This window comes from Cygnus olor, chromosome 1, assembly GCF_009769625.2.
Source record: "Cygnus olor isolate bCygOlo1 chromosome 1, bCygOlo1.pri.v2, whole genome shotgun sequence".
In the NCBI taxonomy this organism is placed as follows: domain Eukaryota; kingdom Metazoa; phylum Chordata; class Aves; order Anseriformes; family Anatidae; genus Cygnus; species Cygnus olor.
The window spans coordinates 41215214-41287302 of NC_049169.1; positions in this window are offsets into that span (position 1 = coordinate 41215214).

The window sequence follows — 72089 nt, forward strand, 5'->3', positions numbered from 1 at the left end:
TCCTCTTTACCACTCCCTAGAAAAACTGAGCCTTTGTGAAGGATGAAATCCCATGGGATGGCTGATGCAGGGATTATGACACCGAATTTAATGGGGCAGTTGCTGCCACTTCTGAAGTAAGGTCTGCACTGCAGCTTTTTATAAATCCCACGAGGACCAAAGTCATCTGGGGCTGGATTGATTTTGATTAACTGCGCTTGTCTAGCTTGAATTTGATGCCCAAGGTTCAGTCACTTATGGTCCTTTCTAATTCATGGTCTTTCTAGTGAGTCAGTCAGCCTGCAGGTTGCCTTCCTTTTCCATTGATTGCCGAGCAAACAGGCTGAGAGGAGATTTGCCATTTTTAGGCAGCTAACTTTAGAAGAGATGAATCACACCTCTCCAGTGCGATGGCTTCTTCCTGCCATGAGTCCTGTACAAGTTGAATCCCCGCATCCCTCTGCAACTTTACTGGATTTTATGAGGTTTCCTGCAGGAATTGCTCCTTGCTGGCTTCAGGTGAGGGGCTGCAGTAACATTCAGTCCTACCCACTTTGGACCAACTATAAATGCATGTTTATGGAGCAATAACTATACTTGACATCCAAAGTCTCCCATCTAAATATACTCCTAGCTAGTTTTTATTTATAAGTTCTATATCTTTAGAACAATCTCACAGTATTTATAAATTATACCGAAGGTGACTGCATTTTGTGCACTGTAACCTAAAGACTGATTTACAGAGAGATTGGAACTCATTCCAAAAAAAAAAAAAAAAAACAAAACAAAACAAAAAAAAAAAAAGAGAGAGAGAGCTAAATGGAAGAGGAGAATGACTTCCACAAACAAGGAAAAAGAATAGAAACTGGCATGTATCTTTCCAGCATTAACTGTGATAAAATTGCAGAGATGTATTATAGTTGTGTTCTGCTTTCATGAGAAGGATGCATGGATTCAACTTGTACAGGACTCATGACAGGAAATTCCAAAAGACTACATTTCTGAAAGATCCCCAAACAGAACATTTGAATCCATATAAGCTGTGGAAAAATAGATATACAGTGTCTGAGATCCACAGAAATAGAGATTTTTTTAAACTCACACTAAATAGGGAAAAGAAACGTTTCACTGCATATTGTTATATACAGCCTAATTTTCCACCTAACGTACATTTTCATGCTCTGCCTACATACTCATACTCTGTTTGTTATGCTTCTGCTGAAAGCAGAGAAGCCACAGACAGACAGACAGACAGACAGACACCCCGGCCGTGCAGTGGGAGCTGCAGCCTGCTGGCAGGTCCCTGGGGCTTCCTTAGCAGAGAGCTACCAAGGGCAGCCGCCGAAATGTGTCTGCTGCACATGGGCAGCCGGGTACAATCCACACATAATCAGGCCAGCAGGGACGTCAGAATGCCAAAACCACTGTGCAGCATCTCCATAACAATGTCTAAGGCTCTGGTGGTTGCTAATGTTATTCTGCAGATGGAGAACCATGAGAGCTCTGGACCAGTGGGGAATCGGGGATAACTGGAAGTTAAAAAAAAAGAAGTAATCTGTCAAACATGAGCAATTTGATCCAAGTTTGTGTGAGGAATAAAAGGCTGATATGAGTACGTTTGGTAACAGACAGACTGACTCAAAGGCTTAAATTCAACCTAGAAACAGCAATACTCTCACGTGTTGTGGTAATACACACTAGCTGGACAGCAGCAATGACCCCCTTCTTGCTGATGAAACAAACAGATACAAGAGAAAAAAAATCCTGGCTCACTGGTGTTCACTTTCCTCTCACTGTCACTGCTTCAGCCCCTTCGCTGCTCCTCTCCACTATTTAATTAAAACACATTAATGGCAATGCCTATCAACTCGCAGCTTTGCATCTGGCATCCGTATCTCTCAGACCGGCTTCCGAGTCAATCCGACAGATGAGGAGAGTGCCTTGGCTTCTGCAGTCATTTAGCTGTGGCCTCTGAGCGTCTGCAGGGTGATGCAGAAGTAATGGGAGCAGCTCCCCTGCCAGGGGCTTGGGTGCAGAATCTTTGACCAAGCACTCGCTGCTTGCTGTGCCACTGCCCTGCCACTCCAGCTAACTTTTAAGCAGCTGACCCTAGTCTACACGCAGGCTGAACCACTGATGGACTTCCTGCTTTGCTTACAGTTAGCAGTCTACTTTCTGCTTTTTAAAAGTGTTTGTAACACTCTAGTCCTGCTAGGAAAACTTTTAAATATATATATTTTTTCCCTCTGTTTGCTTTTCCAAATGTAATTTGCAAACAATGCAGATCACTGCACTCCAGGGAAAGGTAGTTATGGGATAGGAGTATGGGATTTGTGTATTTTAAGAGGGAAAAGGAGGTCATAAGCAGTATCATGAGAAAAACAAATAACAGTAGGTCTTTACGTACTATTGGCAAAAAAATCAGGACCAGAAAGCCAGTCCTGAACTGGGGATGTCCCATGTATGAGAACATTGAATAAATAAAATGATTTTTTTTTTTTTCTGAAAGTGTTTAGTAACACCAAACAGCTACTCATGTCCAAGTAAAAGTGATATAGGGGGAAACTAACTCTGTTTTATTTTTCATGTAGAGCTGTCATGCATTAAAGAACTTCATATACATCAGTGAAGTCTCCTGACACCACTCTGGTCAAATAAGCATTGCATAACAGATGGGTAAAATGAGACTTAAAGGAACTGAACAGAAGTGGCCTCCCTGGAAACACAGCGCAGCAGCCTCCCGCTCAGATAAGCATCCTCAGCCTCTTTACCTCTCCTCCCCTTTGCAGTGACAGCATGTTTGTAGCTGGCACCTTGAGATCATTATGCTGGGGGACAGGAGCGGGGCTGTGCCATCAGACATGGGATCTGCTGCCATTGCCCCCATGCCGGGACGGGGCGCATGCTGTCTGGTCTCCTGTCTGCTCTCACCTGTGGCAATCGAAGCAAGTGCAATGTCCATTATAAAGAAATGTAACCTGAATTATCATCCTGCAAGAAATGCTGAGAACCCCACCGAGCTCTGTGCCACACCATACACACGTCACTACTGCATGCTTTAGCTCTCAGGGTATTTTCAATCCTACCAAATACGGCCAGCTGTAAATGTTTGTAGTCAAAACCTAAGGTAACTTCTGCACACCCAAGACAGCTCTCCCCATGCACTCAGTTATCCAGACAGTGAACTCAGTGGCTGGCAGAGGGATGTGTTTCACTGCAGAACTAGTTCAGGATGCTGCAGGATTTTTAAAGGAAGCTAATTCATTGGTCTCACTGCAACCCTTTGAAAAATGACATGGTAAGAAGCAATTCTCACTCACAGAGGAACCCTATAGCGCACTTGAAATTGAAATTTTGAAATAGCTATCAGCAAAAGCCATCTATCCAAAAGATGCTTTTTTGCTTAATGTGCACTAGAAATACAGAGAGGCCAGTTCCAGTGGCAGTAAGGTAGGTTTGTCATCTGAATTTAACACCAAACTTCTCAACTTGAGAAATAATTTCAGTCCTTTGACTCAGTGTTAGAGAAAATATTTAGCTCTGTGTATAAACCTTACGGAGGACTGAAATCTTTCACCTACAAACTGCAGAGATTGCTGGAGTTACTTCAGGACTGTATTTAGTTCCTTCTGTTCAAAATTTAGGACCTGCTGTTTTTTGGACAGCTCAGGTAACTGTTACAGCTGGAACAGGATGGTATTTCAGTGGCCCCAGCCTCAGCATGTCCTGCCTCCTCTTTTCCAGCAGCAGAGACCAGAGCATCCTTCAGAGCACTCAGAGATTAATTTGGTGTGGATCCCTGTTGGGACAGAGCACATCGGGGATGTCCCTGCAACATGCGGCCTGTCCCCCATTTGTTTTCCAAGCAGGAAAGAAAGGGTCAGACCCCACCTGCCAAGGCAGCTTGCAGAAATACAGCAGAATTGGATGTGCCTGGGGGAACCACCCTCCCCTCTGCTAGCACCAAGCAGCAAGAACAAAGCCTCCAGCTTGGGAGCTTTCTCCTCAATTTGTCCAGCTCCTCTTTCCGCATCAGAAGTTACTGATCTGGCCACAGGATGAAGCGCAACTAAAGGCAGGGTCATTTTCCAAATATGCCAAGGTTAAAGCCTCTGTCCTGGAGAGCTTCTGAAGGAAGAGATAAAAAAGGGGCACTAGGGAGATGGTGTTAGCCTGGTTTTGCAGCTGGTGACCTGCAGCTCAGAGGTGAGATCCCCCTGGTGGTGATTTATGCAAGCTCATGATCTCAACCAACCCGTTTTGTATGAGCCAGACTTCCACAAAGTCCCATCTCCATCACACAGATACACCCATGTGACTCCAAAGCCTTTTTGTAAGGGAGAAAACTGATCGTATGTTCACAGAGAAGAGACATTTCTCTGCTTTCCATCTTCCTAGCTGCAATCACTCCTTGAGAAACTTGTGAAAAGGGCAGGATCAAAAGTTGAATTGTTGGGTGCTGTGGTAAGAACAAGTCAGCTGGCTTTCTGTTACGTGATTCTGTTGCTGCATATATAAATGTGTTCACTCATAAAAAGACACCAGCAGATTATATTTCCTTCCAAACAGGATCGTCTACGAATATATGTGACTCTGTCTTGGATTAGAAAAATCCATTGGCTTCTCCTCTCCCTGTAGGTGTACAGATACAAGTCTGTGCAGATATTCAGCTGTGGTGCAGTATACAATAAACAAAATATGTAAGTGAAATTATTATGTCTAAACCACTGCAAACTCGAGAGATACATATCAGCAGTCCCCAAACACCACGACCACCCTGGCTGCATAACTGCAACATAAATTTTTGGACCTACTGTTACTAATCACTTCAATTTGCAGTCATTCTCTTAAAGTGATTTTAGCCAGATTAATCTTATTTCTTCTTATTATTAAGAGCATCTTTCATGCCGAGTGTAAAACAATAATCCACTTGTAATGCTCACTAGCCTTGGCTCTCATCAAAGAGACAGGCAGAGAGCTGTGGTTAATGGCAGTAGTGGAGAGCCTGCTCGTTGGGTGGCCATTCCTGAAAGGGCTTTCTAGCTGCTTGTCGTTGGACTCAAATCAATGATTTTCAAAGCTGCTCCTGTCTTTACAGTCATCACAGAGGAATCTCAGTCTATACCAATTAATGGCAACTGTGACATTTCATGAAATAAATTTCAACAATATCGGGATTTCTTGGAGAGACAAAAACCTGCGGACTTGCCTTCTGCAGCATGGCAGCCCCTGTCATTACAATCAACACAAAACCAGACCGATTTTTATCATTTCACTTCTTCCCATTCTGCCTGTTTTTTTTTTTTTTTTTTTTTTTTTTTTTTTTTTTTTTTTTCCCCTGTATGTGTTGGAATATGTGAATTTTGATGTTTTGAAGGCAGGATTTTTCCAGCTGTTACACCTCTTAATGGCTTGGGACCGCCGGTGACCCCAGACTGCACGCTGAGAAACGCTGCTGTTCAGCCTGCTGTCTCTGAGCTCGGAAAATCCCTCATCTTCCCCCAAACAGTTGTGACCATGCAAATAATAGCAGTTGTTACGATCACTCAAAAGGGGAAGAAAACCTTGAATTATACAATTTCCTTACATAAGAATAAATAAATGAGTGAACAATGTATAGAACTTGGGAGTTATCAGACTGACTAAAATTCTATGGCAGTGAAACTGTACTTTTATATGAGAAGCATAAGCACAGATTTCCCAACAACACAATGCTTCAGTCGTTCTAACAGAAAGCCAAAGCTAGAAAATAGTCCAATGTTTATTACCAGGGAATGGTGGGTATTTTTCCTGACACAGAAGGCAAAGCATTCAGCTAACAACAGTGGTATTTAGCCTGTGAACACCTGTCATAGATCAGTTGTTTCACACAGGCCTGATACTACATATTTGCAGGCACAAGCTTTAAAATCCATACAAAGACCTTGCAAGTACTTTTCTATGTGTCCTTGCTGGAGCACTCTGGAAGGGATGTGCAGAAACTCAGCCATGCTTTTGTATGGATGAATCTGGAAATGAAGACCCAACAACAGAGAAACAACAGAGATTACAATAAATGTAGAATGTTTGCCCTATTTAAATGAAAATTTCCTTTTTTTTTTTTTTTTTTCCCTCAGCTCTAGTGTCCTGAATGAATAAGAAACAGCCTTTTTAAATTTTTTTTTCTGCTCTAAGCTCTGTTAATGGCCATTTTAATGACTGTCTCCTCCAGTTTACAGCCAGCTGTCTAATTACAGAATGTCAATATTTATGAAAGCCCAGCACATACAGTGATAATGGCACAACTCAATATTTATGGGGAGCACATTTTTTGTAAGTACCAACACTGAGTAATCACTGTAGCTATTGTCTTACTACTTCTACTAATTTCAGGGGACAATGAGCAAGTTTTCCTTGAAACTTAAATTCCACGGACCATTCACCCTTTACCCTTTCAGTGCCTTCAGACCCAGCATGTAGTTGCAGTAAGGGAGAACTGCAACTCCTGATTCCTGATAAATCATGGCTGAATTGATGGGATAAAGGACATTTCTGAGATGCCGTGATTGGTGTGCAGGTGGCAGGGGGCCTGACACAAGGAGCGTTGGGGAAGGCACACTCTGTCTTTTGCACAATAGCTCCATGATTGGAACAAAGTCTGGAGAGGGGGAGAAGAGGTTGGAAGAGCATCAGAATCCCTTTATCTCTCTCAAAATCCTCCTTTTCTAGCTAGCAAATTCTGAAGCTTCTGCTTAGAAAATTGCTCAAAACCAGAGGCTCTGCTTGATTTCAGGGCCTGTGATATTTAGCAGAGCAAAGTCATTCTAAGATGACTCAAATGCACCTACGCCGCAGTTTAGGTGGAATTCAGCCAGGCAGAACTGGATGCAAAAGCCTGTGAGGATGGGACAGGACAGACATCAAGGAGGGAGGGACCTCGCTGGCAAACTTCGTTTCCATGTAGTAAGGGAAAGATTGTAAGTTTGGATGTCAGAGAAGCAATCCCTGCCTACTGCTGACACATGTACTTCCATGTTCAGGTCACAATTATATTTACCACATAATTGCAGCCAGAGAAGGAACTTCAGTTTCATGTCTTATTCAAGGGAAAACTCTCTCCCATTGCAATGTTTTCTGATACTAGGCTCCCTTGATAGAAACGACGTCAGCAGCTCACACCATTTCCTGCAGAGCCTGCTTCCTTCAGACATGCTACAGAGCAATATTCATCCGAACGAAGGAAAGGTGTAAATTAAGTTGAATAAAATTGAATCAAATTGAGGAAATATTCATTCTGCCTGGGAATGACCACACGGATATCTAATGCAGTTTAAATAATGTATCCTAAATGCTTTCCTTTAGGTAATTTGATTACTGGTCCTGAGCAGCCCCATGTAATAATCAGATGTTCTCTGCTGTAGCATTAGCCAGGCTTGCAGCTAGGAGCCTGCTCTGAAGATGTGAAAAACGATTCCACTGAATCCACTGGGCTTTGCATCAGATAGCCAGCCTTCTTGCTGAAACGAGCCTGAGGAGCATAGGAGTAGCCTGCCCTGCTATAGCATCACAACATAACATAACACAGAGCATCCACATTATGTCACTGCAAAGGCTCATCTGGTCCTGCTTTCTCTCTCCCATACACATCATTAGGCGATGTTTGGGCAGGAACATAAGAACAAAGGAGTGTGCATTTCTGTGTGTAGCACATGTGCACGGAGGGGAGGAGGTACAAAAGTAAAGGAGGGGGAGTCGTCTCTGTATACCTCTAAAACAAATGGAGAATCCCAGGCTGTAACCTGGTGCTCATGCTTGGTAGCCACAGACAGAGCACTTTTTCATAAATTTATTTTTCTCTTTAATATTTTTATGTTATTAAACTCTATGTGAATAGTTATTATTATTTTATTTTATTTTATTTATTTTATTTATTTTATTTTAATTTTAAGTCCATTACACTTTAGCCCCAGCTATCTGTTGTGTTCCTTGTCACCTCCTGGCTTTCTGTCCCTAGGAACAGCAGTGGCTTCAGTACCTGAAATAACAAAGTAATACAACAGAAATGCAGCTTTTTATCACTGTCATTTACTTGGGGATGGATGGGTGAAAGTCGTCAAGATGTCCATGATTAGTTGCCTGAAGAAAAGAGAAAAATCTGAACAAATTTTCAAGTACAGGGATGTGCAATGTGTCGAATGGAGTCAGGAGCCTTGAGTTTCAGGGCAGTATTTGATCATCTCACATAAACTCTCTCTGTCTTTTTCCCCATAGATTAAATAGAAAGAGAAATGTGTAACATAAATGGAAACATATATTGCAATAATTATAAAATATTCTGAAATATATTCAGTGTAATCTGAAATGTTGATGACACTATAAGAGACAAATACATTGGGGTTTCTTCATCTTTACTGTAAATGGATTGCTCTCATTGGCACCGTCTTTACTTAAATGGGTTAAATTACTACACGTAGGTACATATATAAAATTGTTAAATTCCTATTGAATATACTCACAAGGAATTGTAAAATAGCAGTTTCTAGCATTTGTAGGTCCTTCCTTTTTTTCCTGGTTGTTATTGGCATAAATTATGAAGCTTGATTTTCCTATGGTGCAAGTTTGTTCTTTTGCTCGATTTCTCTTTTGTGCAGCAAAATGAAGAACTCGTGTGACTGGAGCAAGCTCATTTTCCCATGCGAGGGTATGAGAATAGCAAACGAAAACTGCCTTCTGTGGAACAAAATGTACCTATACTTATGGCACATATTGGAAAGCTTCATCAGCAGTGATCTGTGAAACTAGATCTTTGACACGAAAGTGTGAAGTAGACCCTGAAACAGAACACAAGGAAAGGGTCATAACTGCAAATACATATTAAACATTTGCTATCGTATCTAAAAGTGTTTGCTGAACAACAGCACATGCAGATTTGTTTTGCTGTGAGAAGCTGCTCTTGCCACCACCTGATAGGAAGAATGACTGAACAGTTAAAATGACCCATTAAGCAACTGTTATCATGAAACAGAAACTTTTCCTGCTTATTAACTTTAAATAAAGCCTGCTGAGCAAAAGACTGATATTTTTAAAAGTTATTTAGAAAACTGAATAATAACCTTGGATCTAAAATTTTGTCCTTATGATTCTTTTCCCATTCTCACCCGCCCCTCCCCCTGCCCAAACCCCAAATGTTAGTCATAATTAATTTTGGTTTCTTATTAACCTCTTTCTTCATGTAATTCAAAAGAATTTGTGTGGGTAGTTAATATCTTAATTGACTAGGCAAGTTCAAGTCTCTCTTTACCACCACCAAGTGTGTATATTGTTTTTGAGCTTTGGGTAGTTTACCCAAAAGGCATCACCTTTCACCTTTTTTTTGTTCTTTGATGGAGACTGTGGAAGTGCTGAGATGTTACCTAGTATGTGTGTCCTCATTATAGGAAAAACACAGAGGCAGTCTGTGCATTAAAAAGTTTATGGTTTAAACACTCCTAAGTGGTTCTCCTTATTTATGGCCTCTGCCCTTTCTCTCTAAGCCTCATCTTAGAAACACATTATTATTTAACCGCTAATTCTGGGCATTACACAGGAAAATCAAAGGCAAGTCTTGACACTGCCTGTGCTGTGTCTGTACAGGTAAGGTGCAAAGCCAGCAAGACAGCAGCAGGATTATAACCAGGAGACTTTGCTAATGGGCTGCTGGCACGGTATGAAGACTACATTAGATACTCACTGCTGACATGACAAGATACTATCCCACCAGGGACCATGGATTGAAAGAAAAGAAACACTGCCAGCCTGAAATCTAAGATGCCCAGCTACATACCCTGGCATGTGCCTGCTGTCAGACTTGTAGCATGTGCCTATTGTCAGGTTTTGTGAAGTTAGCAAACATTTATCATTAATACTAAGGCTGTAAACAAAGTGGATGCATGGAATTAACTAAAAGGACAGGCCAAGTCATTGTACCTACTTCAGCCTTGGCTGTGGCCATTTGGCAGCCACATCTGCCCTTTGGTAAATGTTCACTGTCAGGAACACCATTTTAGATAAGGATATAACTGTTATGAACCATCTCAGCCCCCTTCATTGGGATCTTTCTTCAAAGAAAGCCCATGTCAGCCAAATGATGGAATGAAGCTGGGTCAAATAGGCACAACACAATGAGACGCTCACGAGTAAAACCAATGACAAAGCACATGCTTTCCCTAGCTCTATACCATCCCTCTCTCTCACTAAAGGATGCACATTTTAAGGAAATCACTTAAAACTAACACAGATTTATCCCTTTGAAAAGATAACCCCATACCCCAAAGGATGTGAGGGCGTATCAGTTGAAGTACCTTTTAAACTCTTTTCATTATTCATTGGATGTCTAGGGAAACATTTTGAATGGTGTAATCCTATATGCCCAATGCGCTGGTGCCAGAGATTCCATTAAACCGGTGCAATGACTACCTGAGCTGCCTGGCATGAGGGGAGAGCCACAGCCGTGTATTAACCCTGATTGATCTGTGTGCAAGAGGTAAAACCATGCATGAAGGGGCCTTAGCCTGTCTGTCTGTCTGTCTGCACAAGGTAGGCTAAAACTTTCCCTTACAGTAACCGGAGCTGAAGACACTCGGGAAATACAGCCATAGAGGCTAATTTGAGGACAGGAGGTCTGCTGCTGTTTGAAAATCAGACAGGGAGCTCCCTCTGGTTCCCCTGTGTGGGATGTGGAGGGGGAAGGAAGGATTCTGCTGTGGTAAAGAGTCTAGAACTGGGCAAAGAAGAATGCATAAAGGTTCACATTTACTATATATTTATCCCTCTGCTACCATGGTTGCAGAAGCAGTCATCTTTGCAGCTTAAATGTTGAGCCCATCCAGATGTCCTGGCCCAGGCTGCTCCAACACCCATGCTCATACCCTCCATCCCATCAAGCTTGAGTTGGTTTGTTGGTGGAAGTAATAAAAAGGGAATGAGGCTGTCCACTGATTTACATGGCCTCTAATAATCTGGATTCATCCCAGATGGACTCTGGACTTGCCCCACAGTGACCCCACAGCAGCTCAGAGAAGGGAAACATACACACACAGAGTGAAAGAATGGAAAGACCATCTGAATTTCAGAGACAGTGTTTGTATCTTCTAGGGCTCTCTCTGCCCCAGAGAAGCCAAATATTTGTTTAAAATGCTGCTTTGTATGCATCCAGGGTCACTTTCATTAGGTCTGCTAATTCCCCAAAGTAATTTATATTTACCTATTCTTGCCCCTTCCTACAGCACTGTCATCACAGCTATTTTTTTAATTTATGAAAACACAGCAAAAAGGCATTTGTGTATATAAAGACAGAAACATTCCAACAAAGATGTGTCTCTAAAGCAGAGAAGTTCCCCGATTTTAATGTATTTAAGATCAGGACAGTGATGTGGCCTCCCTGATTTCATTTCCTTTGGCCATTATTATCTCTCTTAAATGATTTTCTTCACTTTCTTACAGAAAAAGACACAAACTCTCTCAAAGACAGAAACAGTATATGCAGATATATCTTAGAGGAAACCAACCAATACTCAGGTAGTGTGTAGCCTGTTTGAATGCTGGTGTTATTAAGATCCCAGTAGTCCAACTGCTCCAGGACTTTTCCTTCAACATAGTGGGGCAAAGTCTCTCTGACTACCATGGAAACAGGCTGGGTAGTGCTGTCAAATGGTCAATTGTACAAATAATCTGCAGTTAATGTGAATATCACTCATTGCCAAGGTATAAATGTCATACTTCATAAGAAAAAAGTTTCCAGCAGATGTTTCTGTAATCCTATTTACTGGTCCTGTACTATTTTCCCCCAGTCACATAACATGACTTTTCAGTGTTTTTCATATGTTGGAAAAAGCTTTAATTAACACAATGTAAGAAATAATTCGTCACAGGCAGAGGAATGGAGTAGATGACCTAAACAATTTGCAATTCCTACTGGTTCTTTGTTCTGTTAAATACATCCATAATTAGAGAACAAAACAACAATTATTCTGATGTAAAAACATCCATGTTATGTGTTATAACAGCAAAAAACAATGGTAAAAAATCATGCCACAAAATTAAATAATTATACCGTACAAAAACTGTGCATCAGCCAGACTTGGCAAACAGCTCTCCATGTGGGAAGCTGAACTGGAGTGTGCCCTGGCCTCAACAAACTACATTTCTTTGGGCATTTACTACATGATTTCCTGAAATATTAAACAAAATGCTGTTTCTCTTCCTTGCTCACTAAACACATATTGAATCTACAAAAAGTACATCTTCTCGTATTTATAGGGCTGTAGCTTCTCTCCTTCCCTTCTTCCAGTCTGGGGTTTGCTTGGCTGTAATTTTTAAAAATCTCTTCCTGGAAAATCATCCTGGCAATAAAAAGAGAGAGAGAGAAGCAAGTAATGCAATGATTTGGCTTTTCTGAAAGAAATCCGTAGTGGAACAAATAACATTTTAACCCTAGATGTGGTAGTAATCTTCATGAGCTTGTATTGTGAAAGGAGCCTGAGTATTTTCGGCACTAACACTCTCTTAATTTCCCAGCTGGAAGACAGAGGCAACTGCTCCTGATTCGCTTATTTATTAAGACATGTAAATCGTTCTGGAGAAAGGAGGACCAGTTCAAGCAGTGGTAACAGACTGTCCATCACTTACATTTAAAGAATATAAAGCTACGTACAGAGGTTAAATTTGGTGTCACAAAGCACAGGAGCTTTCACTCATAATCCTTACGTTATTGAATTAAAAACTACCATTACAATACATATACCAGGTAGAGGGAGTACTGAAGTCATTTTCGCAATAAATGAGTCAAAGTCACCTATATTTCAATCAGACTTTATTGAGAGACAATTAAGCAGACTAAGAGTTAATTAATCTTCCTTTTAAGACGTCATGGGTTATCTTTAAAGAAAATTGACATTAAGAGGTGATTAATTTCCATGGAAGAGGTGAAATACTGATCCTTCCAAAAAAAAAGAGTAAGAAATGAGTCAGTGTCAGTGCAGATCAGAGGAATGCTTAATGGTAGTTTAGCTTCTCCTGCAAGCACCAGCACCACTAACATTACTCAGAACGGAACAAGGATCCAGAGCAGGACATGAACCCAGAGCTTTCAAGCTGAGCCACCAGCATCCCAGGGATCTAAACTGTACAAACACTCCTAAAAACCTGGGAACAACATTTGCTGCATCCTCTGCCATACCTACTCTTCGTACTCAGTAATTTGAAATCAGTGGGAGTTCCACGAAGAGGATGTCTGAGAGGAGATTTTGGTCCCTGGGCTATTTGTTTTTCGAGCTAAAAAGACTAAAGTGGTTGCAGTAGTATAATATACACATCACTTGTCAAATTTAGATCAAAGCAGCTTTAGTTATGTGAGAACAGAAAATGTCTTAACTTGGCAAACTCCTGTTTTCCTCCAGGGACGCTATACATTCATCAGAGCAATTTCACAAGACACACTTTCAGCTGCCACCTACTCCTAGAAACATTGCAGCCTCCCTCCTTACTTTCCAGAAAAGACATAACTGGGCTTTTTGTGGCCCTGGACATCCCAGGAGTGGGCAGTGCAGGGGAGCGCACTGAGCAGTACCGGTCCCACAGCCTGGGGACAGGGAAAGTTGCTACCAGAGGGGCTCTGTTCTCTCCTGGCCCAAATGGTGAGGAGCAAGCTCACAGGCAGGAGACAAGAGCAGAAGTAGGAGTCTTCCACTTTTTTTTTTAATCACCTTGCAGCATCCTGTGATCAGTAAACATGATTAAATATTTGGAGGGGTAATTAAAATTTTGTTCATGTTGTTGCTTGCCTGATTTTTTATTTTATTTATTTTGCCAAGGCACAAATCTAACCAGCAGTAATCACTGTCTGTGGGAATTTTGATTTTGTGTGTGTGTGTTGAAAAAACAAACAAACACAAATAGTTCACTCTCAACTGTAATATTTCAGTTGAAAACACTGTCAGTGGATGTTCCAGCTGTTATAATTTCATTATTGCATGGCTCAATCACTTATTCCAGACTATATCTCCTGGTTATGTGATCAAGAATTCCTGTTTAAATATATATAGTCAAATTAAGCAAACTGTTTATGAGAGCATGATGTAGCCCCAGAACAATAATAACTTAAATGACTAAAAAAACTGACATTTTTCTGGAGGCGCCTAAAGCCAAATCATATTATATGTAGGTCAAATGTAGAGGATTTTTTTATTTTTTTTCCCTGATGTGTGGACAAGACAAAAGTGCTGATGAAAATGCCAACAAACCTGCTGGGATCATGGTGTTAGCTTGTCCTGCCAGAAGCAGAAACATTTCTATACTTCCAGTACTTTATTTTATTTCTAGGAAACAACTGTACCTCAGGTCATTGCTATATCAGATTGTACTTTACATCATGTCCATATGAGGTGCATTTTTTTCCTTTGAATACTTCAAGAAAACATTATGAGGAGCCTGCAAATCGATTCTATGAGCTGTGGCCAGGGTGCAGCCTTACTTAAAGATCATGAGCACTAACTTTCCTTGGCAATAACTATTAAAATTTGTAAACCAGCATTTTAAAGAGCTTGAGTTGAATGGTAATGACTCTAAATTGTTTTTTAAAGATGGTGACAACAATACTTTAGGTATTTTTCTCCAAGCTCATACATTCTCTGTCTTTGATACAGTAATCATAATAAATACCACCAGACCTGCAGAAGCTGGGTCTCAGAGAGCTTGTCCACTTTCCCTAAGTGTTTCAGCTGTGCTAATAAAGGAAATGGCATCTCCCTGCAATCCCCACCTTCCTTGGATCCATACCTTGTGATATCACCATACTGAGATAATAAGCACTAACAACAGAAGCCAAATTCTGAGCTTACCGTACAAGGAAAACAGCTTGTGAAATGGTAAGTGGTGTCAATACTACATGCATGGAAAAAATGTTTTCAATTCTTTACAGCTTTGAAACTGCAAGCTTTCTGGCTATTTTTGAATATTCTGATGAACATGGGAAAGGCAGACAAGTGCTATTCCGTGTCACTGTGTTAGCCACAGTGAGGCCCTGGTCCCTGGCGCCTGCTTCTGGTGGACGTGCACAGGCGGGGGGTTCACCTCCAGCTGCCCCACTTCTGCTTTGGAAGACCTTGAGAGACAAAAAGAGAGCTAACAAGAGTATGCTTTACCAGGGGCAACTGAAATGATTAAATAGCCGCCCGCTGGCCTTGTTTCCCAGAATACAAAGGGAAGATTGACAGCCCGTGCTGGCATTCAAACCTCATGTCATTTCTGAAAGTTGCCAGTGTATTCCTGCCAAGTACACCTTGCTCCATCAAATTCAGCACACTGAAGGTAAAAACAGGTCACATGCTGGGGATTAAATGTGGTCTGTTACTTCGAGACACTAACTAATTTATGTTTGGGGACTGAGAGGCTTGTTTTTTAAGTAGTTATTGCCAAGTTTTGCTGTCTGGGCAGGGGGACGTGGGAAGTCCTGAGCGGGAGCTTCTCCTGGTGGCAGTGGTGTTGTGCCTCTGGCAGCTAAGCTGGGTTGCCTGCTGACTTTTCCTGGAGCAGATCTTCACATGCTGGCAAGACAGCTTCATGAGCCACCTTTCTTTTCCCACACATGTATGTATATATTTCCATTGCTTGCTATTTCTTCTCTTTTTCTCCTTCTTTGTTCCTTGCTAAGAATAAATCCATATGCTGCTTGAAGCTAAATATCAACTGATTTGATGAAGACAGTTTATATATCTTCTCATGACTTATTTTAATACCACAGGAACAATTGTGGGAGACTTGGGTAGACAAGCAATGTTTTGCACCTGCAGCCCCATGCACGTGACTGCTTTAATGGCAGATGCAATGACAGCTTTTGTTTGGCTACGGATGGAAAGTGGATTGCCTTCTAGGAGACACAGCTACTTTACTCAAACTTGCCACACCAAATTGTCTGGAGGATTACTTCACAGGATCACACACACACACACTCACTCACACACACACACTCACTCACACACACACACACACTCACACTCATACACACACTCTCTCTCTCTCTCTCTCACACACACACACACACAGGGAGAAAATATGATAAAAAGGGCCCAAGGGTTGAGATAAGGACAGGGAGACCACTCAACAATTACTGTGACGGGCAAAACAGACTCAGCGTAGGGAGGTTAGAGAAATGTATTTATTACCTACTACTAACAAACTAGAGAAGCGAGAAACAAAACAAACTATAAACATCTTCCCCCCATCCACCCTCTTCCATCTCCTCTCCCCGTGCAGGGGAAGGGTTGCAATAAGGACAGGAAAATTTCTCACCTATTACCATTACGGGCAAAGCAGACTCGAAGAGAGATTAATGTAATTTATTGCCTGTCAATAACAGACTAGTACACGGAGAAGCTGAAAGCAAACTAAAAATCCGCCCCCCCTCCCCCCCCCCGCCTTTTAACCTCTTCCCCCTGAGTAGCGCAGGGGAACAGGCAATGGGGGCTGCAGTCAGGCTCTAACGCTTTTCCTCCACCGCTCCTTCACGGTCACTCCCTGCCCCTGCTCCACGTGGGGTCCCTCCCACGGGATGCCGTCCTTCCTGAACTGAGCCTGCGGGGGCTGCCCACAGGCAGCAGCTCTTCAGGAACTGCCCCAACATGGCTCCGTACCACGGGGTCCATCCCCCAGGAGCAAGCTGCTCCAGCACGGGTCCCCCACGGGTGGCAGCTCCCCCCAGACCCGCTGCTCCTAAGTGGGCTCCTCTCCACGGGCTGCAGCTCCGGCCCGGGGCCTGCTCCTGCGGGGGCTCTCCATGGGCCGCAGCCTCCTCCAGGCCACATCCACCTGCTCCACCGGGGGCTCCTCCACGGGCTGCAGCGTGGAGATCTGCTCCGTGTGGGACCCCTGGGCTGCAGGGGGACAGCCTGCTCCACCAGGGGCCTCTCCACAGGCCGCAGGGGAACTGCTGCTGTGTGCCTGGAGCACCTCCTGCCCTCCTGCTGCACTGACCTGGGGGGCTGCAGGGCTGCTTCTCACTCCTCTCTCCCCAAGGCTGTTGTGCAGCAGGTTTTTCCCTTTCTTAAATATACCCTCACACAGGCCCAACCAACATTGCTCACTGGTTCAGCTCTGGCCAGCGGCAGGTCCCTTTTGGAGCCTCTGGAGCTGGCTTGATCTGACATGGGACAACTGCTTGGCTCTGCTTACAGAGGCCGACCCTGAGCCCCCCTGCTACCAAACCCTTGGACGTAAACCCCATATGCTAGTACAGTACCCATATGTACTTGTTACTTAGAAGCCAAAATTTCTTCTTCTAATCAGCTGCATCCACCAGGACCTGAGGTGAAAGATATTTGTTTCTGCAGGAGGAATGCAGGAACCCAACTCCTTTCCTGCCATCCAGGGGCTTCTCCATTTACTTTTAAAATAGCTGTTTGCAGCTTTAGGGTTACAGAGTGTTTCCATTTACAAGCCTCTTTCTGTTCCCCAGCTTGATGATGGCTAATTTAACCCACTGCCCATGGAGAAAGAGAAAGCATGTACTCAGCTCTGTTGCAGATTTCCGTCTTGCGCACATGGAGTCAAAGAAGAGAAAACATTTCTCTGAGGCTCCTCCATGTGAAGCTATGCCATTTATCATCACTGCTTTCTCATCTCCTAAGATCCTCCCTCATTCCACCTGTCAACACATCCAGTCTCTCTCATAGGCAAATCATCCCCCAGTCCTTTGGTGGTCTCACAGAGCTCAGAGTGAAATTGCATTTGTTACTCAAGAGTACACTAGAGTTTTACAAACCTACTTACCCTGAGAAGCCATAAATGAATTTATACAGACTTTAATACAGATAGCCAGTCACTTCTCTGTGGATCAGGTATGGAGAGAACTGAGGGGGTCCCTCAACTTAGATATCTTAGGATATTTTTGCAGGTAGTCACTCCAGAGAACTATTTCATCTTCCTACCTTGAAGAAAACTCTGGTACATCTTGCTCTGCTTTTCATATCCTCGTGAACCTCCTATTGACATCAGGATATAACAGCCTACAGAGACACTGATTAAGTGTTTAGAAAAATGAAAACCATAAGTCTAGACAGCAAACTCTTGGATCTGGAAATCAAATGCTTGCATGGATGACTCATTCTTATTTTCCTGAAAGAAAACTGTATGCTTCCCTTTAACTAAGTTTTATGAGTAGAACCCTTCTGACTGTGTGTTCAGCACAGACTATTTGAGAGATCTTGAAATGTGTCATGTATTGGCAATGTATCCTGAGCAATAAAATATGCACAAATTCAAAGCCACCATCCTCTATTTCTGGCCAAATCTCTCAGAAATCAATGAAAAACCTTGACAAGGCAAGTAAAATGAGACACAGTGTGTCCTGAAGATAGAAATACCATTTTTCTTTGACCCTCTGTGTCTCCTTGGCTTAGCTTAAGATCAGCCAGTGAGATATTTAGGCTGCACACAACTTTTGATAGGTTTTGGGTAGAGGTATAGAAGGGCTCACACCTCACGTCAACAAACAAAACATTAATTGTATTTATGAAAGGACCTCTAGGTAATATTTCAGATACACAAGCCTTTTTATTTTTATTTTTATTTTTATTATTTTATTTTTTTCTGCAATCATACTAACCTGGTTTTGATGTGTTAGAGTATTTGGACAGCCAGAGGAATATTTCATTGTGTCCTTTTTCAAGAACCATAAATTACGTAGCACGTCTGCCAAGTATAAGATGCAAGTACTGTGAATTTATTGTCCATTTTCAGGCTCTGGCACAGATCTGTCATGTGAATATGGGTAAGCCCCTTCACTTTTTGCCTCTCTTCAACTCCTATACAACCCACTTGGATAGCAAACTTTGCAAGGCAGTGTTTCCTCCTGACAATGTGTCTACTTCAGATCTGCCCAATAGTTGGAGTAACATAAATTATGTAAACAAATAACACGTCACAGTAATACACTTAATGGTTATCTCATCCCACTCCAAACAATTTCATAGTGTGGCCTGCAGATATTGTTTTTGTATTTTTTACATTTACTAAAAGTCCCTCCCAACTGAAAATGAAGAACAGGTTCAAGACCACGTAATGAAACTGAGTAGGTACATGTCGGTGGGGCCTGATGACATGCATAACAGGTTCCTGAGGGAACTGGCTGATGTAGTCGCCAAGCCCCTCTCCATCATATTTGAAAAGTCATGTCAGTCAGGTGAAGTCTCTGGTGACAGGAAAAAGGGAAACATCACTCCCATTTTTAAAAAGGGTAGAAAAGAGGACCCAGGGAACTAAGACTGGTTAGCCCTACCTCTGTTCCTGGCAAGATCATGGAACAGATCCTTCTGGAAGCAATGTCAAGGAACATGCAGGACAAGGAGGTGAGCCAAGACAGCCACCATGGATTCACCAAGGGGAAACAGTGCCTGACCTATCTGGTGGCCTTCTATGATGGAGTGACTGTATCAGTCAACCAGGGAAGACTGATCAATGTCTCCTTTGACATGATCCTACATGACTTCCTGATCTCCAAATTGGAGAGAGATGGATTTGAAGGGTGGACCATTCATTGGATAAGGAACTTTCTTGAAAGCTCTACCCAAAGAGCTTTCAGTGGTTCAATGGGTCTATGTCCAGGTGGAGGCTGATGACGAGTGGTGTCCCTCAGGGGTCTGTCCTGGGACTGGTACTGTTTAATATCTTTATCAATGACATAGATGATGGGATAGACTGCACCCTCAGCAAGTTAACTGATGACACCAGAGTGGTGCAATTGATGCAACAGAAGGAAGGAAAGCCATCCAAAGGGACCTAGACAAGCTTGAGAAGTGGGTCAATGCAAACCCAGGGAGGTTCAACAAGTCTAAGTGCAAGGTGCTGAACCTGGGTCAGGGTAATCCCAGACACGAGTACAGACTGGGAGAAGAAATCTTTGAGAGCAGACCTGTAGAGAGGTACTTCAGGGTTCTGGTGGACAGAAAGCTCCACATGAGCCTGCAGTGTGAGCTTGCAGCCCAGAAGGCCAACAGAGGAGTGGGCAGCAGGTCAAGGGAGGGGATTTTGCCCCTCTACTCTGTCCTTGTGAAGCCCCACTTGGAGTGCTGTATCCAGGTTTGGGGCCACAAGCACAGGAAGGATGTGGGTCTGTTAGAGCAGGTCCAGAGGAGTGTAACAGAGATGATCAGAGGCCTGAAGCAGCTCTCCTATGAAGAAAGACTGAGAGAGCTGGGGATGTTCAGCCTGAAGAAGAGAAGACTGGTGAGACCTCATTGCAGCCTTTCAATACATAAAGGGGGGTAATAAAAAAGATGGCAAACAACTTTTTACTTGGTCAGATAGTGATAGGACAAGGGAAACGTTTTTAAACTAGAAGAGGGGAGATTTAGATTAGACATTAGGAGAAAATTCTTGACTCAGAGGGTGGTAAGGCACTGAAACAGGTTATCCAGAGAAGTTGTGGATGCCCCATCCCTGGAAGTGCTCAAGATCAGGATGGATGAGGCCCTGGAGAACCTTATCTAATGGGTGGCATCCCTGCCCATGGCAGGGGGGTTTGAGCTAGATGTTCTTTAAGGTCCTTTCCAACCCAAGATGTTCTACGATTCTATGATTCTGTGATTCTACGATTTCTATGATTCTATGATTTTTCATTGGTGAGAGAAAGGGGGGGGGGGGGGGGGGGGGGGAGAGGAAATTTACCTCCACCATTGCAGAAAGTTACTTTCTTGCTATAGATTTCCACCCTTTCTTGCCCACACTTCTCATATCTGCTGTTCTGGAAGGCATCTGCCTCTCGTTTCTTGCCTCTCTCACAATCAGTCCCAGCATGGTGCTACTGCAGGCTTCTTGGTTGTCAATCAAATTATATTTTTTTTCTTCTATGGATGGCATGGATAATAGATAGTCTTTGCCTCCTGGCATTGATGCTTCTTCCATTATGTTGGTAAGATAATGTACAGTCTCTCTTAAGGCACAAATTGCAACTGGTAACATATCCATAGGTAAAGCCTTAAGCAATATAACCCGTAGTAAAGAAGCCTTTGATTACCAGAACAATTGTCATGATTAAGTCTATACTGAATAAAGAAGGAGGACAACATGCAGAACATTATGTTAGTTATCAGCTTATGATTGTCTTTGTTTTTGGGTAAAATACTGGTGCATATTGTGCTGGTCAGTGCTCACGAAGCTCAAGTTTTGGCAGCAAACCCATAGGAAGTCACATCATCATGGCAGCAATCAGGCTTAGTTCTATTTGGATTGTCCAAAATGTTCTCATTAACTGAAGACAGGAATGTACGAATGTTGCTATGATAGGTAAAGGAGCATCCAAAACCAACAAGCTGTCCAAAAACTTGAGGCTGAGACTTATTTTAACAATCTTAAGATTTATGCATTTGAAAGAGGAGGAAGATTCTTAAACTTGCTTTCCTCATCCCAGAACTGACTGCTCTGTTTTGTCTGGATTCACCCTAATGTGATTATTTTTCATCTTGATACTGCTTTCAGCAGAAGGCTGGAAAGGCAGCACTGTTCTCCATGGAGTGCAGAGGAGATGGAGACCAAAGGCCACTATAAGCTTCAGGCTCTCTCACATGGTTTGTCTAATACTCTTACACCCCAGATTGGACGTGGGACTTCAAATGTTGCTCTGCACCTGAAAATAGAAAAGTTTGGGAACAGCTGTTGTAGAAGAGGGATAACAACATGGTGCCAGCAGTTTTCAGGTAATGGTCAGTCTAACAGAGCTGAGCTGCAGGTCCTGCCCACCTGCACCACCGTCTTTCAGTCATGCAGGTAGCTGCATGCTCCTCCTGCTCTGTTCAATATTTTGAGACAAAACAGGTCTTTCTGCTGCTGTTGCCACTGTTTGAAGGGGCAAATTTGAGGTTTGGAAGTATGCCTGTAGGAAGCTACTAAAGCAATTTTGGTGTCTTCACCTCTACACTCATTGGGCAGACGAGTATACCTCTAAGGTATGTGAGCAGGGATCTGGAGGTGGAAGAGCTGCCCCAGAACAACCTTTTACATTTAGTCTCAGAGGAAGAACTTGAGACATTTCAGGGCATTTCTACTTAATTCCACTTTTGTGTGTGTGTGTGTATGTGTGTGTGTGTATAATGCTTTTAATTAACACTACCAAGTGGGTATTTTTCCTGCTCAGCAGACAGGAAAAGAGCCAATGTTATGTCTGTACTATACTCTAGACAGAGAGGCACCCAAACTATAACCTTTAAAAGGCATCTGAGGAAAGGTTCCTAGTTATCTCACAACAAGTGAAAAATGTTCTTGGTCATAACTCCAATATATTCTTTGTTATAACCAGATTTGGTCCTACACTGTTATTGGTCTTATTCTCCCTTCTTTGACTGATATAAGACAAGCAGTGAGAAGGTGGCAATTGCTCTTTCTTTGGTTTGATGTTGAAGTCTTCCCCAGAATTCACAGATTATTACAATTTGTATCTTCTTTTTATTAATCCAACAGGTTGAGTCTCTGGCTGAAACTGAAAAGCCATGTCCCTGCTTTGCATTACTGCTGCATCCTCAGCTTTAAGAGGATTCATTCCCTTTCATATTTAGATCCGGTATTGCATTTTCTTCTTTATTCATCCTTAAAAGACCAGAAGGCCTCCCCAGCCCCCCCCCCCCCCCCCCTTTTTTTTTAAATTTACTTAGAATAAGCACATTAATTAAACGATTGCATTTGGTTGGTTGAAGGTTGTGCTTGCTACTTATTTAGCTGGAGGTTTATCTGGCTGTCAGAATAACTCACTGGAGACATCACAATTTGATAACAATACTGGTCAACCAATGTGACCTACAACAGGACCACCTGTGGTGGACCTTATGAGCCAGACTGTAGCTCTTATCCTTGCCTTTTCTGACATGATTTTATATGCTACTGCACCTCAGGCACACAGTATGTAGCTTCTGTCAAGTCTTCAAGAGACCAGAAGTGTGATTCAGAAAGGGCTGGTAAACATTGAAGATATGACTCAGAGACGTCCATGTTACCTCTTCGTCCAAGATTTCCAGGGCTGTAAGCAAGGGAGAAAAGGAACAACCAGACAATCAATTTATGGAACATTGAAAAGGTCAAGATATTGTAATATGCTGTGTAACACTGAATATATGAGATATTAAAATTCAAATGCTTCATTCCTAGGAAAATAATTGCTGTGGCATAAATACAGAAGCACAGACTTCCACCCTGGTGGCAATTAAATACATGTATCTACTCCAATTACACCGTGTGAGAGAGACTCTTTTGTGATCCTCTTTGGAGGTTGTGTTAAGGTATAGTTTTTCAGCTTAAGCACAAGAACTTAACCTGATTACAGTTTGGGATAGAAATCCTTCCTTCCTTCCTTCCTTCCTTCCTTCCTTCCTTCCTTCCTTCCTTCCTTCCTTCCTCCCTCCCTCCCTCCCTCCCTCACTCCCTCCCTTTTTTCTTTCCTTCTTTCTTTCTTTCTTTCTTCCTTCCTTCCTTCCTTCCTTCCTTCCTTCCTTCCTTCCTTCCTCACAAATGACATGATGAGGAGACATCGATGGTTAGATCAACCTCTGTTAGCACTTTACCTTCAGCGGGTGAAGTGACAACCTCATGACCCTCTGTTAAGATCTTTTTACCTCTTATTTTCTTTCAATATTCTTGGATCCTCAGTTTACAGTTTTCACTTGTTATACAAGAGCAAGGAATTTGGCCACTGACTATTGGCTTTATTTTGACTAATTCATCTTTTGAATTTGGTATACAGGCCCCTAAAATGTTAGGTAGGAACCATTTTGCTCTAAGAGAGAGACAAGATTTCTGGTCTGTGTGCTCCTATGTCCCTCACAAGCTTTTGAGAAAAAGCCCTTCATCACAGTCTGTGATCTAAGTCTCTGGTCACTGCCATATATCAGAGTGACTAAGTGGTTTGCATCACTTTTTAAATCAGTACCCAAATCTGGACCCACTTCTGCAGCTGAGGATGCAGCAGGAACACAGGGAGCAGAAAATACTCCTGTGTGTACACATCTCTGAATGTTTGCAGAGAGAACCCGGACATAACTGTAATAAAACAAAGAAGGTGATGTTTGCCATTTGTTTTCAGTTTCTGAAAGAAATAAGTTCTGTCCCAAATTAAAGAAGAAATTACTGCCCTCTTTCATTGTAACTACAAATAAACACAGTTGCAAGAGGCGGGTGAAAAGGAAAGTAGGGTTTGATCCCCAATAAGCTGACAAAGCTGGAATATCAAGTGCTTAAAAGGATGCAGTGTCACACTGCTAACAAATTATCCACTTTCCTAAATTTAATGCAGAAGCTGTCTTAATGACTGAAGGTATGGCTATCTATACCAAGGGGATTTCCTCCACGTATAGCCTGCTAGAAGTCACTCTTGGAAACCATTTTGCTCTTCACCAGTACCAAAACCTCACTAGCTGCCAAATGAATATTCCTTGGCTTCTTTTGCTACTTAACTACTTCAATTCCCATCTCATGGTTTGGGCGACAGAAATCTCGTACTGAACGCCCAAGTTCTGGAACAAATCCCATATGATCTTGTTTATACATGTTTCATGAATACATGATTCATGCTTATTTGCTGTGAGTTACAACCACTGACTGCAGGTAGCTTTGCCTCCGTACAGGACAGGGCTTCTGAAATAGAGTCAAGAACTTACAGCTTGGGTGAATGCCAGGAATACCACAAGGCAGATGCTTGCTGGAATTATAAATTATAGGCTACTCCATAATCCTCCTGTAGTTGCAGTCACATTTCTAGAGATGTTAATATCTAAAAAGATGCAGGCTCCATCCTGCAGGTAGGAGCAATAGACCTGTAAGGTGCTCAGAAACTTTTGCTAGAATATAGAAATAAGAACATTAGAAGAGATCTCAGTCATCTGAGAACTTAAGAACTTAAGGATTAATGAAGGAAATAAAACCATATCCATGTCTCCTCAAGATATTTTCTTACATCCGTGGCAGGCTTGTGAATCTGACAGAAACGTATTTATGTCTGCTGGGCAGATCCAGTTATAAGAAAAAAATTGTCTATGAAAGCTATTCTGCCAGTAAGAAAGCTATAGAAGCTCATTTCTAATGCATATAAGCTCTTATTTAAGTATCACAAAATCACTCTTCAGGGTACTTTTGCTCTTTGTTACAAGAAGCACATATTTTATAATGCCATCTGATTGCTTTGTTTGGGTTATAATGGTTTTGCAGTGCTATTTAGACCTAAATAATTTGCTTTTCCTCCTGTTTTATGTTTAGGAGACTTTCTGTTCTTGTGGTTTGTTTTGTCTTTTTTTTTCCGTGGGGGGGTTGTTTGTTTGTTTGTTTTATTATTTATTTATTTATTTTCTATTTGGAAACAAATAAACTAGAGAGCACTTCCTGTGCCATCTGAGGTTGAAAGTAACAGTATGGAGTCAGGGAGGGCTATTCAGCAGCCAATTTGTATCCCTGCTTGAGTATCCCTTCAACAGAGTGTAAGTGGTTTAAAGCATACAGGGTCTGGGGCTAGCAGAAAACAGCAACAATCAAGAAGGTGAATTTTCTAGAAATGCTAAAACTAGAAAAAGAGTTGAGCATGCTGTTGAAGAAGCTGTGAATTTAGATCAGGGGACTGGTGAGCTTTCCCCTTCTTCAGAGTCAGATTGCAGTTCAGTTGCTGATATAAGAGGAACTGGATTTTTCACCCACTTCTTCCTGTGAAAATACTGTTTTTAGGCACTTAAATTGTCCATTTCTGACCATTCAAGTTGTTTTACAACCATGGTATACATTTTGTTTGAAAATTCAGCTACATGTGAAAATGAGACTCGAGAAAATAATACAGCATTAAAATTTATTGTCCTTTGAATAACTTCACCTTTAGAACAAGTGTTTGAAAATTAGCAGGAAAGTGGTCTTTCCATCAGAGACATGTCTCTCATCATTCTACAGAAACCTGTCCAGTTTGAACCCCTTTGTAAGCCCCAGCTGCACAGCAGAGTGCCTTCAGTGTTGACAGCTAAAAGTCAGGGCAAGAGTTAGGCTGAGAGTTTTCATCTTCCATGAGGAAACTCATTTCCAAATTTGCTCAAGTTATTGGATTTTGGAAAATCACATTTGCATAGATGCTTCAAGGATGTCTTGAATTTTAGCAGCTCTGCTTTCTGAAGACTCAGTCTCCCCAGAAAAACTCCCATCTTGATGGGCTGGCAGCCAGGCCGTGCCTTCCCTGCGAGAGAAGAGGGCACAGTAATGAGGGGCATAGAAATGAACACTTGTGCCTAAAATGCATGATATGCACAGTATTAAGACCATATCATGAGCAATTAGGATAAAACGTATAGTTGAGGAAGGTGCTTTGTTAACCGAGCATCATCCAACAAATTCACCAAATCTAATGAGTTCACGTAAGACTATGCCTAGGTATGAGAAGCCACAGTAAGATGGACAGGAAACCTTGTGCCATTTTCTAATTCAGGAATGCTGGCTTTTGTCTTGTTCTTTTAATATATTTATATGTGTATGTGTGTGTGTGTGTAACTGCATGTGAAGAGGGGATCAATATACATGATTTTCTTCCAGTGAGTTTTATGACCTTTTGGGGATCTTTCCTTGAGTTTAAGGAAAGAGCTATGGGTCTTGCAGCTGTCTAGGAGAAGAGAGGGTGATAAGACATGCCAATATGACCAAGAGAACCCTGGAATTAAGAAATTGTACTAGTATGCTAACAAAAATCATGAGTCTAATGCAACTAGGTTTTTGTTTTTTGTTTTCTTTTTTTTTCTTTTTTTTAAATCTTTTTTTCCTATGTGAAACACAATTTATTTTTCCTCTTTCCCTTCCACACCACCCATGCAGCAGCCTTGTGCATTTGTCCATACCTGGTATCACAACAAGATTGGAAGTCATTTATCAGGTCAGGTGCCCTGCTGTGAGGAGATGTCCCTGCCACACAGCCCTGCACTAGCAGCCAGCTCCTCCATCAGCCATCTCAAAGCAGGGGTGGTTCTGCCTCAGGGCCAGATGTGTCCTTGGAAATAACATGGTCATACTAGCAGAAGATGACTCCAGTATCACACTGAAGAACGGACAGTACCTTCATTTAGGAAATACAGCCACTAGCCACGGATATTTGTCACAATAGTATTTCAGAGAACTCAGGTAACAAGCCTCAGCCACTCATTTATGGAACAAAACATCTCCTCTGAAAGAGCCAGTGGTGCAGAAAGGAGGAGGCTGTCAAAGCCTGGAAAGTGGACAGTGCTTACCAGACTGCTGCACTTCAATGGAAGAGGGGTAAGGCAATCCAAACGACAAGCGGGTGATCTGAAATGGCTTATCCAGCAACCAGTGCAAACCCTGGTTTTCATTCTCCTGACGGAGTCAGGAATTTTCTGTACCTGGGAAAGATGCCTTCTTTTGTTGTTTGGAGTTCGGGCTTTTTCCTGAGGTGTGTTCAGGGTGTTACATCTCCTGAGCATGCTGTGCCCATGGTTTTATGATGCATGTGGTGTTTCAGCTCAGGCTTTCTCCTCCTGCTGTGCACGTAATCCCCTGGGGATGTGGTCTTGAGCTCCCATTGAGGTGCCTGTGGCTCTGTAGAGGGACAACACAGAGTCTCCCTCAAGGTTCAATAGCTAGATGTCAAAGTCCTAAGCTTTAATAGAGTATCTTTTTTTTTTTTTTTTTTTTTTTTTTTTTTTTTTTTTTTCCCATGTATTGAAGGTTTCTGTTTAGACATACAAATATCTGGTGCCCGTGACATCAGATTACAGCACTTCCCTTCCAGATTGAAGAAAGGGTTTTGCATTTTATTTGACCCCACAAAATACAGAGTCTGCAGCATGGCTCAGTTATCATTTTGAGAGAAATATTAATGTTAGAACTTTTAAATACCGCTGTAACAATAAACTTTTGCTTTTAATACAACATACTTCTTGGATGAAGTACTCTTTTGCTACCACTTGACTCCAGAGTCTTATAAACAGTTTTTTTGCCTGAGATGGGGATTTAGCATACAAAAGGTGCTAATGCATTGGGCTCACAATGCTGTATAAATCTTTATGGTTGGTAGGAGACTCCTTTAGTCTTTGTGACAAGGTCACGTCACATACAGTGATGTAATTTTGAAAGGACTGAAAGTACCCAGTCCTCAGGGATAATATATTAGTTTGTTTTTGTGAGGTTTTAATTGTTTTGTCATTCCACTTACATGAGCGCATGGTAGCTAAGATAATTGATCTTATTCAAACACACAAGCCAAGATGCTGCAATTTCAAACTAGTGTGTATTACTGCAGTTATCTTAAATATCATCAAAATAAATTTATTTTTAATTTCATGTAAGTGACACCAACATGCTTCTTTTTATCTCATATAGAGAAAAACCAAAATGTGACTAATATAGTTTTTTTTTTTTTTTTAATTTCCAAAATTTTGCAAATTAATTCATAGACAGCTTGAGGATACTTAAAACTACTTTTATACATTGTTAAATAAGAAACCATGGAGTTTTACATATGAAAGGTATAACCATGCAGTTTATTCTAAAGCTGAGTATCACTTTTTTATTTTTTTCACTATCCTTTGTTAGTCATATTGCAATAAAAGGAAAAATAAAGAATTAATGAATATTTTCTCTACAAAACTGCAAAAATCATTGTAGTAAATTCTTGCTAATAAATAAATTGCCTCCAGATACTTTCTTTGATGTGGAATATGTCTTCTGGAGGACTAGAGGCCTGGTTACTGTTGCACTGCCAGCCACAGGCTCCTAAAACTGCTTGAGGCGTAAGATGGAGTGGTGGAGTCTAAGAAACAGTGAAATACGCTATCCAGGAGAAAAGTGCATTTGCAAAAACTTTTTGGAAAAGCCAGCCATCACAGACAGTTGTGGGTGAAAAGGGGGTGGGAGAGTTATGGGCACTGCTGCCGGTTTTGCTGCAGGGGGCAGAGTATGGCATTAAGAGCGTAGACCACTTGGGCTGTTCTCTGGACTGGGATAATGGCGATACCCCACACCGCAGTGCAAAACCTTCTGCTAACAAAACTATGGTTCTGGCAATGCGAGCTGCATCTACATTGGAAACCTCGGCTGGCACATCTCTACCCCATAAAAAATGCACGTCTCACCCAATTGACCTTTTGGGTAGAGGTCTTGCAGCAGAGATGCTGCCTGGATAACTCGCCGCCCTGTGCCTTCTACGCATGGACAGAAATAACCTCCTAGATATGCAGTCCATGGGCAGGGTGACACCAAAAGGTGTCTGTCACCTGGTATCTTCCCTCACAGAACTACCTCTGCATTACTCAAACTGGGAGACAGTCAGCCTCCCTCTTGTCGTGCACTTTAAGGAAAGATGGCCTTGAATGTCCCCTTATATTTTGTAGTGTTTTGCAAACTATGATCAAATTGTTTTGTGTTTTACTCTGTGCAAGTTATGGCAGGATTTGGAAAACTGGTCTCTTGGACAGTGTGATTGTCCATTCCTGCCTTTTGTTTAGCCCTTTTAAACAGCCTTTGTTATTTCTTAACACTAAGCTCTTGGTAGACTGCTAGCAGCTGGATTTTTTACGCCTCTTGTTTTCTTAAATAGAAATGGCTAACTGAAATGCCAGGAATTATTTGGAATGGGGAAATACCACACAGCTCAGTGGGAGAGTTTTTTGTTTCTTTCTTTCTTTTTTTTTTTAATTTTATTTTTTTTCCTCCTGCATCCAAACACGGCTCCATTGGCTGATTCCCCCACCTCCAGCCCCACTAACAATTTAGGCTCTGCTGGAAAGTACGGTTTCAGCCGCAGCTACGCCGAGCAGCGGTGCTGAATATCTGTGCAAAAACAAAGAGCTGTGAGGCCTAACCGGCTGATAGTCTGTAAAAGGAAGCTTTTTCAAAGACCGACAGGTATCATGGGGGCCGCTAACTGCAAATCATCTTCCCTAAACCTACCGCTTGCAACGTGTTCTCCTTCCTCTAGCTCTTACAGGAAAATAGGAGAGAGAAAAAATCCCAGTTTTTATTCTGGAGGAGGAATCCTCTTCTGTCCCTCCTTAACTTGCTTGCCATTCTCCTGCAATAGAGCAGGGCTCCTTCTCTTTAAGGAAACCACCTGATGATTTTTTTCTCATTTCCCCTTCTTGGGAGCTGGAGCACATAGGGTGTTGCCTGCGACGACAGAGCAATGAGGGGCCTGCACTGCGCTCTGCCAGCCGGCTGGTTCTCCAAGCTGAAATAACTTGGAAGTTGCGTCCCCCATCAGCACAAACTTGTGGAGGTTGGGGGAAATGTATGCTTTTGGGGGCTGAGCCAGACCCAGTGGTGGACCCGACACCGCAGGAGCGGGGAGAGGTACGTGACACACCAGTGGGACGGAGCTGGCCGGTGCGTGAGGGGTAAGGGTGGAGACTGAAGAAGCAGCGAGAGCTGCCAGGCTCCATCCATCGACCCGCTCCAAAGTCCACCTGTACCTGTGAGCGGCAGCTTTTGGCACAGCTCCGTACTTGCCTGGGCTGCCAGACTTGAGGACGAAGAGGACTTCTTCAGGTCAGGCCCACTTGCTGGGACTGGTGAGGCTGAGGAGCGTTTCGCACTGTGAGTAAGGAGAAAAGGGAGGATGGCATGTTTCAGAACTCTTGGATTTTAATTTTTTTTTTGAGTCTTTTAATTGCCATTAAAAATGTGGAGGGACAGGAAGTTTTTATCCCTGCCGATTATATATTCTTCCTCCCCATTTCTATGTCCCGACCGCTTACAGCACCAGCTCCCTGAGGCAGGGGCTGCCTCTCCTTATCCCCACCCGTGCAGCCGAGCCCTACCCAGGCCTTCGGATCCTGCGGTTCCTCACACACACACCATTCCCAACACCCAGAGCAGAGCACCCCAGCCACTCTCCCCGTCCCGTGCCACCCCCCCAAGGCAAACTTTGGCCGGCCCGGCACACCGGGGCGGCGGCGGGCGGCGGGGGCAGCGGCGCACGGCCCCTTTAAATTCCAGCTGTGCGGCGGGGGGGGGGGGGGGCAGCACCGCTGGCGGCGCGGCGCGGGGCTGGGGCCGGGGCCGGCTGCCGGTGCGCGGCGGCGGGGGCGCGGAGGGGCGCGGAGCCTTGCGGAGCCCTGCGGAGCCCCGGGGAGCCCCACGGAGCCCCTCGGAGCCCCTCGGAGCCCAGCGGAGCCCGGGGGGAGGCGGCGGCTGCTGCCGGCGCCGCGGTCCCTCGCGGAGGCGGCGAGGATGCGGGTGGCTTCTGCCTTCCTTTTTTGCCTCCTCGAGATGATTTCCATAGTAACCTGATCGAGCGGTGCAATTTCGGAAACTGGGGTGGCTTTATTATTATTTTTCCGCTTTTTTTTTTTTTTTTTTTTTATTCTTCTCTCTCCCCCGTCACGTTTTTCTCCGCTTCTTCCTTCACCCCCCCCCACCCCGCGCCCCTCTCCGAGGAGTGACAGCCGGCAGGTAAGGTGCCCCTGCCCCGCGGGGGCATTTCTGCGCCGCCAACTTCCCCGGGCGGCAGCGGCGAGCAGCGCGGTCCTGCCCGGGGGGCTGCAGCCCGGGGCCGGGGCCGGATCCCCGCCGGGGGGCGGCACGTCGGGGCGGGGTGCAGCGGGGCCGGGGAGCCCCCTCCCGGGGTTACCCCCGGGGGAGAGCGCCGAGCTCCTCTTACCCTCTTTGTTTGCTTGTTCCCGGAGAGGGTTTTATCCTTCCCTTTGTTTCTCCCTCCTTTTCTTCCCCCCCCACCCCCCCCATCCCTCCCCTGCCTGGTTTGTTTCCTTGCTCGTCTTTCCTTCCTCCTCCCTTTTGTGCGGGTGACAAATCGCACGCACTTTACCTTCAAACCTGCGGCGAGCGAGGACGCAGCCGCCCGGCTGCCCGCTCCCGGTGCGGCCGGCACCCGCCGCATCTCCGCTCCTCGCCTCCCCCTGGCCCCGGGGGGGGATCCCGGGGCACCTCGGGGCGCCCAGGGGCCGGCCCTCGTCGAGGGGCAGCGGCCCACAGCAGCCCCCGGGGGGATGCACATCGCGGAAACCTGTGGGCAGGTCAGTCTAGAAGCTTCTTCCCCCCAAAACCCGCTCCTTGCCCACCGGCCTGGGCCCATCCAGAGAAGTTGAGGATGAGGGATGTGTTGTCTTGCTGCTGCCTTGGCCTTGGGTTGGCAACGGCACCGATGGTCCCATGGGTGCTGGGCTGCCACCCGGCTGCCCCGCGGTCCCAGCCCCGCTCCTCTCTGCCTCCTCTTGCCTCCAGACCCCAGCATTGCCCCCACCCAGGTGGGCTGCACGGGGCAGGCCCCACGGGTCTGGCTTTGGTGGTTGGGGGCTTCTCCAGATTTCCATCATACCCAGTCGGTAGCACCGTCGCTATTGCCAGATGGTGGCTGTGCACCATCAGGTCTCTGCTGAAACTTACTTAGGGAAGGCTCGCTGCCTTCCCTGCCCCTCTGGGTTTCATCCCTAGATGGGCTTCCAGACCGTGACTCAGTTGGGGATGGGGAGGGGGAGTTTGTCATTTTTATATCGGTTTTTACTGAGCACAATGAATAGATGAGTCTGGTCATGGCTTTTTGTTTCTGTCATAAGTGATCAATAATCATCTGGTGGTAAGATGATCTTATTACAGAAAAAGCCAAAGTGCACACTGAAAACAGCTGAAATACAAGGTCAATAACTCATGTGTTATCAACGTTAAGCCTACTTTGCATATTAGAAGATGACGTATTCCTTTCAAAGTAAAGGCAACTTCGAGCTTTTGATGAGCATTATTTCTGATGTAAATAATGAGTGTTCGGTTAGGGCAGGAAACCATCCTTGTTTTGCAGAAGGTCGCCCATCCTAAAACACCCCCGGACCTTTTACAGTCTTCGTTTAGACAAGGTGGAGGAGGATTGCAGTGCTCTTAGGTGGGAATAGTTTTTGTAGCTGCTGGTACAGAGCTTGGTTTGTTCCTCGTGCCCAGCAACTGCTACAGGCTTTCCAGACACAAAAGAAACGCGTAGTCTGTGGCCTGAAGAGCGTGCATGCTAAAAAGGCAGTCAGCTGGAGGGGAACGCCGATCAACAAACAGCTCCGCCGCCAACTAATAACTAGCCTCGTTCCGGGAGATGCGGCAGGCGAGAGGGACGAGCAATTCGTGCTGGGGTGCTGGTGGCTCAGAGAGGACGGCTGTAACCTGCTGGTCAAGCCTTCGGTGGCAGCGGGATGAGGAGCCAGAGCTGTGAGAGAGGGAACCCGGACAGGAGGAGGCACAGGGGCCAGGTGAGGCAACCTCCGCCGGAGAAGGAGCCGGGTACAGAGCTGGAGCGGGGGAAAAGCAACGCGAAAAGAGAGCAGGGCAGATAACCAGCAGGGGAAGAGGTTATGCAGGGACTTGGAGGCTGACATAAAAAGCTTGAAGTAATGAGTTTAATCTACGAAATCTAGTTCTTAAATGTTGCGTGCCTGCCAATTAGCTAACCATTCTGCAAATCAGAATGGAATTCAGATCATATCTTGGTAAATGTATTGACTCTGAAGTGCTGCAAGGAAAAAAGAAATCTCTCCTCTTTCCCCTACTGTGGGCTTTAAATATGAACAAAAATCAGATCTGAGAATTGAGGAGCCTTTTAATATACTCACTTTCCTGAGTTCACCTCCTATATAGCATATAGACTCCCGCAGTTAAAATCAAAAACCCCTATGGTAATATGACCCCAGGGGGCCAAACTCAGAGCAGTTGCAGGGCATCTTCCCCAGTGAACGCTGCAGTGCATTGTGAGGAGGGGGTCAACATCAGTCACAGTGTGGGCTAGAGTGCAGGAGGTGTGTGGCTGTTACCTTGCAGGGAGCATGCATCCCATACAAAACACAGCACAATGAGGGAAACTACAGCCCTCTCAGTCTCATCTAGCAAATACTTCGATGTTACATTTATGTAAGAAAGAGTTGCAGCATTACCCCTATATTAGAGTGCTCGTGTATGTATTAGTTAATGTGTGCTGTAACAGTTTTCAAAATGGCTGAATGCTATTGATCCAATTAAAAATACTATAAGAGAATATCTGAAATTAGTTTAAATTCCAGCTTGAGATGACTGTAAAAATAATTTAAGCTGCATGTTGCTTGAGCAGCCAGCTGTAATAATTCTAAGAAATTGACCGAATCCTTCATAAAGCTATTGTTTCACCCAGATTGGACTGGTATGGACTTAGAAATACAGATGTAAATATTACTGCACAGGGTGCCGATCTTGGTGGCAGTTTCTGGCATTGATTCCTCTCTGCTTTTCTGAGTCTGGGAATGTTTGCTTTAGATAGCTAGCATTAATGTGGTTTATACTACAGAGGATCAAAAATTCATTATGTTTGATTGCTTACGCAGAGATGCAATAATACAGATTTTCTCTTTTTCTTAGAGAAGTGCTATCTACTTCATGATAAATTTTACACCTAGCTTCCACATTGAGATGGATCAGGGGTATATGATTGGGACGTGTTTATTTTTAATAGGGACTTGTACCTATGCCTGTGCATCTTTTTATACTAGCCGCCTGTGGTATTGCCTGCACGTGTTCATGAAGCAATCTGCCTGAGAGCTGTTAAAATTTGCATGTACAGAACTGTTATGTCTATATGTAGATCAGTTACTACTGCAAGGATAAGTGTGTGCATGGAAAGTTGTTAACACAGAAGGATGCTGGCTTCTGAAAACTGCCCCATTACTTTAAGATAAACTTGCATGTAATGCATCAGGGAAACAAGCTAATCAGGGGCAAAGATACTACCGTGTTTTTGATTATGTCCTGCATCCAGGTTATACTAGTCAGTATAATATCCATTTGCAAGGACCCAACACTATGCTTGCCATTAAAATACTTAGGATTTTGTCAGTATAAAACCAGAGCCTTACCCAGATGTTCAGCATTTGCCTGACAGTTGTTGAAGGAAAAACTATGGCAAAACATCTCTGCAGAAACATTTTGCAGAAGTATGTAATGGTCAATTGCTGTATGCTTTAATTTTCGTGTTCTACTCTTGAAAATGACTGCATGCAAAATAGCTCCTCTTTACTCAGTTGTTTTCCCCCTCTCCCATCTATATTTAGAATAATATCTATTTAATCGTGTGACAATAAGACATCTTACTTTTGTTAACCCAGGAAATGCAGAAAGGATAATGGGTGTGGGAGTTGGTCTCTCTTAACTGCATATTGATGGACCAGAATTCGGCCTGAGGTCCGATTCCAAAGCATCCCCCAAGGCTTGCCAGTAGTGGCGCCCTGCACTTCCAAGTCCTCTGGAGCTGGGCTATCATAAGGCCTCACTGAAACTCTGCATAGGGTAAAAGCATTTAAAAAGCTGGTCCTTCCTCTGACAGAACTCCTTGGTCCTCACCAGCTACTTGGACTGCTGATTGCTGTCTGCATGTGTGTCAGTTGTACTGTGAGGAGCTCCATGTTGGATGGTACGAGCGTCAACGTTCCTGTCTGTGTAACTATAGACGTGCAAGTCAGTAAAATGCACACAAAAGTGGCTTCTTCCAGTGGGAATCATGAAATAGATCCATCTGATCCTAAGGCCCAATGAGCTATAACTTTGTTAACTTCTTTGGAAGGAGAAGATGTCCAGATTTTTCAGGAATAGGTCAGTGAGCATCATTTACTAGAGTGACTGGTTTACAGTATTTGTATTTAAGTGGAATCTAGAGACCTCAGCCAGGCTCAGGGCTCAGAGCAAATGTATTCCACTTGGAGATGCTTCAATCAGTAGGCCTACTTCAAATGGGACAGCAAGGTTCTTTCAGATTAATTCAACACATCACAACTGACCAGCCAATAGACAGGAGAAGAATGTGAGAAGGAAAAATAAGGTCATGTCATTATGTCTGCTGATCTGTTGGTGACTTTCCATCTCTAAACTTCATTTTTAAAAAAAATATCAACAGTTGTTTGTTATACGGCAATGCAATAATCAGTGGTTGATTTACTTGTACGCATCGTATTTTAGCACCGGGTACTTACCTGGGCTTTAAAACAGAAGTAGTCCCAGGAGGTGTTTGCAAGTTAGCCCACTCAATACTTTTAGATGAAAACACTGCAAACAATTGAGTAGTAACTGAAAGCCGGCAAAGTAATAGTGTTAGTAAAGAAAGTTAAGATTTATACTGAACCAGACAAACACTTGCGTAAAGTTAAAAAAAGCCTAAGGGCTATGAAAGATCATAAAAAAGAATGCTTGACTGAGAGCTTACAGAAATAGAAGCAGTTGTTTTCTCACCAGATTTTAATGAATCTTCTGTCAGTAACAGAAAACTTGAGATTTGTTGATTATTCAGAACCATGCTCGTAGAGAGATAAAAGTTAATAGTAGATGCCTTTTAAGTGGGATATCCTGCAGTGCTCTAAATAATTTGATTCTGAGGGAAAATAGATCAAATGTGTTTACATGTCATAAAAACAACATGAGATATTTTTCATATTAGATTTATTACATATATACCTTCTTCTTTGTGGAAAAATTAGATAAATGTGCCGCTTCTCTCTGTGCTATTGACATTTTCATTGGCAAGTTGATAGATGCTGTTTAAAACAAAATGGTTTGCTGAAGACTAGGAGAATCACTTGTTTTAGATTTGAGAAGAAATATCTTCAGCAAGGATTATGGGTTGATCTGTAAATTACACATTAATCAAGTTTACAGTTACAAATCTGAATTTATGGAGCAATTACCTTTTTCGGAAATAGTTGCTGTATCAAAGGATTCTGTTTTGCTCATCTTTGGCTATATTTCACAATGCTGTCAATTACTGTATACGGTGAAATGTTACTTGTTCTCAGGCATTAATGTAACATCTAGATATTTTGGCCAGTAGGCTCACTTCCACCTGGCTTTTAAATATAGGTCCATATCTTCCTCTGTTTTATATAGCATCACGTCAGTTAGAACACTGATCCTAGATAACATGGCAATTTGGAAGAGGATGTTGAAACTAAAATTGTCTAATAGTTCATTATGATAAATTTTGTTTACTGTAGATGATCAGATTTTATAGTCTAACTCCAGCCGGACTATAAAACTCTCATCTTTGGTCTTTGGATGGACGTCTTAATGCATAGTTATTATGTCTTAAAAATTAGTAAAGCAGGGGGAAATGGATAAAATTGGAAATACTTACAATAACCTTGACAAACCAGCAGCTAAAAAGTGGTGAAGGAACAGCTGATGAGTTTTTAGAAGAACCTTAGAAGATACGGATTCCTATAATCTATTTAAGGGCACTGCAAATTCATCACACTTCTGGAAGTAGCAAATCCGAGTATCCTTACTGAAAGTCTTAACTTGTAACAGACAAAGCTGATTAGTCATCCAAACAGCCAAAAGAGTTAATATAAGAGTCAACGTATCTTATTTTGGAATACACACTACAGAATTGCTTTAGTTATTTAAAAGCATATCAATATGCATAAGGCATTGAGTTACATCACAAGTTATTAAGCAATATAAAACACCAGTAAAATCAGTATTATTTAATTTCAAAGCTTTATCTGCATATCACAAATACAAACTCCTGTAGTGCTCATATGTTTTGGGGCATGATTTCTTTAAGACACCTCTGAAAAAGAAGTAATAAGTAAATTAGACCATTATTTTGGAGAGTCTGGGAAGATTTTTTTCTTCTTTTGCTAACACTTTGTTTATGTAACCTGTTGCCCTTTCCCTTGAATATCAAAGCAGCCCTGTGGTTCTATGTCACTGTGATGCAGAGGTAATGAAGGCAAACCTTCACAGAGTGTCACAACATTCTCAATATTTTGGCAGTGCACTGGAGATCATTTCAGCAACGAGGCAAAGAAGCTCTGCATTGATAAGCAGGTTTCAAGTTGAACAGCTGGGCAGAAATAAAAAGTGCCAAGTGGTCAGATACCAGTTTAAAACCACCCTGCTGAGATTTCTGTTGTTTGCATAAAGACCATGAATGATTTCTAAATAGGAACAATAACTTTTTATGCATTTTCCTTCTTCCCTCTGCCCCAAAATCAAAGTAAAATATTTAATAAACTTTAGTTTTAACTCTGTTTCGGTCTTCTTTCAAGACCATCATTGCCTGTTTGATGCTCCATAGGTACATTGATGAGGTGTCAGCAGGGAATGATGGCAAGACAATCCAGTCACCCAAAGGGTCATGCTTTGATGATTCTCTGAAATGTCCAATATTCCCATTTACTGCCTGTATTTGGTGCAGATTCTTCTCTTTTTCTTCTTAACTGAGAAAGTTCTGCAAATGGGTTACACAGAACATGATAACAAGGTGTTTTTCCCCCCTTTCTTGCTTTTGTCCAGCCAAAGGCTGTCTTTCCTAAAATGAGAAAAGAGAGAGGACAAATGGAAGAGAAGGCAGAAACCTTGTCAACAGATGTGAATGAAGTTGAAGCTAGGCCAATTAAATAAAGTTTGCCTGACTCTGGATGCTAAAATGTTCCGTTGAATTTTTGATTTTTATTTTTTTACATTCCAACAGTGCTGAGAAGAGGATACTCTCATAGGATATAGGATGACTGGAACATTGGAAATCCAAAATATTTTCCTGGGGGTTTTTGTAGTTTGTTTGTTTTACTTTGTTTTGTTTGTTTGTTTAGAAGAAGCTGAGATAGAACAGGAAAATGATTTGTTTCTGGATAAAATTTTCGTTTTGTTGTTTAAAGCCAAGCTTTTGGTTTCCCTGTCAAGAGCTAAAGATTGATAATGCATCCCACTGGCATAGATATAATTTTATGGACATTGCTTCCACCAGAGTAATCTCAATTTTCTCACAGCACTCCTGCCAATATGAATAATCAACAGTGATCTTGACCATATTTCTTTGTGCTACATGACCTGCCTCCAGCCTAACCTCTCTCTTACTCTAGTAAAGAGACCTGGAAGAGCTGTGCTCTATCACACAAATCACTAAGTGCTCCTTTTTGGCACATTTTGAACTGAAAATACATCTGTTTGGATGAGCATTTTAGTTAGTTTTAATAAGTAGCTAAAAGGATTTGAACGGAAGGACTTACGTAACTTTACTTACTACAAGTGGAATACAAGAAATGCATATGCTCTTTGATTCAAGTTCTTTTCTATCACATTTTATTAATGAACAGATTAAGGCAAAATGACAGTCTGCATCATTGTCACTCTTGGAGTAGATTTTGCTGGTAAATGGTATAGCTTTATGGAAGTCTTGAATGTGATAGTGGTGCTAAAAAAGATATAAGTGATAGTTTGAGCTTAACACAGATGCACAATTAGTTTAGAAGTCTGTGTACTGATGACATTTAAATCCACATTTTCCGCAGTGCAGTTTAAATGATGCTCATGTCCTTGTGGTCATTTTGTTACGTCTCTGTAACTGCTCGTTTTCAGCAAGAGTCAGTTTTAAAACACTGACTTTAACACTGAGTCAGTTTTGACTAAAGCTCTGTAATTTGTTTTTAAAAGGTTTACTGCATTAGAAACCAAAACAATTTTCTTTTATTTACAGTAGCTTGGCTGCAGGATAATTTTCTGTGATCTCATCCATAGATGAATCAATTAAGAACTTGCTACTTACTAACCTGTTCTCTTCCTATTCATTCAGTGGTTTTTTTTTTTTTATTTTTTTTTTTTTTTGTGGGGGGTGTAGGGGTGGAGTTTATAAATACCGCTTTTGTAAGACATCTTTGTTGATCCATACCAATGCGTATTTTTTCTTCTACAGCATATTGCAAATTGTTCACATTATTATGGGTAGAAGATGAAGTTCCTTAAGTGATCTTGTGGGCGTCAAGTAGCTAATTTAGGGACTTCTGACAGACTACCTGGGAAATCCTACAGAATGCTGTCAGACTCTGACCATTCTGGGAATTTCTTTGCTTTGCTTTTTCATTTATTTTTTACTGTGTTCAACCCGTTTTAGGATGGTAGGCAACCACACTGGATAAAACCTTGGCTGAGTGAAGGCTTGAATGTTGACTAGCAAAAAGTAGTTAGCTTTGAATTCATGTTTTATCAACCTCTTTCAGAGTCAATGCTCCATTGAAGGGAAAGAGCCAAATTAGTCTCTTGAAGCTATTGTCACTATTATCTGTTGCCACACTGAAGAAGAAAACACAAGGCTGATTCAGGTTTGACTGGCTGCATTCACAACTAAAAGGATTAACTACTACTGATTCTGCCAGGCATACTCCTATTCTGATTGCTTCTACTGAATTTATTACCATGGAATGTCTCGTATGGTTTTTTTTTTTTTTTTTTTTTTTTTTAAGAGAAAGAAATATGGAGAAGTCTGTGGAAATAACAAAAATTACTGATCTTGAGGCCTTGGATTCAGTTAGGTATATTACATTTCATAGAATCGTAGAATCGTTACGGTTGGAAAAGACCTCCAAGATCATCTGGTCCAACCATCAATTCATATTAGTTTCCAATTTTTATACTAGTCACCTGTGAACTGACCACTGGTAGACTCCAGAGAGAATGAATTTATCCAGTCATTCCTTCAAAAGCTTGTTTTATGGTCACAGTCAGAGTAGGGTAAAATAAGCAAAAACTTTGGATTCCCCTTGCCTAGACTGGTAAGCCAGCTCTACAAGGCAGATGTAAGCCTATTTTTCTTAAGATATTTTTCTTATTTTATGCTACAGGCACCTGCTGTGTCAAAACATCATCCACAAGATAGAGTAAAGGATGGAAAAAGCTGTCTCAGCGCAGGTTGGCATTTGGAGTCGGAATTACTTTGCTTTTCTCCTGCTGCGTATTTTTCATTGTTACTATTTAACCTGATTCTTTTCCTCCTGAAATCAGGTGTCTAAGTGGTTTGCTGACTGGAAACAAAGTGCACTGACATCACTACTACAGTATCTCTTACATAGTCCTTGGTCACTTTATTTCTGAATAAACCTGGAGTACTATGGTCAGCTCTGGGGCCCCCAGCACAGGCAGGGCATGGAGCTATTACAGTGAGTCCAGAGGATGATCGGGGGCTGGAGCACTTCTCCTATGAAGACAGGCTGAGGGAGTTGGGGTTGTTCAACCTGGAGAAGAGAAGACTCTGGGGAGACCTTATAGCAGCCTTTCAGTACCTAAAGGTGGCCTACAGGAAAGTTGGTGAGGGACTCTGTCACGGAGTGTAGTGACAGGACAAAGGATAACAGCTTTAAGCTAAAAGAAGGTAGGTTTAGATTAGATGTTAGGAGGAAATTCTTCACTCAGAGGGTGGTGAGGCACTGGCACAGGCTGCCCAGAGAAGCTGTGGATGCCCCATCCCTGAAGGTGTTCAAGGCCAGGCTGGATGGGGCTTTGGGCAACCTGATCTAGTGGGAGGTGTCCCTGCCCATGGCAGGGGGTTGGAACTGAGTGGTCTTTAAGGTCCCTTCCAACTCTAAGAATTCTGTGGTGTTATGAATGACTAGAGTGCTTCTGGCATTTCTTGTCCTATGTAGAAATAAACTTCAGTCACTTATCTGTGGAAGTATCAAAAGAATTAGTACCATATTTTCCTTGAAAGAAACCATAGTTTCTTTGAACTACGTTGTATATCATAATTTTTAAGCCAATAGAGTAAATATGTGTATTAGAAATAGAAATATTTGTCCCCATATGTCACATTCTGAAAAAAATTGTTTTCCTGTGTGCTAGCAGGTTTGTACATAGCCCTTTAATGTGAAACTTCTGAACAGTAAAGTAAGATCACTTTCCCTAGTTATTAAGGCTCACTGTAAGAGTTCGCTAACATCAGTGACATAGTTAAAGACCAGATTTAGATTAGGTGTGGGTCCATGAAATTCCCAAGTGTATAAACTTATAAGCACTTTTTAAAATGTTGTGTGTGATACTGCTAGAGTCTGCTGTTGGAAGATCCACTCCTCCCTAACTTAACCAGCCTTTCCTCATGCTGATGAAAACTTCTCTTCAGCGCAGTAACTTCATGGCACATAATTCAATGACGTTAAAATAGGATAATTCATTCCTTTCCCTCTCACATTTTATTTCTTTCTATTAAATAAATTCCAGGCTCAGCAGTAACAAGGGAGTTGAGTTCGTGACCTGAATATAGCTGAGATTTACCTGCAGAATACTTGTGTGTTGCTGCCATTTTCAAACTGCTACTCTTACTAGTAATATCACATTACTTTTTTCATGCAGAGATTTTGAGGCAGAGTTCCAACCATCTTCATTTTATGATGATCAGTCAATGTGTGCAAGTCAAGTCCTGATTTATTCCAGCCATTAAGTGGCAAAGATTCTCGGGTATCTGGACTGCAAGCAATACATTACGCCAGAAGCAGACAACTTTTCTGATGCTCCAGCTTGCACCGGGATCTTCACACACTGGGAGCCACAGGACCAGTGTCTCCTTCTTTCCAGAGCATAGAGCAAATGTGGCAAGTTGAGTTTTTCTCAGGAGAGAGATGGAGGTAGCCTCCAGAGGTCTAACACACTGCCTTACAGACAGGAGTGGTCTTAGATAGATATGATGATGACCTCAACATTATCTCTTAGCTTAATTCCTTTCTCTTGCAGGATTTGAACTAGCTGGCAGTTTCTGTGTAGCTGCGGTGTGAGAGCTGCTCTTGAAGTAATGCCAAATGAAGCTTGGTGTTAGGCATGCAGGCTACTCATTACTGTTTCACTGTTGCACTGATGCATAGGATTTTCAATATATGTCACCAAATACTGTGTAGGTCAAGGTTAGCGTCTTTTTAAGGCACTTACTTAAAATGGATATATACTACTTCTGAATTTAGTACTGATAGATCCTCAAATTATTTTTCTGTAAATGTGTAGCACTTTTTAAGAGACAGAGACAAACACACACAGACAAAAAAAAAGTGAGTAGTGGAAAGGTAAAAGGGGCCCTAGATTAGTTTATATATACTTTAACTACCTAACAGAAATTTCTGAAAGACTTGGTGTTTGTTTTAAAAAATATGAATGCCCATGCCTAGCTGCACATGTGAATAATGGCTCATAGCTGTGCCAGTGCTGTCCTGGGGAGCAGACAAGGGACATTTCCAGCATTGTACTGCTTGGAGCTTTGTCCTTCTTCTGCCCAATCCTCCCATCCTTCTCATTCACAGCCCCTATGAGATTAAGTGGCTGATAGTGTTCCCTGACCCGTACCACTGCTTTCCACTTTGAGGGCCTGAAATAGATTTTTCTTGTTTCTGACAAGTGAAAATCCTGTCTGTGCCCTACGACCCATTGCCTGAAGTGTGACGGAGAACAAGTAGCTGATATGGGGGCACTACAGTGTAGGGCAGCAGAGCACCAGAACACACAGCTTTCCTGCCATGTGTAGCAGAAGCATCTTCCACTGACCCCTCTAAAGACTTATGGCCACTGTAATCATAAACTGTACATCCTGCTGGACTAAAACCAGTACACATGCAGTGCCTTTGCTATAGGCCTTTACATCCAGAGCAACTCCATAATAGAACACATTTTAGCAATAAGGTTGATAGCTATTACTAGTACAGTGGTTAAATAAGTCCAGAAGTGCTAAGGAAACGTGTTCCGAACTAGCAAATTGTAGGCTCATCTGAGATCAAGAATATGACTTGTAATCAGAGAGTCTTCCATAGCATGCTTGTATGGAAAACAGTCAGACAGTTGGATCCACTGATATCTACCTGCAAAAATAAAAGAAACTTGGTATAAGTTGGTATAGTTGAAGAGCAGGTGTAAATTCATCTGTTTTACTTTGCTTGCTTTTCTTTTTTTTTTCTTTTTTTTTTTTTTTTTTCCCCATGTGAATATCATACAACAGCCATTTGATAGGAGCTATTTTGTGCTATTTTCACCCCCAACCATTTTTTTCTTACACCCCTTTAGATAGTAATTTTAATTAATTTCCCAGTTATTAAGAATATACGCACTCAGAGGAACGTGCTAAACAATGCAATTGTAAAGATTAATTGTTCAGATGTAATTAGAGCCATGCTCTCTGCTCAAAAGCACTAGTGAATGTCTACAGTCACATTATTTAAATCATTCGAATCTATGTTGGACTAATGCCATTATCTCTGAAATCTAAATCTGCTCCATAGTGCTTGATTATCCTCTTGCTTACAATATTTTTAACATGACATGCGTGTCTTCAAGGTACTAGTGAAACTAGTCCTTTATCCCTTAAAAACAAAACAAAACAAAACAAAAACACCTAGGCAAACTTCAGAGGAGAAATGAAACAATTGCTTCTCTCTAGTGGTCATTCCCTTCAGACTTTGCAACAGAAGGCAAATCCTGTGTTCTGTGGAGCAGTTTCCTGAAGATTAAGTGCTAAATAATTACTACTTTTCAGTCGTGTGAATCAGTGGGACATGGGGCAAAGATAGTTGGGGGTTTGAAAGACATGGGGGAAGTAATGGTGTTAATGGAAAAGAAGTGGGTGGTAATCATACATTAAAGACCCTGGGATATTAACCTTTGACTTGCACATGTTGTTTATTTCATGCTTGATTAATAGTTTTAAAATTTAGGAGGAAAGGCACCTTTTGGCCTTTTAAACAGTGCACATCTTCGGTGAAACACTTCTCTTTGTTTTGTTTGCTTATTGGAAAGAGGAAAATCGAATTTTATTATTCAGACTCACAGCCAGTTGATTACATTTATAGCAGTAGTTGATGGCCTCTTATTTGGAGCCTATGCAGTTTCATTTGGAGTGCTACACATGCTGCATTCATCCAGACGATTAACTGAATTCTCTGCATTAGGAGGGTGACCTTGGTGAACAAAATGTGTTTGGCTACGTGCGGTACAGGTTCTCCTTGATTTTGGGGGGTGTTTTTATTTTTTTATTTTATTTATTTATTTATTTATTTATTTATTTTTTAATTAATGTCTCTGAGGTTTGTATGCTGACTTGTCCAAGTTCCTTTTTCTATTTTTGAGTGAGTACTTACATGAGTATTAAGCAAAATTCTGCCTCTGCCTCAAGTGTAGGGTCCCCCTTGACTCCCAGTGGGAGCCATGAATGTGCTTGCAAGAGCGGGATTAGGCTTGTAAATCTATGGTCGTGCATTGAGACAGGCTAGCTCTAGTATGAGACAAGTGGGCTGAGTACTACTCTACTGTTACTATATTTCACATTTTAAATCACAGACTAGTAAATTGTCAAATATTTATATGACCAAGCAGAATCAGTTTGATCAGTGCAATTTACATGGTGTGAATATTTTACATAAGACCCACAAAAACTCAAACTCTTTCTCTTCAGTGTGAGTGAGATATTATGGATTAGATTCTTTTAAGGCTGTTTAATATCTTCGGGTACCCAGTTCCCATCGAACTGTATAGGTCCCTTTTGTAGCTGAGCAATTCTAACCCTAAAGGTCTTAAAGGGAAACAGTCCCTCTTTGCCTCAGATTCTGAGTCCAAATTTCTATAAACAATGTAACATAACAATATGCTTACTGTCTTTTTTATATATGTTTTCCCTTGCATTATAGGAGTGAAATGCCTTATACATATTCACCTATGAAGAGCTTTGACTTGGAAAATCAGCATAATAAAATGTTGTTTAATTTTGTAGACTTTATTTGCATAGCATGCAGTTTTATATGAATAAACATCAGATATTCATATCTGTTATTTATGTAAATTTCTATGTCTGTTATAGATTTGCAATCCTTGCATATTCTCTATTGAAATTTGATTATGCTGTTTGTAAAACACAGACAAGAATTTAATGCCCTTTCGTGGTGATGATGAAGCGTTTTCTTGCTTTTCAGAAGCACACTTAATCTTCTAATTTTATCAGAGGTGGAATTTAAATAGATATATCAAAAAAGCTAATGGAATGAGTGTATTTTTGTTTATTATGGAGCTTTGAGTAAACGGCATGTGACTGTGAAAAGAGCTGCAGTGTGTGGGCGTACTGGTGTTTGAACTGCTGATTGCTGCCAAAGGTTACTGGAGTGAAGACAAATGAATTCTTCAAGGCAATTAAAGGTAATGTAGTTGATGAAACAAAATCTGCAAATCTCTCACAGTTTCATATAACTTTAGATTTAGGTCAGCATGCCAGTGACATAGGAGCATAGAAGGTGAAAGCCCCTGCTGAAACTTCTGTACAGACGGTCTGCCATGGTGTCTTTTGGGGAGGAAAGAGTACCGATAGGAGTGTTTAACATTAAAGCTCGGCACACTCCAATGGTTCCCCATTCAATTCTGAATACATTTCAAGGTCCTGATCCTACTGTTCTTAATGGACTGGGGCCTGTCTTAGAGACTACCTTTCCATTTTCAGCCAGGATACACAGGTTTAACGAAGACACTGCACTTATTATAGCCCTGTGTGAAGCAGGGATTTGGAGGCAGAATGCTTCAAGCATGGATTGAGCAAGCAGCAAAGGTCAGAGTGAGCCTGGACCTGCTTACAGCATGCTGTGAAGACCAAAGTTTTTCCCTATAAATCTTCCCTCAGCAGAGAGATCCAAATTAATTTAATTCTCATAGCAGGAAAGAAGTGGGAAGAGGAAAAGGGTGGAGTAGTAGGATAGAAGAGAACATGCGAATCAAAAAAATGCAGGGGAATGTAATAAGCATGTGTTCTGGAAAGAAGGCTGATCTAAAAAAAATAAAACTTCCTGCTATTAACTAAAATAATACAAATCCAAACAAGCTTAAAAATAGATATCTTTCATATCTTTCCATTAAAAAAAAGGAAAGAAAACATCTTTGATTTAATCGCTTTTGTTTGTTTATTTTAAGATGAGACTTGTATGTTGTCTCAGGTTCAAATATCAGGTTTCTACACTCTCACAAAAACAAGTGCAAGCCCCTGGCTATTTCAAGGGCTGTCACTTAAGTTTGCTAGGAGCAGAGTGGTATCTCTGCTACCAAAGGAAGATTGAAGGGGAAAAAACAGCTGCATACCAGAAGTCAGAATATCCTATGGGCAGAGACTGTTGGTGCTCTAAGCAGGTCAGCTCACCCAAACTCGTAATATATATGTTTTAATTCACTGTGCCACAACTAGAACACTTCACACTATGCTTCTACTATATATCTATGCATAGTCCAAAAAAGATCGGGTTAGGTAAACTCATTTAGTGGGTAACAGTCCATATAAACAAATCTTTGCTATCTGTTTGCTACTTTAGCCTCAAATAATTCAGCAAAAGATGGTGGACGAAACCGCCCAAATTGCTTTGCTTCCAGTGCCAGATCAGTGGGATATGTGTCTGAAGTCACTTTGAGCTTCTGAAATATTACCTATTTTCATGCTCAAAGAAACATGTTTACAGTGCAAATTTTGGGGGTTTTGGTGTGTTTTATTTTTTTCCCCCTATAATTCAGCCCATTTTATTATAGATAATGTTGTGAAAAGCAGGTGTTTTTACTGCTGTACATTTGTGCAGTGTGTGTGTGCTTCTCCCGTAATATAGGGGTTCAGGGCATCTAAAACATCTTTATGGTAAAAAAATATAATGTTTTGAGGGTTTCCAAAGCTATATTGAGAGGGAAAGTCACAAGGTATTTATAATCTTTAAAATGAACCCATCTCTTTCTCATTTACTTCAGGGAATTTCTTTCTCTACTCACACAAATAAAGGCAGGGCCAGTACATCATATTACAAATATATCTCAAAGCAGAAGTTCACAAGATGTTTTTTGTCCCCATCCTGCTCCATCCTTTCTGCCCATCACTCATCGTCTTTTCCCTACTGAGCACCAGCCACATAATCAGGATATGTGCTGCAGCTTTGCCCTCTGGTCGTCTGAAGGTCTCAGAATGGTTTAGGTTGGAAAGGATCTCTGGGGATCACTGGCAAGCTCCAGGGCTGTGGTGCCAGAATGGTGCTATCATGGGAAGTGGACTTTCCTGTTGCAGGCAGTCGCACTGATTATGGGTAATGTAACAGCTTCCGAATGCAATCTTCCTAGAAACCCGCCAGGAAGGGTGTGTGAATGCTCTTGGCTGCTGTCTGGCAAGGCCCACGTTTGCCATTTGTTGTAGCTTTCTGTGTGGCAGTGGCAAAAGTGGGGGGAAGTCTGAGGAGAAGTCAGTGGAGAAGTCTGAGGAAAATACTTTTTCCTTAAGGCATGCCAAACTACATTCTGGAAGCTATCATCTGTGGTAATTAATACCTGAAGCAAAGAGGTCACATCAGCTTCCCTCGGCACAGCACTTCTGTGTCCCAGGGAACCCTCTGTCCAAACTCTAGCAGGGCCACCAGAACGGCATGAAATGAACAGACTGGGCAGGCGATGTGGGAAAGGGAAGGAAGTTTAGCCGGGAGGCAGGAGGAAGAAAGGGGAGCACCACATGCTCCCCTGTGCTGGCAGGGGATAGAGTCTTTGTCACATCAGGAAAAGAGACAAAAAACTTGATGGAGTGAATGGTGTCTATTTTTAGCAGAAACGAAATACCTTCTGCATCTTTTGCACAAGAGAAGGAGAGCTACACTTCTTTATTTCTGCTTAAAATGAGGGATTCGATCTGGCTATCCAATTCAGCCAAAACGCCTGCGGGAGTCACGTCTCTCTCTGGAGACGATGACTTGGAGATGTCACGCTCATGTCCTTTCCACCAGGCCATTAATCACCCGGCAGCTGCAGCATGTCCTTCTGCAGGCTCTGGGGAACTCAGAGAGGGTGTGAGGAACCCGGGGAGAGCGGCAAGCTGGCACCCCTTGGGGTCTGGCCTTCACTGTGGGGTGCCCACTGCCAGGCCCCCCCAGCAGCGGGTGCCAGGGCAGCTCAGGGCGCGGATCCCCTGCCCGGCTGGGTTTCATACCCAAGGTGACAGCGATGGTTGTGTGCATCAAAGTTGTAATTTAGTTGCCATAACAACAGGGCGCATCCTTTGTAGTCTGGGCACTCCACGCCTGGTGTACGACGTTCAGCGGCTGCTTTAACAAGTTAAAATCGGCTTTTATTTCATTCTTGTAACATCTATTGTTTTGGATAGAGGAGGAACAGCAGCTTGCAGCCGCTGTGCTTTATGACTTTTTTTTTTTTTTTTTTTTCCAGCTTGTCCTAAAACTCATGGGTACAAGGGAAGGGGAAGTCCAGGTGACATCATTTTGCATTCTTATTTTGAAAACTTAAAAAACAAGTGCATAGCATATATATATATATAAGCAGAAAACATTTGCAAAAAAAAATTAACATACCTGGTAGTTGAATGTCACAGTGAGTTTCATTTGGTGTTTTATTCATCATTAGCTATGGAAAATGTTACTGGAATTTTAATGGCACGGTGTTCCCATCATATGAAGTAACAGCAAGTTGGTCTGCTCTATCAATAATGTGACATAGACTATTAGTGTTGATCATTCCTCACTATAAACTTAAAAACAAATAAACAAACCAACAAAAACAATTGTACATCGGAAATTCGTGATCTGAAATAATGTAAAGAAACAAAAAAGAGCCTTTTTTCCCCTCTATGCTCTCTTGTTCTGCTGACATTAAAGGGTCTAGGCCATGACACAAGGAAGTGCAAAAGAAGTTTTGTCATTCCTACTGCTCGACTCATCCCTTAGCATTCAGGAGAACTTTCATATGCACAGATCTTTATCAGTAAGTCCAAAACTATTGTCTTTATATCTGTTTACTACCTTGATATTTGGTAGTCATGTAAGGTAATTTCTAGGGACCTGATTTTCACCCTAACTCTCAAAAAGACCCAACTCCATTTAAGGTGACTCCAATCATGGCTTAATACCTTGTCCTAAAGTGATCTGAGGGTTATTGCACAGAAAGCCTAATAAAAGATTTATTTTTCAAAATAATGAGACTGACACAATAATATTTTACTACACTTTCCTCAACTGGACAGGTAAAATACTTTCCCGTTGACACTTTTGAAGGACAGTTCTTGTTCAGGAATGATTTTATATGTAATGAGAAGCTGGAATAGCAATAGCAATCTTTGTAAGTCCTAATGAAAATCATAATCCAGTTGAATAAATCTGCTTCATAGAGTTAAATCACTGTAAATGCCACCTGCTCTGTCAAACCCATAGGCCAGTAGCTGCATAGTACTACCTCCCTGTCTAGATATACCGGAGTCAAGAAATTTTCACTCTCTCCATACATATTTCACCCACTTGTGATTCCTAACTCAAGCACTGGCTTCAAGAATTTAACCACAGTCACTTGAGTGCAGATGGTCAGTGTATTTACAGTTCAGCTCAATCTGTACCTCCTCCAGTTGGTTTTGTAGTCCACTGGGGGTTTTTTGTGTGCCATTAAGTTAATCCTGGTTCAAATTATCCTAACAAATAAGAATGCCCTCCAAATACTTTTTGAGGGAATTTTATGAGTGACCCGCGTTGAGGAACCGCATGGATTTTATTCTTGTAATGCGTTTCAGGTATTCAGTATTTTGTGACTTTCTGAAACAATAGTTTTAGTGGTTACATTCATGGTAGAATAGCAAAGGGATGCTTTCTATATCATGTTGTACTTGTCAGATGCTGCCTTTATTATTAGCAGGGGGAATTGCACAGTATAGTATTTGAAGCCATAACCAAAACAAGTATAAATTTTCCATAACGGGAAACTCTCTTTCTCCTATATGACCAAATTATAGTCTGTTAAAATCAATAGACCATAAAGTAACTGGGTTTTGAAGACTTCTCAAGTAGTTCTGCTGCCATAAACAGTCCAAAAATCAACTGCTCATTTATCCAAGTTCCCAAATGCTGACTCATCTTTCTTTCAATAAACATAACATTATCAGTTACACAGGAATATGCTTTCCAACAGTGAAACTATGCTCTTATGAGGTGCTTGAGTGTTTTGAACACTGAATGAAATATAAGTACCAAGTCCTTGTTTTGTGGTAAGCACCGGATAAAGGCCGTGTACTTGAAAATGCAGTGTATATTTTCTTTAATATTTATGTAATCATTTGTTGTTTAAGGGCTGTTCACAAAGTTACTCCAGGCCACTCTTGGTAAAAAGAAAAAAAGGTGGGCAGTAAGAAAGAAAAAGTGACTCATCAGTTTATTTTCATGAGAAAATTTAGCTAGGTTCCAGCCCTGGGAACAAAGAGAGTGGTTACACTCCTCTGGGCTGCTCTCCCACTACAGCTAAGAAGCTGTGAAAAATAGACTCTTTCAGGGCTTGAATGTGAATGAGTTGAACTCTCCAGCTACTAGGAAATCTTCTCAGAATCAGACAGAGCTGAGCAGGTTTTCAGTTAGTCGTATCCCATTCATTCCCTCACCCCTTATCCTCCACATACTGATTCAGCTTGTAGCAGCACAGGTTAAGGCTTTTGAAGTCTGATCAAAGATCCCACACTGGCTGCAGCATGGTGGAAATGAAGGCACCTTGCCTTTACTGCTCTTCCTTATTGCGAGCATTATAGCTCCCTCACAGATATTACCGTCATCTAAACCAGGAGCAGAAACAAAACAAAAATGCAAATTGCTCTGTACCTTGGCTGGTATTTTAGCTGTTGAAATATGAATAATCCAAGAATTTTAGCTAATGCTGGAAGATTTTGTTCCCTCCACTTATTGACAATTGCTTTTCAAATCCTACTACCTCACCTCCCTGATGTAAACCATTACCTCTCTCTAAAATGAATTACAAATAATGTTTGGATATAACTGAGTACACCTGCATCACCTCTCATCTGGGAAGAAAGAATTACCCGTGTCACATTTTACAGCAACTGCTTATGAATCACTGACACATTTTTGACTTTTTAGAGTTCCCATTTCATTGGAATGATGAGTGAACTGGAAAAAACCTTGTCATTAAACATTTGTCTTCTGAGTATGATCAAAAGCCCCATGCAGTGCCATTTTTACATGAGGTCCGCATAGTCCAACTTCTTGTAAGGAACGTCTGGCAGGGAAGACCTCTACCTAAGCTGATTCACATTTTGAAAGAAACAGAAGTATTTCAAGTCTCTTGAGTAATAATACTAGCTTAGTATCTATTTGTAAAACAATCACTGATAAACCAATAATAGTTTAAAGTTTTAATATTAAAAAAAATCATTAATATACATTTTTTACATTGAGTTCCAAGTCAGAGCCGGACAACTTCTCCTTCAGTTTTTCCAAATAGATCCTATTCTATTTATGTTGTCTCCTGAAACTATATGTACATTCAATTATAAATTGGCAAACAATTTTTGCTATTTTTTTAAGGTTGAAACAAAATACTGGGTCAGTAATTGGTCATGAACTAGACCAGCAAGTAACGCCTCAGCCTATCACTGTTAGCCTACCAATTTTCATTGACTTGCTGGTGTTTATATATTTATTGCTGTTTTCTTTTTTCCTTTTTTTTTTTTTTTCCACCCCTTCCAGTTACCTCTAAATTTCTAGACAGGATAAGGTTTTTGTTTCTCTTCTCCTTTTGGAGAAAGTCTTGCAATGGAGAAGAGATGGGTCTCATGGCCATTTTCCATACTACAAAGCTTTCTGCAGGAACAGACCTTGAGAGGAGATTGTGAGATCCTTCTTGGTAGATGTGTGTGTGTGTGAAGAGACCTCTCTGCCTTTCTCTTTGCTTCTTGGTCCATCTTCTTCAGCAGCAACCTCCTCTCCTGCTAGGGAGCAATAACCCCAGAAAAGTTTATGAAGGATTTCTTGAACTGGCAGCTGGTGTCATTTTGCTGCCTAGTTCTTTTATTACTGACAGTTTCTCACTGTCCACATCTGATGTCAGTACTGACATATACCAAGCTAACCAAAACATTTAACTAGTCAGCAACATGATACTCACAAGCTAGCATTTTTCACTTATCTCAGCATTTTTTTCTGTAGAAGAAAAAGCTAAGGGTTTCTGTATAGCTTCTGAGGCTGTGTTCCACTGTCAGTTCATTTCCATCCACATTGCATCTTGTGATTTTTTTTGTGCAATTCAAAAAAGTATTATTTTTTATTATCTGCAGTATGATAAATAATGTTTCAATGAGATTGCTGATCTGTAGCAAGCTCTGAATCAAGCCTAGCACAGGGTTTTCCCAAGTCTGTGAAGGGTGGGCAAAGTTATGGACAAAGGCTGGGGTCTACTGAGTTCTGTTTTCCTTCACAACCTCATTATTTAAATGGCTGCTGATAAACGAGGTACAGAAAATGACATTAAAATGACTCATGATATCAGCAAGTATTGCTGCCTGGAAATGTCACATTGCTGTCATTGCACTGAGATAATAGGACCCAATATTTGCTGCTGTATACAATCAATATGGTGAATTGATCCTGGATCCTTTCTTGCTCTTTGCAGAAGAGAGGTGCTGTTGGCCAGGAGAAGTAAGGATATAAAAATAAATAAATAGTTGTATTTGTGTTTGTTATTCATTTTTATAGACAACAGAAATAAATATATTTGTGACTTAAAATATAGTGCATTGCAATGTTTCCTGGTGAGGGTGATTAGAACAGCATGTAATGGTGTCTGACTAGCAACATGAATTCATTGACTACCAACTGTTGAATCTTACATATTTGATCTGCTTTTAAACTTTATGTTTTATTAATGTCATACTTCAGTTTTAATAAGTCCTGATTCTATGCTTCTCAGTCAGCTTCTGAGAAATTAAATTTCTGGGGCTCGTTCTTAAGGAAGAAAGGACATAGAACTGAGCCTTTCATTTCTGCGGAGTATTAACCATGTTTTGGTGTTGAGGAACTCTTTCAGATCCTTCCACGCAATACACATTTTATAAGGATAATAACAGACAGCAAATGCATATTCTGTAAGCTCTGTAGCTTTATATTTGCTACATTGAAATTTGGTGGGAGGAGGTCATTAGAGTTGCAGGCAAGACTATGGGATTCTGGGGTGCATCAGGCCCAGCACTGCCAGCCAAGCGAGGGAAGGGATTGTCCTACTCTGCTCTGTGCTGTGCGGCCTCACCTTGAGCACTGTGTGTGTTTTTGGCTACCACAATATAAGAAGTACTTAAAACTATTAGACAGTGTCCAAAGGAGGGCTACAAAGATGGTGCAGGGTCTAGAGGGAAAGACGTGTGAGGAGCAGCTGAGGCCCCTTGGTTTGTTCAGCCCAGAGCAGAGCAGGCTGAGGGGAGGCCTCATGGCGGCCTGCAGCTCCCTCACGAGGGGAGCGGAGGGGCAGGCGCTGAGCTCTGCTCTCTGGGGACAGTGACAGGACCCGAGGGAACGGCATGGAGCTGGGACAGGGGGGGTCAGGCTGGGTGTTAGGAAAAGGCTCTTCACCCAGAGGGTGGTTGGGCACTGGGACAGGCTCCCCAGGGCAATGGTCACGGCACCGAGCCTGCCGGAATTCAAGCAGCATTTGGACAATGCTCTCAGACACGTGGTCTGAACTTTAGGTGGTCCTGTGTAGACCCAGGGTTTGGACTCAATGATACCAGGGATGGGGCTTGCTACGTGTACTGCAGAGCACACTGCTTCCACAGCCAGCACACAGATGGGCACACCCGCTGTTCTGCCTGAAGCCATGCAGCAGTTTGGAGCTGCTGCAAGGGGCAGAGCCCCAGTTGTGGGATGCAGTACCTGCTTCAGTCATTCTTGTATATGTAGAGTCATTAAAGCTATGCTGTTAGGAAAAGAAATGCGCAGGCAGGTACCATGGCCTGACTTGACAAACCTTTCATTTTAGTGTCTGCTTTAGCTATAGCCAGGTTAGGCATGGCAGAGAGGGGTTGCATTTATTTTATGGGGTTTTATTAAACCTATATATATATATATATGTTTATATACATATTATTATATATAATATACATATTATTGTTTATATAATTATATATATAACATATATATTATATTATATTATATATATATATATATTTTTTTTTTGAGGGGATCAGGGGTAAGTCCTTCCATTTCAGTTTATACTTGTTTCAAGAGATACTTGATTCAAAACTAAAAGGTGTGGTATTTTCTGTGGATGTGTCCATGAATGCCCAGCAGCCTGGATGGGCAGCTCAGATTTAATTAAAATAAATGACATCTGTTCGTGTGTAACCACCTCTTATGGTAAACACTGTGTAAGGGTGTCTTGGTGTTTCTGTGATACAACAAGCCAGCCAAATTTTCCCCTTTATTTCTCTTACATAGAATGAGATGATCCTTCTGGTAATGCCTTTTAAATTTGCCTTTAAAAGCAAATACTGGATGGAGGTGGGGGGGGACTATGTTTCTGCAGTACAAAGCTCGTGAGATTTGGACTTAATGGGAGTTTTTAGTAACAGAAGACTATGAACATTCTGTTGTTTGTCTTTGTGATGTCGTACCTTACAGTATGAACAGAGAATGTATTTGATTAATCAGATGAATGTTGTGCCCTTTTGCATAAGCTAACTAACTATCAGGTATGCATCTTCCCCCGAGTTTTAAAAGCTATCTTAGCCTGATATTTTAACTGGTGTACTACAGCATTTTTGCCATATATCATGTATTCCTTCATATTTAGTGTGTTGCTCTACAGAATTATTTTGTTTTCACATTGTAAGTATATTTGTGAGAAGCTTTTCTGAAGTAAAAGCACAAAACCAATGCTTTAAAAAATATTGCTTGAGGAAATCATTTTATTAATCCTACACACAATATCCTTCCTGTCAAACAGTGGAATTTAGATGGCAGAATCAATAATGTAGTATCCACATGGGGATTGCTAATACACAAATTAGTGCATGGTGCTTCTGCACTTGGTAAGAAAGATAGCCTGTATTCTCTCAGTCCTTTATTGTTGTACAATCAAAGAGAATTATGGACACAAACAATCCAGTAAAATATAATGGAATATTTCATGAATTGTGGTGTTTACTAACAGGAGTAGAAGTTGCTCTTTCTAAGACATGGCTGAACAGGGTAGCAAACAATATTTACTGTAGTAATAAAAGGCAAATTATCAGTGTTTTCCTTTAAAATCCATCACAGAGGTAAACTAAAATCTAATACAATCTGTAACATTAATGCACACTGTTTACGGCATAGTATGTGAATATTGCAATACTGATGGTTCATCATATTTATTCCATGTAACAATATTTTTCTGAGTTACTGAAAATGTAAAGGGATGTAAATTACATATAATGAAATAATTTAATTTCTAATGATTACAGAATGATCTAAATATACTTAACAAGACCCCATGACTGCATACTCCAGTAATTGCTCAGTTGCATGCTTATTTTCATAATCAATGCATTACTCAGACTATCTTCAGTGGAATTTATTACCTCATTTTCAGTTTCACGCTACTTAAATATGCAGTAACCAGTCCCACAGAAAATTGTGATCTGTACAGCAAAGAATCATGGTGTCAGAGGTCAGAGTTCTTTGTTTTCATTCCTTTGAAATCACTCTTTAATATTCTAAAAAGGGCAAAAAGCATGTAATTTGCATTTAAAACACTGCTTTCCTGCATTACATCCCCTTAAATATATCTTTTGGATAGTGGACATTTATCATAGCATTCCTCTTGACTCTAGAAACAGTGCAGAAGGTAGCTGAAGAACCTTTATAACCGTGCAGTACAAGGCAATAAATCCCAAACTGTCACATGATTACTATGGTAACCATCAAGCCTGTCGGGCTTCCAGCCGTACTGAAAGGTAGGTTCAATTTTCAGCTCATCAACTCTTCCTGGTGATTTACTTGTTGACACCGCACGTTTGATATAGTAGTGTTAATGCCCTCTTGCATCTCAAGGGACTAGTACTGACACCCCTTTTTATAAGACATTATGCTGTAGCGACCTCAGGAAATCATTTAAAATTGTAGAATTGTATTTCTGTCATCAAATGCATAAAGTGGCATAAATTACCAGATTTCAATTCCTATTTTTAAGCTGCTGTAACTTTGTATAGAAGAGCAGACCCTCTTTATACAGTAACATGAAGTATGAATTTGGATTTGAGCTGGAAATCCTGTATTTGCTTAAACATTTGTAGTAGGGGATACATGCAGGTCATCCCAGTGTGTGTATCACTGTGTTTGCAACCTTCTTCCATTCTTTGCTGGAGAGACTGAGACGGTTTTGGCACACTGCATGGTGCTTTGTCTTTTTTGTCCCGGAGAATTCTCTATGGAAATGTTCTGTGTTTCTGAATGAGTATGGCAAATGCTGTTACGCCTCAAACAGATTACTTGAAATGTTACGTTTTGCATTTACACACCCACTTACTTTCTGCCCAAGGCAGGCTGAAGCTGCATCAGGTGGGCCAAATAAATCAGGGATTGCTGACTAGCATTGTGTTTTTTTTGAAGCTGTGTCTCTGCTTTCTGAGGTCAATCCAAGTATGAATGCTATATAAGCTTAAGATGTTTTTGATGTTGAAGAAGGGAAAGAAATCCATGCCAGTTTTTCAAATTTGAGTAGGTTGGGAACAATGTAACTTTTGAAACATGAGTTACTAGAGGATTTGCATGTGTGTGCATGTGTCGCTTGGAGTGTGGTTGGATCCTCTGGTATCCAGTTAGGTGTGAAATCTGATTGCCTTAGGGGTAGATAAAAGCAATCAGTCATAATATCTCTGTTAGGAGTGGATTACTCTGTGTGTTGAAAGCCAAAATCAGCACTTAGTTTTTCTCTCAGATGGGGTGTTGATCAAATGTAACTTCTCTACTCTGATACCTTTCTTAAAAAACACTGTAGGAACTTAGTATTTTTTTGAATTCCACTTTCTGTCAAATCTGATGGAAGCTGACTGGTTGTTGCTAAAGGCAGCAGATACGGGAGGGAGTGTGTCACGTCTCACACGTGCCAAAGAACTACTATATAATCGTTTTTATTTATTTATTTATTTATTTATTGAAAAAACAATGGAAAAAAAAAACACCTGTATGGAGCAACTACTATGCTGTTAGTCTGGTGCCTTTTAAAGTACAGCTTTTTGACCAGAAAGGGTGTTGGTTAGTTTGAAATATTTTCCTCTACCCAGACATTTGAGGCCTGATAGTGGTGTCACTCATCCCATTTTCAATTTCAAGAAGCCTTTAAAGATCTGCATCTTGAAGGATCTGTAGATGTCCCTGCCTTCCTCTCCCTAAAATGGTCCCTAAAATCCTCCTCAAAACACTGTATATGTCATGTTACAAAAAAGAGCCAAAGCATTGCTGATGGTACTAGGGATTTGTAACAGTATATCTGGCCAGAAATTTTACCCTTCTTCAGGCACGGTTATCTGCTGAAAAATGTTTGTGTTTGGTTACCCGGAAAAAATGTTGCTAATCTTTGAGACATTGAAAACTCTGAAAATGGAAGTGTGTTGTTCATCATTCCTTCTCACAGCGTAAGTTTGGGTTTTCTTCCAGATGGCAAAGGCAGAGGTGGGAATGGGGCCCCATCAGACAGGCAGTGGTTGGCACATTTGTTTGCTCCTGTTCTCTGCTCACTGCTATATCAAGTTGTTTTCTTCCAGTATTATTCCAGGCAGGTAGAAGGAGATTTCATGGAAAATAGTGCTACAGGGCCAGCCTTGACCTGTCAGACTTAAGGAGGGAGACCATTACAGATCCCCAGTCCCAAACTGGCTGATGTGGGTGTGGAGGTCATGTGGGATGTTGGAATAAGGGGCATTGTGCTATGGAGTTTCTTTGGGTCATTTCCCATTGCTCGGTTTTCTTCCCTACCGTTGTGGTAGATTGGCCTTGGCTGGCTGCCTGATGCACACCTAGCTGCTCTCTCACTCCTCCTCCTCAACATGACAGGGAAAAAAAAATGAGTTGAAAAAGGTCATGGCTCAAAATAAAGACAGGGAGATTGCTCGCTAGTTACCATCATGGGCAAAACAGACCTGACTTGGGGAAGATTAATTTAATTTATTGCCAATTAGAAGTACAGTAGTATGGTGAGAAACAAAGACAGAACTAAAAGCACCTTCTCTCCACCCCTTCTTCCAAGGCTTGACTCAAACATTCATTCTTGACTCCTGTACCTCCTCCCCCTGAGCAGTGCAGGGGAATGGGGGCTGTGGTCAGTCCCTGTTGTGGTTTAACCCGGCTGGCAGCTAAACACCACACAGACGTTCGCTCACCTTCCCCCCATCCCTCTCTGGGATGGGGGAGAGAAATGGGAAAGTGAAGCCTGTGAGTTGAGATAAAGACAGTTTATTAAGACAGGATAATAATAATAATAATGATAACGATAATGATAATGATAATGATAATAGTATTACTAATAATAATGTGTACAAACAAGAGATGCACAATGAAATTGCTCGCCACCCGCTGACCGATGCCCAGCCTATCCCCGAGCAGCCGGACCCCCACCCCGGCTAGCCACCCCTATATACTGTTTAGCATGACGTCAGATGGTATGGAATACCCCTTTGGCCAGTCTGGGTCAGCTGTCCTGGGTCTGTCCCCTCCCAGCTCCTGCTGCATCCCTAGCCTGCTCGCTGGCAGGACAGAGCAAGAAGCTGAAGAGTCCTTGGCTTGGTGTAAGCACTGCTCTGCAACAATTAAAACATCAGCATGTTATCAGCACTCTTCTCATCCTAATCCAAAACATAGCACCCTACCAGCTACTAGGAGGAAAATTAACTCTGTCCTAACTGAAACCAGGACAGTCCCTAACAAGTCTCTCCCCCCGGATCCCCTGATCCTGCGGGGGCTGCCCACAGGCAGCAGCTCTTCAAGAACTGCTCCCACATGGCTCCGTACCACGGGGTCCATCCATCCCCCAGGAGCAAACTGCTCCAGCACGGGTCCCCCACGGGCGGCAGCTCCCCCCAGACCCCCTGCTCCTGCGTGGGCTCCTCTCCACGGGCTGCAGCTCCGGCCCGGGGCCTGCTCCTGCGGGGGCTCTCCATGGGCCGCAGCCTCCTCCAGGCCACATCCACCTGCTCCACCGGGGGCTCCTCCACGGGCTGCAGCGTGGAGATCTGCTCCGTGTGGGACCCCTGGGCTGCAGGGGGACAGCCTGCTCCACCAGGGGCCTCTCCACAGGCCGCAGGGGAACTGCTGCTGTGTGCCTGGAGCACCTCCTGCCCTCCTGCTGCACTGACCTGGGGGGCTGCAGGGCTGGTTCTCTCACATTTTGTCTTTCCCATCTCTCACAGCTGCTGTGCAGTGTTTTTTTACCCTTTCTCAAATATGTTACCCCAGAGGTACCACCAGCACCACTGATGGGCTTGGCAGTGTCCTGTGGTGGATTCCTTTTGGAGATGTCTGCAACTGGGTTTGTCCAACACGGGGACAGCTCCTGGTCTCTTCTCACAGAGGCCAGTCCTGTAACCCCCATCACTACCAAAACATTGCCATGTATACCCCATAAAATTGTGCATTTTTTCAAGGTGCAAACATCTGTGATGTGATTGGGATTCTTCTGGAAGAAAAAATTTGTACATGAATTTCTAACTGAGTGGCAAAGACCGATACACCTGATGTTTAAGATTTCTCTCTAAAACATGTTATTTTTGTACTGAACAAGATCTTGCCAAGACCTACTTCCTTTTCATTTACTGTTTGTTACAGACTGCATGTATGGAAATTATTCATCTGATTTCAGTGGGGCTTCATTTGAAAACAGAGCTATTACTACTCAAAATTTTTAGTGACCAGCACAGAAATGAAGACTCTATTCTGCATTTCCCCACAGGGTAATGACTAACATATAAGTGAGGTGGTGGGCAAAAGAAGCTGCTAGCTTCTGGCTTTATGCTGGCACCACAGTAGTATTTCATCTAATGAAATTACAAATAAATGTTTTTCTTTGAGAAGTCTGATATTCAAAAATGTGATGTATTTCTTTCCTTTATTAAAACGATCATTCCATATGATGACAGTCTCATCTTCAAAGGATCAGTAGAACATTGTCATGCAGTGCCATGGGCTTTATGGGGAAAGGACAGAAAAAAGGGGACATTTCACATTATAAGGGATGGTGAGAAGGAAAATCTGAGAAAGAAAATGTCTGGTTTTGTTTAAATGTTTGACAGTGATAGATGTGGGTTAGTGTTGCTTTCCAGACCGCAGTTGCTTGAAGGCAGTAAAGTTCACTTTTTTTCTGGCAGGTCATAGCTAGAGCTTTGTTTGAAACATTGGTTCTTGGCTATGTTGTTAAGCAAAAACTTAATAACTATCCCTATTTTCACAATCCTAAAGCTATATCTGGACTGAGATTTGAGTAGATGTATGGATCTTTCTGGACAAACACAGATGGATCCAGTTCTCATTGGAAAGCTGCTTATAATTTTCTTTGGGTAATTTATGCATATCACAAATCAGAAACGTGCCTAATAAAACCTGGTATCATTTTATACTAGGAGCTATGTTCAAATAATCTTTTCTCAAAAGGTGCTAAGACTGAAAAAAATGATGACTTTCTACTATGAGCATTGTTGATGATTTATTAAAAATCTTCTATTTTTTAGTATTGTGCATTTTCAAAATTCATCCTTTGCCGTAAAATTTGGTCCTGGAATCTGAGCTTTCATTTAAAGAGAAATTTATCCCTAACTCTTATTGCTGCAAAGAAAAACTTAAAAAGCATGAAGGGAAGTGTGTCTTCCTTCATGATCATGACAATGTGAAATATGAAAACCTCATTTGAGAGGTTATTAACTCTGAAGCACAGTGCTTTGATAATTCTAAGGCTTGCTAAACTCCTTGAGTGCTGTCCTTTTTAGCAGATGTAGCTTCTTTGCTAGCCTGTAATATCATCATTAATAGCTGTATTGATTCGGTCATCCGTTGTTATATTTAATTCATTGCAAAAGTGCAACCACCAAAGAGGTTACATAATCCAGAAATCTTAGTGCACTCAATTGGAAGTTGGAAGAAGGAAGCTATAAAATGCAAGGGACCTTTCCTTCCTCTTTATTGCATGAGTCATCTGCATCTTCTCGACACTTCTGACATATTTTACACGCTGTCATTTGGATAGCTTCTGAATTTCGTTCTTTCCCTACATCTCTGCATGTTGCTCCCAGGAAGATTTTTTGTTTCCACAGTATTATTGGCTCTACTCCATCAGATTCCAGCAATATTACAATAAAAGGAAGCCAGTGACTATAGGAGTTTTCACTGTATTGGTGCTCTATTAAGACTATGCATCAGTGTATATGCTAAAATGGGAAAACACTGATAAAGGGCAGAGAACATAATTATTATCCATGTTTTTGCAGTTACAGAGCTCTGTGATGCATTCACTAGTGCTATTAATACATGTGTCACTGAGTAGTCAATAATATCTCAGTGCTTCAGTTTTAAAATAAAATATGGCTTTAAAATGCTCTAATAAAATCCAAATGTACTGAAATGCTGAAAGAAAATTTCTTTTGTTTAAATATATTTATTTTCAGTTAAAAAGAACACTGTCTCCTGATGATAGAGTTGAGGGAAATTGTCATTCACAAAGCAAATCAATGACAGCTCTGCATCAAAAGTGTAGATCCTAGGAAGGGGTGGAAAACTAAATGAGGCTTAAATAACTTAGGCTACTAATAGATAGGCTGAGGTTTCAGAGAAGGAGGTCTGAAGGAAGGAGAAATGGGACAGGTGTTTCACAGGACATGCAAAAATGAGCTGGTTCCCTTCCTGCTGTGGATGGGACTCAGTGCTGCATGGTGAAGGATGCTTCTGGCAGGCAGCATGTATGATGCTGAAACATTTTGCAAAGTGGGCACATCACAAAGTGCTGGCATTGGTTCCTTGTGAAGGATCAACAAGGCTGCAAGAGTTTTGTTTTGGAGAGGTGATTACAGGGACGCCATGGTGGATTCCCCATGGCTGAAGCACAGCGGCTGCCTATATAATTGGAAAAGTGGGGAGAAATGCGAAGGTTGTCTGGGAATGGATGAGATCCAGCATGCTCTTGCTGTCATCTGCAGGAGATTTCAAAATAAGCCAGTAGCAACCTTTTCCAGGAAAACAAAATTAATCCCCCTCTGCTAGAGAAGGGAGAGTACCATGTTGAGTATGCTAATAAGTCCTCTTTATAATTTACTTCATTTGCAAATCATGTCATTGACTTTCCACATCATGCAAACCTAAGCTCCAGAGTGAAATATATTGTTTTAAGAAAAGGTGGACAGTGGCATAAATCAAGTACAAGCAGGTCGTTGTTCCGTGGCTCTTTCCCTTCAGCAAACATGCAGTAATGAGATTTAGAGAAGGTGGAGGCAGGGCTTGCAGTAGAGAAATATACGATGGTGACTGACAACCAAAGCGAGAGGAATAAAGGAACCCATGTTTTCAATTAACCATGTCCATGATCAGACCTTGAAAAAAATGAGATAGTGGCTATGTAAACCGTGCATAATTTTTGCCAGCCTGTATCAAAATGAGACATTATCACAGTGTGCAATGGAATAGATTGCCAGAGGCAAGTGCTTATGTGATAACTTTCCCAGGGGAATAAATGAGAAAACTTGCATGCTGTCAGCTGTGAGATTTTATCTGTTGGCAGCCATTTTCCATTTGGGAGGCATGGTTGGCAAGTGGCAGAAAGATACCCTTTACACCCAAGAAGGGACAGAGAAATGGTACATATTACACTAGACACACATATATATGTATTCACAAAAAATAGTTTTCTAAACCTTTTTCCTTTCGAAGGTCTTTATCACTCATTTACATAGATTTTCATTAAGTTAATGCATTGTTAGTGGTCAGAGGTATGCAGTACTGCAAATTTTGAATTTGTTACTGAATTGATTTTTCTGTGGTATTTCAATGACCTGTTATAATCATCTATCTATTTCTCCAATTGATGTATTTTTGTGGACTGAAAAGCAAAGTATTTGATTTGTACCTGAATCAAAGATGGATTCTGCTGATAAGAAAAATCTGAAATATTTCAATAGCATATTGGCTGGTATAAGAAAAAAAATCTTGAACAGTGATTTGTGTGGTATATGCCCAACTACATACATCCAGGATGAACTCTGCTCACTCATAAAAATATCTCTGCTGCTTGATAACTGAAATTTATACTCACTCATACACCCCATTCCTTTTATCAGAAGTAATTAACCTTGTGATTGATTCAAACCACCTCTGGTGTCTGTTAATAGAAGTCCCTTAACAATATACAGTTCTCAGATGTTCCAAAAATGAAAATTAAGGTGACAATTTCACAAGTAACATGCACAGTGAAGGGTTATCTCTTGCCTGAACAAATGTTACTGATTTCTTTGTGATCTTGTTCATTTTTGCCGCTTTGGGCTTTGTATGTGCTTAGGCTGTTTGTTTTAATGCACATTTGTCTTTTACTGGTGTTCTCTTTTTTTTTAAGCATGCCTCTTATTCTGCATCTCTGATGAGTAGAGCTGTCAAACACTTTTAACAATTTAGTATTTCCCCTGAGTTTTCCTTGAGTTTTTTTTCTATGCAGCTGGTCCACAGGGCAGTACTTTCAGAAGGATTTCCACTGGCATTTGGCTGAGTGGCACGGCCGTGTCCTGTGGATGCTGCAGGCATCTCTTCCATTCAGACCCATGCAGCTGGTGAACATTTCTTGTCCTTGGAAACATGGGAGGTTCCTAGTTTACACCAAGCTAAATATGCTGACCTTGTGAATTAATGTACTGAATTGTGCCGAAGCAGTCTCCTAAAGTGTAATTAGTTTCTTAGACGTAGTCTGCCAAATTTTCTGCGTTGAAGTGTATATTTGCTTTGCATGTGGGCTAAGATTTCAGGAGCTCCATATTGATCTGAAGTCCTTGCTTTCTAACAGCTGTTAGACTGCGGACTCTCAGTCATGGTTGCAGTAAGAAAATGGCACTTTGATATAAAGCTCAGTTGTTAAATAGTTGCAAAGACTGCCTTATTGCCCCCCTAGCCCTATCAGTCTCTCAGCGTGCGGCTTGGCTTTGCACATAGTGTGGTTGGAGGGGCAGTCCCACGCTTCCTCCGCCTCATCTGTTTCCTCAGCTCGTGTGCTGGGTTGAGCAATCTGTGAGCCCACAGTGAGTCAGTTCAGTCAACTGATCTGATAGAGAACCTTTTTTTTGGCAGATCCATCTTCTGTCAGGCAGGTCACTGCGCCAGCTGGTGCTGCGGTCGCATGGTTGCCACTTCTGATGCTGGGGAGGAGCCTGGTGGAAGGTGAGAGTGCTGCTTCCTGGGGCATCTCCCAGCTTCACCAGGCTGCATGTAACTTTACGCTGAATTTCAGGACTGGTGCCTGGATTTTGAGGTCTGGTGAATGGATTTTATGCAGTCATTTGTTATGCAATTCATGCTGCACTGGTTTTCAGTCTCCAGAAACACTGAACTGTAACCACCAACCAGCTTTGAAATTGCATAAATCTTTATGAAGGGGGTTTTGTCTTCACATATTTTTTATTATTACAAGCTAAAGATGAATGCTGTTAGTCTGTTTACTCTTTTTCATTGCTACCTGTAGCAATGTACCATTTCCCATGGTACTAATGTAAACTTTACCAGTCCAAAGTGTCCTAGATTCTCTGTGCATGTTCTAAATATCAGAATCAACAAAGCTTGTTTGAGCCCATGGACATCTCCTCTGTCTCTAAGGAAAAAAATATATATTTTTTTCTGGTAGATCTCCTAAAGGTTGATATATTTCTCCTGATTTCTCTCAGATATTAGGTATTGATCTGGTGTACTATTGTACACCTCAGAAGCTCTAGAATTAGAGAATTTTTTTTGGTGTGTGTGTGTGTTTGTGTGTTTTTATTTGTTTCTGACTTTTATTTTTATTTTATTTTTATTTATTTATTTATTTTTGGTTGTCAGAACTAATATAAGCAGGCAGTGTTTTGTGTTATGTGAGAGAAGAGAAATTTGTGCAGTTCACACCTGCATAAGCTCTTGTGCAGCCCTTTCCAGAGCAGCAGTCCCAGGGTAACATCACCGAGAGGCACTGCATAAAGCACCAAGGTGAAATGGCTGTTCACTCAGGGCAGCTCCTCAGCCCACCCGGCACTTTCCTTCTCATCCCTGGGAAGTCCCAAAGGCCCCTGTTTAGGGCCTGGTCTGTAGACTCCAAGCCTTTCCCTGCAGGATGGATGATGCCTCAAAGTAACGGGGAGAATTTCTTTAATCTTTGGTTCTGTTCTACCGCCACCTTGTTAGGACTTGTTAGAGGAGAGGTTTCCTTTCTTCTCTCCTGAGAGGGCTGGTAATTTGCTTTGCTTTATGACATTTACCTCCTTTGGAAATTAATTACTTTCTCTCTCTGTCTTTGCAATTTTGATTTTCTCTTCCATTAATGCTTTTATCATTTGTTGTAGCATCTCTTGCAATCCACTTTCCTTATTTGTATTGATATTAATTTCTTTAATTTAATTTTAAGATGCTTCACTTTGCTCCCAAAGCCCTTCATAGGCTCTTCAAATAATGTTTCTTTGGGTCTATGGATTATAACCTGTATCATGCTAGCTGTAAGACCCCCTTGCAGAATTTTCAGATTAGAACTCAGAAGTATTTTTCCAGCCCTCATTTGGCAACAGTGTGCTATTAGTGTCTGCAAAGCTATTTTTGTTGTTGTTGTTGTTTTGTTATTGCTCAGATCCCACTGTAAAACCTGCTATGTAATGCTATAAAACCAATGACTTGATCATGTGCTGAGCTTTCAGCATGATCATTGCTATGTCTTTTCCTTTCTTGCTCTTTCACTCTTTCTGTCTCCTCCTTCTCTCTCACCTCTTCCCACATGTAAGGTCTCTAAGACAGGCACATTGATTTTGATTTGTTTTGAGGACAGTGAAGTCCAAGGGGGCTTGGTCCTTGACAAGGACCTCTTAGTAACTTATACATGTGCTTCTAACTGTTATCCCTAGCCCCTGGAAACTTTCTCTCTGGCATGTCTCTGTTTCTCAGACTTAAGATTTTATTTTATTTTTTCCCTTCCAGTATCTTTTTTTACCCTTAATCTAACATTTAGTTACTTTCTCATTTATACCATTTTAGAAAACACTCACAGGTTAAAAAAGACTTAACAATCTCACCCAAAGTGTGCTGTGTGGATTTGTTAAGCAAAAATCAAGTTTCTTGTTTGTTCTAGTTTCCTTATAATTTTAATTAGCAATGATAACTTAATCATAGTTATTCTGATTAGAAGCTCTTGCATATAATGTTTACTACATGTATTTGCTGTGATAAAAACAAGTGCATAATCCCTGAGTATGAAAAACATGCTGTAGACCTTAGAAGCAGAACTATGATTTTGAAGCTAGTTGACTTTGTATCCTGTTGGATACATTACATCTCTCATTCTTGGGATGGCAGGTTTATCTCTCCAAAAAAAAAAAAAAATGTATTGCTATTAATTTTCATGATCTTCTTATGCTCCATAATAAGACAGTAATATTCTTCCCCTTCTCTTAGATTTAATAGGCTGCAATTCTATTTATATTTATATATATATATATTTGTATATTTATATATATTATATATATTTATAATATATTTAGATTTATATAATATTTTTATAAAATTCCAAATGCACATTTTTTAAATGTTCATTGCTATTTAGCAAAACCTGTGTCAAACAACTCAAGGGACTTTTTTTTTTTTTTAATATGTTGGTTTTTAATGCAATTGCTAAAAACATGGGGAAAAAAATAACACCTTATGGCTAAAACATCTACTAGAGATTGACAGCATTGCTCTTTGTAAAATTTTAAGGACCATTTTAACTCAAAAATTCTTTATTAAAATAAGAAACAATTTCTAGTCTGCATGTGTGTAATAGAGACCAGAACTCAGTTCTTAAAATAGAAACAATTTTGTTTCTAGAAAACAAAAGGTAATAAACCACAATCTTTTCCTTTAAATGCAACAACAGACCATGTTTCACTGCAGTTATGCTATTTGCCTTAAACAAGTACAGAATGATTTTTTTTTTTTTCAGTAAATGCTGCTTAGGTTCTGAACCTTGAAAAATCCCATATTTAACCTGAAGCAGTTACATAAGAAAATCTCAGTAATAAAGCTGATTATATTTAACTGATATTGCAGTATAAAAATGTAATTCTACATCTATGCAAAGTATATTGCTGCATTTGGAAGTACTTCTGGACAATATCAGATGATGCCAAAATACTGGTCATATAACCAAGACAATGAATCATTACAAGATGACCTACTATCTGTGAGATACGTAAGTTGATTTCCTAGGGCAGTGTAGCTTGTTTTATGAAGATAGTATTCGCTAAAGATTCCTATACATATGTGTATTTTCTGTTTCTTTTCCTTTTCATACCCATACAGACAGTTTAGAATTCTTTGGGCTATTTTTATTTTTATTTTTGCTTTCCTCTTGTAATGTCTCAGTCGAATCAGGATGATAAAATAAACTGTGGATGCATGCAATGGTGATTCCATTCTTTTGTGAAATGTGGTATTGCTTTTGCTTTTTTTTTTTTTTTTTTTTTTTGGCACAATGTAAATTAAACATCCTCTGTTTTTCAAAGATTTCCAAAGGCCTTTCTGACATGTTGCCTACTATTCTCTGATGTTGTATGCTTTCTCTATGTAATGGTACCTGTTTCACTGCCCAGTATTATTTACTTCTTTTTACTGATCTCCTTGTTCTATTTGTTTCTTCCTTCCTTTTCTGGTTTTTATAAAGCCCTTCTTTTCCTCTGTGAAATAGCAGCTGCTTGAGATAGGTAATCAACTGATGCACACCAGATCAAAGGCTGAAGATTGGTCGGTAATCTGAAAGTTCATTAAAACGCAGTATTTAAATGATTCCTTGAAGTTCCTGGATCAAAATGTTGAGATAGCTGCCTCATGCCATTTTTCATTGTACTTAGGCAGTTGCTTGTAAAGAATTCCAGACATCTACACGAATCACCAAAGCCAAGCAATTTTTAGAAAAGAACAATGGGAAGATCACTCTAGGTTTTTAATAGGTACAGTGCTGGATGGGTGATATGACATTTTCTTTGTGAACTTTATGCCAATGGGGCACCCATGTCTAACATCTGTGTTGAAAAACTGCCACCAACCTTCTAACCAAACATTGACTCTGAGGCCATTTCTCTCCCTTCTGACACAGAAATGATTGGTATAGATTTTGGGCTGAAAATGATGGTTACAGAATAATAGCAGAATTTCAAAATCTTGTATGTGTGTGGGTGGTTTATTCCACTGGACACCCCAAAAAGCATATGTTTTGAAGTGCAGAGAAAGTTTTCAGAATAGTCCTTCAAGTGCAAAACCTCTACAGCAAAATGTTTGTCATCATTCAATGTAGCTCTAATTGTGGTTTATGTTAGTAGAGGCTTCAGTCATGGCCAAGACGACTGTAACCCCTTTTCTATCACCACCTCTGCAAGGCAGAGCTCTTCCCACCATTTCCTTCATCTTTAATGCAGTTTGTCCAGGTTCATAACCTATGAAAATCACTCCTGACTAATAATACTGATAGAGAAGAGACTATATTTAATACATTTTTCTGGTTGAAATGTTAGACACTGACATTTAGCTTCCAGGGAGAAACAAAACAAAACAGTGTTCGAATTATTTGTGACAAAGCAGGAAATGGCTTGGATATGCTTTCTTACTCTTGTCCTCAAACATGATTATGTTTTTCTGCTGATTGGATATTGACTTTTCAGCATCAGGATTAGACTTTGCAATGAATAAATTACAGGGGAAACAGTATATTGCTGTCCAAGAATAATCATCCTTATGTGGTACGGCCTTCATAGGGATACTCAAACTGTGTTAGCAGTGGTTTCCAACACTTGCAGGGTATTGTCATAAGAGTACTGCCCTTCTGACTCTTCATGTTCTCCACTGTTACTGCTTTGTTCTTGTTGGTGCAAACCTATTGGAAAAGTCAAAGCCTTGTGCAAAGCACTTGCTAAAATTATTGGTATAGAGATAAGTAATTTGGGGAAGAGTTTGATGGATTTGGTGAAAGTGTGGCATATGAAGTGGACATAGATTGAAGAGTTCTTTTAATAGTAAAACTTTTCTGTACACATGTGCTCCTGATGTGCCAGCATCCCAATGTTGGTGGATGTATAAGCTTTACTTGGGTGTAAGTGTGTTGAGAGTGAAGGCTTAGTCATGTAGCTGTCCCTGGGAGCTGCTGGGCTCAGACACATGTGATGAGGGGACTAGGGACATGCCCAATGGCTTTGTGAGCTGAAGCCTACTGTGCTACCTTCCCATCAGTCATTTTTGTCAGTTGTGGGAATAATCTTTTTGTCCTTTGGAGAAAACTTTGGGAAGGACACTAGAGGTTTAGATGCATTCAGGTGGCTTTGTTCTACAGCTTCACTCAAGATGAGGCAGTTTGAGCATTGTGGTTTCAGCGATGCAGCCCATCTCAGACATGGAGCACCACTGATCCTTGCTCAGTAAACTGTTTGCAGGTGTTAAGGTGTCTTGGCTTAAACCCAGGGAAAAACAAAACAAAACAAAACACGTTCATTTTTTGTGATTAGGGCTATCAAGATGTACATTTGGCAAGGGGAAGCAACCCTACTGAGCGCAGTGGTGAGGAAGGAATTGCACATGCAGTCCGTGCTTTGCTGTAACTGAGCAGCAGCAGGTGCACTGTGAAGTTCACAGCTGCTATCTCGAAATCTCGCTTGGGTTTCCCTGTGGTCCTCCTCTGGAAGCTTTTTTTTCTGCAAGCAGTGTTGGCCCCTCTGGGGCCGCAGGGGGCTCCATGCATGCAGGCACAAGCAGGAAGAAAGGAACCACCCCCAGGACGAGGTAGCAGCTTTACACTACAGCCTGGATCACAGCTTATGTTCTCCAAGAAGGAATTGGACTTGTGGCCCCACTTACCCCTCACCTGTCCCCTGGGAGCAAGCAGTCTATCTCCACAGATTTTAATTGTGAAAGGAAGAGACCCATTAATATTCTTCCTTTGTACCCTACAGCCCTCGTGGAGAGGCCAGAAATATCTGTCCCTCAATACTTGCCCAAGCAAATTGAATCTATTTATTACTGCCAAAAATGTGTATTTTCTGTGTTTTTTACAAAATGTGTGTTTTCTGCATTTGGAGAATAGTGGTCTTAGACAAATTGTCATCCTTTCCAAGTAAAATACTCTGTTCCTCGTTATTGCTTTCAAACTTCAAAGATAGACGGAGGGGCTGAAAGTGTCAATATGTTATTAATTCTCCAGTGGCAGGTTCCTGGCACCAGTCATTCAGATGAAGAGCTGTGATAAAGTGAAGCAGTTTAAAATTACAACAAGTTCAAGGTAGATATAGTACCTCATTCACAGTATCTTCGGGGAAAATACTGAGATGAAATTGGTGAACTTTGATTGATTGTTTGTTAATCACACCAGCGGACGGAGCTGACAAACCAGCTGCCCTTACAAGATAGTGTGCAGCCATTCATTTCTACCCTGTCATTCGTGCAATTTGTGCAAGAAATAGCTTTTAAAAAATGAATTAAAATTGATGCAAGTAACAGGTAGTGCAGATGCAGCTCGTGTGGATTCCAGCAATACCCATTTCACAGGGGCAGCGGAGACAAATGCACTTTCATTTTTCCCCCCATAATGGTTGATGAAGACGAACTAGATTAGAGTATGATTATAGACAGAAAAAATAGCTCTGAGAGAACAGTATCACCTTGCCTGGACTATCAACCCCCCAGAGTGCTGGATTGTATTTGCTCCTGTCTGTGGAAGAAAGGAAGCCATTGCCCCATGGTGCTGGTACAGTGCGGAAGTAGCAGGCTTCAAAGACTGCCGCTGTTCGTCCTTCTTCATATGCTATAGGGAAGTCTTCTTACACATATTAACATTTCAGCACTGCTTTTCACACAGACTTAACCCCAGTCCCACAGCTGAAACAATGTGATTTTAATGATTTTTTTTTCTATGTAACTACCTTACATCTTTCACTTCCACTATAATGAGCCTCCAGTTCATTACAGCTGTCTCTGTTCTTTCATGAGCAGCTGAACCACCCTGGTGACTTGCCACTGCCTCGACTGACAGCCTTGCTCCTGCACTGTCCTGTCCTCTTCCCATGGTTATACTATCTACCCCTTCTCCTGCATTGGCTGTGCTCCTCTTTGATGCTCCTAGGAGGCTATTTAATCCACTGAAATGTCAGGAGGTTCTAGGGTCTCCTGTGTGCCTTGCACTGTGACAGGTTGGACCCCTTCCTAACTCTTCCCTCCTTCCCTGAACGTCAAGTACAAGCAGTAGCTTTTTGTCTGTGTATTTGAGGAAGGGCATGGGGCTGCTCGTGTCTCTACAGCTGAGGAGAAAACCTCAGTGTGATGGTGAGGAAGGTGAGGCTGGGACATGGGAAGGGGGAGCTCTGCAGTGGGAGGGCAGCAAGGGCAGTG